The 51,412-nt window shown below is 43.0% G+C and overlaps 1 protein-coding gene across 2 annotated transcripts; it reads right to left on the reverse strand.

The window, feature by feature from the left end:
* Positions 1-2,540: 2,540 nt before the first annotated feature.
* On the reverse strand, positions 2,541-43,113 carry ZCCHC2 (zinc finger CCHC-type containing 2). 2 transcript variants are annotated; one of them, XM_075270881.1, is made up of 14 exons: positions 42,350-43,113; positions 31,217-31,322; positions 30,374-30,450; positions 27,315-27,386; positions 24,508-24,617; positions 23,462-23,556; positions 22,979-23,050; positions 16,560-16,614; positions 14,612-14,732; positions 10,819-10,871; positions 9,728-9,813; positions 8,829-8,957; positions 5,479-6,960; positions 2,541-4,971 (listed from the first exon to the last, which is right to left on the reverse strand). In XM_075270881.1, exons 1-14 carry the CDS (start codon positions 42,983-42,985, stop codon positions 4,910-4,912), a joined length of 3,156 nt encoding a protein of 1,051 aa, XP_075126982.1. In that variant the 5' UTR covers positions 42,986-43,113; the 3' UTR covers positions 2,541-4,909. The 2 variants fall into 2 exon arrangements, with proteins under 2 accessions (XP_075126982.1, XP_075126983.1); XM_075270882.1 differs by lacking the exon at positions 8,829-8,957.
* Between the last annotated feature and the right edge of the window lie 8,299 nt (positions 43,114-51,412).

Here is a 51,412-nt window from a genome sequence, read left to right on the forward strand (position 1 = left end):
AACGACATGTCACCTGTAGTCTATAGGTCAGTACAATACCAGAGATATCAAATTTAAATAGTTTTATTGAAATTTTAACCACGTAAAAATCCAAAAACTTCCCAAAAATGGTATAACTGAAATTTTTGTAGTGAATTGAAGTGAATGGGGAGTGCCGGCGTGTACGCTCCGGCATGAGCAGAGCTTGCCGTATACGCCGGCACTCCCCATTCACTTCAATGGGACTGCACGGAGTGAAAGAAGCAGCCCATTCATTTCTATGGGGAGCGCTCGTATCCCCGCTCCCATAGAAATGAATGGAGCTGCTTTAGACGCCGCTTATTCTGAACGTGTTTTACGTTCAGAATAAGCTAGCGTTTACTCAGTGTGAATTCACCCTTATATTGGACAGAAAAAAAAAATATGCAAATCTAGTCCCCTGGATGGAATTAGGAGAACAGAGTGCACTCTGTACACCACCCTATAGAGGGCAGCATCCTTAACATCATGAACGACTCAGTTATAAAGTCTTTTAATCATAATGTGGATTTAATTGCTAAATCAGTATTTCTGTCCCAAAAGGAACAGATTCCCAACTATGGACAGCGCTGTTTCGGCCTATTGGGCCATCCTCAGCATAGTGTAGGGATACTGATTTAGCATGGTGAGAGACTATGCTGAGGATGGCCCAATAGGCCGAAACAGCGCTGTCCATAGTTGGGAATCTGTTCCTTTTGGGACAGAAATACTGATTTAGCAATTAAATCCACATTATGATTAAAAGACTTTATAACTGAGTCATTCATGATGTTAAGGATGCTGCCCTCTATAGGGTGGTGTACAGAGTGCACTCTGTTCTCCTAATTCCATCCAGGAGACTAGATTTGCATATTTTTTTACCCATAATCCCTAGCGGAGCAGGAATGACTTGTAAGTCTCCGTACTGCCTATGTAGGCGAACACTCTCCCTAATGTGGACGAGTGCCCCCATACCCTTATATTGGACAGTGACTGACAAGGTCTGTAAAGCGCTGCAATAAATGTTGCCACTAAACAAATGAAATAAAAATGTATATATATTTTTTGTAATATAAAAATTTATATCTATACGTATAATTGGCAGATCAGTGATTGTCTTTGCAGGTGTGATGCAGTAGCCCCTCGGTATTGACACTAGGGCAGTGGTTCTTAACTGGGGTTCGATTGAACCCTAGGCCCTATGCACGGTTTATTTTGTATACCAGTGGAAAAAAAAACAATTTTGAAAAAAATAAATAAAAATCATATTTGATTTATCACTAAAGAAGGGTTCGGTACATATGAAACTGGTGGGTTCGGTACCTCACACAAGGTTAAGAACCACTGCCCTAGGGTGACCTCCTGCAGGATACAGCAGTCAGCTTTACTCTACTCCCCCTCTAATAACTATAAGCAGCCACTGTGTGAGGAAAACACTAATTCACTGCTCTGAATTGACCGGCCAATTGCAGCAATCACAATGCAGGGTTGAGAAGAGACCACTTGGCAATAAGTAAAGATGGTCTGCTGTCAGCACCCGTCTACCTGATCGTTGTGTATTTTGCCCCGAGCACCACACTATTACAGTGCATAGCAGGAAGTCACTTCTGCATTATATAGACATAATTACCCTGTAGCCCTAAGTTAAACATCTATACAACACTATATTAAAATTGTGTCACTGAACTTCAAAACCAATTGTGCTAATGCCAACCTCCCACAGCCACACTTCCCCCTTCTCCCCTGTTGTAGTTAGGCTGCCAGAAACCAACGCCAGCAGTAAGTTAAAGGCGCAGAGACTGAACAATTCATTTTTATGCGTAGAGTCATCACATATGATAATGTATGAAAGAAACAGGGCAGGGAGAGGAGAGGCAGACACACAAGTACATGCTGAAGACTTTATTATTATTATAAACAAACACCCCTCTTGGCTAATGCCATATGCAGTAGTCCCACAAAGCCGTGTGTAATGTCAGTGGTATTGTATGTATTCTGGGCTGAGATCGCATGCTTAAAACAGTGCTTTTGCCATGGTGGAAATGCCATGGCAAAAAATGTTGCGTTTTTCAGTGCCTGCAAAGTGGATGGGATTCTGGCTACTCCCACCACACATTGCAGGAAAAAAAAACCTGTAACGAAAAAGCTGCGTTTCGAAAAACACCCACGTTAAAATTGCAACATGTCAATTATTCCTGTGGAAATGCTGGCGATCTATGTATAAACAGGGGAAGGAAGTCTGCAGAGGAAAAAACTCTGGAAAAAACAAAAAGGCTTCCACAGCGGCTTGCTACATGGCGCCATAGCCTTCCACAGTCTACTATAAAAGAATATTCTAGTAAGTTATCTTTCCACACTCACTCTGCAACACAAAAAGTTTTAAAGTGCATATTAGGCTAAGGACCCACATTGTGAAAACGCAGCTTTATTTGTTGCAGATTTTGCTGTGTTTTTGCAACATGGGGCCTTAAAGCCTAAGACGGCAGCATAAAAGCTTTTCTTGCCAATGTAAATGAAGTGCCAATACACATTCAATTCAATGCTTTCCTGTTTTTTTTATTGCTGTTAATTCAAGGAAATACTTTTGCATAAAATTCAAAATCTTCTCTAGAAATATAAGTAACCTTTCCAGTACATAACAGTTGAAATATCAAAGAATATGGTAACATACAAATAACCAGAAGGTAATGTCTCGCTCTTACAGTACAGTATTGTAGAATCCTCTTCGCTTGCTGCTCTGTTATTCCTTTTGTAACCAAAGAAGAGTTTTGTATTACCTTCATTTTGTTCAAATATATCCAAAAATATCTAGAATTTGAAATAAAATATAAGATATTTCTTCTTAAATTAAAGCTTAATAGGAACTAGTAACTAAATGTTCTCAGACATCGTTGGATTTTTTTTTATTAACAAAAAAAAACCAAACAAAAAATAAAAAGTCATTAGCTGTGGAGGACAAGACCTACTTTTCTTCAAGTATTGCAACTGGAGTGGAAGCGAATGTACATTTGTTGACCTATTCTATGGTCTATAACACCATACACGTAGGCTTACATATGTATTTACTAACTCAGTTATACCTGCTGTGAAACGATACTTGCCCGTGTACGAAGGCATCTGAAATAATATCCACCCAGCAATCAGGAATGCAAAAAAATGCTGGTAAAAGGCTGCTGCTTAACATGTCCGCAACTCCCAGATAACCTCAGTGCACAAAGGTAGAAATATTACCTGGAAGAAAGGACTGTAGTGCATATGTTGGCAAGGAGTTTAGGGTAGAAAGTGAGAACAGCAGCATTAGTTTTCTGACATTAACACACAAAGTTTCACACTTTCACATTATGTGTCACACTTAGTGGTAGAACTGGAAAAAAAAACTCTATGGAGCAAAAATAGTCCTCAAAATTACACAGTAAAGGCTTTTAGAATTAAATACTGTCATACATCCTGAGTGTGAATACATTAGACCTGCGGGTGTGATGCACAATAAAAAAAATTAAAGGAGTATTCCCAACTCATGGTTTTATCTTGACCCTGCTGTTGCCTACTGCTTGCCACCTGTCCCGGGATAAGTTATGGGCAGTACAAAGTCCTGGCTGAAATCTCTGGTAGGCAACTTCACACTGCTGGCAAGATGTATGCAGAGATATATTCCAACCTCATCAATGTCAGCAGTGCAACCCAACAGTTCCAAGGCTACTGCAAATGCCCACTATTCATTCCATGGCCTTTAAAGGGGTTGTAAAGGACTTGGAAAACATAGCTGCTTTGTTGGTCACATGGCAATGCCACATCTCCATCCATTAGAATGAACTGGATTGAGCTGCACTATGACCATGTGTCCAACAGACATGAAGTCACTTCCTGAGAAGCAGAAAACAGCCCTGTTTTCAAAGTCCAGCACAACCCCTTTAAATGATGGAAGCCCCATGGAGTGCACTATGGCACAAATCCCAACATGCAGGTAACAGATCCCACCTTCAGTACACACTTGGCTGGACTGAACTAAGCAGGCATGGTCACCACTGCTGGAGAATAGTAGTGGCCATATATATATAGCTTTGTGGACCCCAGGCTAATGGCTAGAAGCTTCCACTCTAAATAGGACCTCTGAGATGGGAATAATTCCTTTAATGTCCTGTGCAGACAATACCCCAAAATCTAACTGGCCTAATATAGATGTAAACTCACAAGCAGTCAGGTAAAGTTAAACGGAAACCTAACACAGGTTATTTCATAGACAAAAACAACATTACAGAATTATCTCAGACAACTCACTGGTACTGGATGCAGACAGGAAACTTGCATTAATCAGATATACAATTGTGAGATATCTTCCAAGTCACGTTTAACATCAACTCACAGTAGGACCACAAAAGGAATTCTCCCATTAAATATCTGAAATAAGCCAGGCATTCTGACTTGGAGGACTAGTGCTTTTGTTGTGTAGGTATTTTTCAGCTAACACATTTGCAGGTACAATGACACTTCCACTGTGACGTAAAACTGATTCTCATCTGACAGCACTTCGCATAAAAAACTAAACCGTTGAGGATGTTTGACCTACAGTGGAGGAGCACGCTCATATCCTTATAGAAGATACAAAATTGCATAATGTCCCCAGTTACATCGAATGAATGAAAGCAAGGTGCTGCCATCAAGTCTTAGAATAGATTAAGAATCCTCAGTCTCCTGGTCACAATCCTGTATTACGCTACTCTTCATCATGGCTGCTTCCTGTCTTCAAGTTCAGGGCTCACATTTCATACCCCAGCACTGGGTGAAGCAATGGCGAGAGCATAGCTCCCATTATGAAAAAGCAAGCAAAACTTCTGTACCATAACGTTACAAGTGGACTTGGAGGGTTTGTTTTGTTTAAACACTTTTGTCATATATTTTGTGTGGACTGAAGTCAGTCTGCAGAATCCAAAGAATCATTAGAGGGATTAGGGGGATACCTCAGTCTGAAAGTGCCTAAAATAGGAAAGAAAACTGCTAAGTCAATGCTTACAACGTAGAATTTAGCTTAACAAAAGTATTTAAGGTGGACAAAGAAGCACAACAAAAAAGGCACTTTTTCTAAGGATGGAGAATCCAAGAATTGGAATACAGCCCTGTAAAACACAACATTCACAGTGCTACTGTACGCTTCAATATGGGGGCTCCCATTTGATCTTTCTCTCCATTTCCAAGGCTGCACATGTCATATAGCAGACACAGAGAGAGTCACAGAGGCACAAGAGTTGTAAATGATTAGGCACAAATGAAATACAAATCATCAGGACGGGGGATGGGTTTACACGTTTAACTCTCTCTTTAAACAGGGCTAGTAATACAAAATGTTTCAATGGCGACAGATCGGCACCATCGCAGACAGGTATGCGAGCAGTACACATTCACACAGACACACAGCTAAATTACTGCCAGGAAAGGAAAGACAAGACAGTTAGAAACATGTCCTCTGGGAACTATCACGATTACCTTGCTGACAGGCCTCCATTGATGGCTGTTTACAGTCCTGTGCATAATGGCCATTTATCCCACAGTTATAGCAGGATATATTCCCATTTTTCTTAGTCACTGATCCATTAGTGTTGCTGACAACATTATTTGCGGGGTACATTGGATACAGCCTAGCAAAACTTGCCATCTGTTGCATGCCATAGTTGGCCTGACCCCCAAGCACAGGGTCGTGCATCAGTCCATTGGTGTAAGGAGCCTGATGAAGGAAGACCGGAAATTGTGTTCCATTGCTCTGGTGTGCTTGGTTGAGGTAGGAGTTATTGCAAAGTGATGGAATAAAAAGGGGAGGAACTCTTGTATACATCTGCCCAGTGATTGGATTAGGATAGTAGAAATTGCCAAAGGGTAGTCCCCCACTATTTCCACATCCACATCGCCGTCCACAGGACCCACATGCTCCTTGTCCCATTTGCTGAGGTGGCGGGAGTGTCCCATTTGTGCTCGTATTACCAACAGCAGCACTAATGAAGGAAGTGCTATCGCTCTGTGCAGTACTGTGAGTTAATGCCGGACTTGGACTGGGTGCTGGTCCAGGACTATGGGTGGGAATTGTTGGAGGAATAGACTGTAACTGAGCAATACTTCCACTAACTGGCTGAGTGACGGCAGCAGTTACAGAACCATTCAGACCATTAGGATTTGGTGAGGGCACCGCACCATTTGCAAGTGTTGGTACAGAAAGAGGGAAAGCAACTGTTGAAGGTGCTGTGGGCAAGTGGGTGGCTGAGAGAACCAATTTCATGTTTGTATTCGCAGGCAATGTGCCAGCACTTCCATCCAGATGGGGTCCAACCTGATTAAGACTCGCAATTTGTGAAATTGGTTTAGCTAGTGGATCTGAAGCAGTCACAGGAGAGGCTGGAAACCCACTTGGACTGTTAATCGATATAAAACCAGAGGTGGCCGTTCCTAGGCCTAAGTTAGTCTGTGGTGATCCATTAAGTGTACAGTTATCCGATGGCCCCTGAGTTGGTAATTTCATCCTATGGACTGGGATATGCAGAGCTGGACTGCTGGGTTGACAATTACGAGGGAGAAAAGTGGAAGGGAGAGGCAGAGTGGAAGCAAGCAAGTCAATACATTTTTCAGGTTCTCCCACAACAGAAGCTGCAGATGGAGCCACAATTCCAGGAGAATTCTGGTGAAATACTTCTCTCACAGGGGACATGGATACAGGACTAATAATCATACCAAGAGGCTTTCCATCTGAGGGTATGGATGATGGAATACCATGTTCCAATTTATCTGCACCACTTGGCATTGCACAATGCAATGAAGGCAAAAGATGAAAATGTGGGAACTTGGAATTGTTAATGGTCTCAGTAGTATTGTTGTCATTGTTAAGGTGCTCAGACAATTTGGCAGTGGATGCTTTAACTGCTCCCAATGTTGTGAAACCAGAAATAGGTTTTGTGGAGTCCTCAGAATTACTGTCTGTATCTGTGAAAAAAACAAAAAAAAACAAAAACAAAGCAAAAACAACATTAAATCTAAACTGAGAGAAAATCGAAAGTATAACATATATAACAGTTAGGGCAGGTTCGGTCTGCTTTAGGCAATCCTGCCGGTTTCAGTCTTCTGCCCCGAGAAACTTGACAGGGAACGGAAACCCAGCAGTCAATTTTCAAACCCATTCGCTTGAATGGGTTTGTAAAGTGACCATTCGTGAGGGTTTGGGCCTGTCCACGGTGAAACCGTAGTCCTGCATGTCTGACAGTTTGGGCAGTTTTAGCTGCAGGTAAATCTCCTGCTATATATAGGTGTATATTTATTTATACACACAAATACCTGAAGCTAAAACAGCCAAAACTGAAAACTGACCAGACCCAAATAGCTACTTGCTTACTGTTTTAAAAACGACCTGCTGTGAAGCGTTTTTTTTTTTCTTTTTTTGATTGCTATAGTAAACGTGCTTTAAAGGGGCTCTGTCATTGACAAAAGGTGTTTTGAGATACTGATACGCCTGAACAGCCTTTAAAAAGGCTGTTCAGGTGCTGCTCCTGTTTTCCAACAGAACCCCCCCTTCCCCCCGTTTTTCTTAAATATTGGTAAAACTGATATGCTAATGATGCTCACCGAGCATCCTGGGCGTTCCCCATGGCCAGCGAGCAACCCCTGCGTCATACCTCTTTCATGCCCCCTCCATTGCTTATGCCCTCCTCCTCACTTGCTGTAACCGCCTCCATCCTCCGTCCAGTCTCGCTCTGCGCATCAAATTCCGTTCTGAGCGCTACTGCCCGAGCGCCATTTTGTTATAGCTCACTATAAAACAGCATATTGAGCAGTATGCAGAGTTCTATAGGGAGCTACAAGAAAATGGGCTCCGGCATGCACAGCAGTGCTCAGAACAGAGCGTTACTGTGCATGCCCAGGATTTGAAGCGCAGGAGCGAAACTGGAGAGAGGTGGTGACAGCAAGTGAGAAGGAGGGCATAACTGAACATAAGCAATGGAGGATGCATGAAAAAGAGTTATGATGCAGGGGGGTGCTTGCTGGCCGTGGGGAACACCCAGGGTGCTCGGTGACCATCATTAGAAAATCGGTTTCATCAATATTTAAGAAACATGGGGGGGGGGGGTCTTTGGAAAAAAAACTAGTGCCAGCACCTGAATAGCCTTTCTAAAGGCTATTCAGGCATATCAGTATCTCACAACACGTTTTGGCAATGATAGAGCCCCTTTAAAATTGTTTTAAACTTTCCATATCAATGTGATAGGTAGCTATAAAGTTCTTAACTACATTGTTATGCTAGGTTCACACCATCAGTGTAAATAAATCCCATTCTATGATGGACACAAAAGGAAATGGGAGGACCCCATTGAACAGATGAAAGCTGCAAATACCCTGTGAAATGATCACCACCAAGAAACAGATCACCAGCTTTTAAGATAATGGTGCAACTTTATATCTTCATGGGACTGGCTGTTCATTTGAATGTTTCCTGAAAGCCTCAAAACCTTTAATAGCTTTAGTAAACAATTTACAGCATCATTTTCTACACATAAAACAGACAGTGGGTGAATGGCATGCATCAATTCACACTGAATATACACAAACTTTGGAAGCGCATGCATTTGTACATACATTATCACAATCCGTAATAAGCGGTGGCATCATCAAGGTCTACAAGTAACAGAACTACTACAATATTTATGGAATGGAATCATGAAAATCTACCAGTCCTAAAACCATGTCTACCATATTATCTGTTTATCTATACCATGTTCTACTTCACATCCACCAGACATATATATAGATTTTTGTAAATGTATTATATCACAGAAGCTATCCCCCTCCTAAATGCCAACCTCTGTCTTTCTCCTCTTCACTCTCAAAGCTCTCTCTCCTGTTATGGCGGGGACTAGGTGGGGAACTGTAACTCTCCGAAGAGGTTTCTCCACAAGTTTCATGACCAGACCCAACTTCCAATGTTGGATCTAAAAATAAAACACACAAAAAAAATATTCTTTCAAAGCAAGATAAGCAATCCAAAGTAGGTATTTTAGGTGTACTATATTCCTTGGCTTGTTGTGTTACATTCACAACAGACATCTTCACTTGCAGAAAGTAAAGTTGATGTTTGTTTGTAATTAAACTGGCTGTACATATTTTTAATTGCTGTTGGTTCAGCTGTCATTCAGACAGACATTCCATTCAACCTTCCCCAATAGACCATACTAGCTCAAACAAGGTTATCATCAATAGGGACAGAGGAGCGGGAGGTAAGTCGCTTCCAGACAACAATCCTAGAATCCTAGAGATTGTCCAAAATTGAAAGTTAACAAGCGCAATCTTTTAATCGCCACCCTAGACAGTACGTATTCAAAAAAATTTGGAACTACACCATATACACTAGATGGGTGGCTGGACCAGCCAAAATAAGCAGGCTTGGAAGACAGTAACGTGTATAGCCAACTTATGTAAATTATGTAAATGCCTTTATCTTACACATGATTTCAGGTATTAAAGTGTCCATACTATATACTGATTTTCATGACTACTACTGATTTTCAGAACTGAAATATTAGGGAAGAATACCATATATATGCCCTAAATATAAATATATAAACTCAATAGACATCACAAGGACAGAGTTAATTTCTAAAAATGAAATGACCACGGTGAATTAATAAAGCAAAAAGGGACAATTTGCCAATAAAGTACAAAACATGCTAGACAAGATAAAGATTCTAAGTGTAATAATTACCTTTACAAGCCAAGATCCTAAAGTTAGGAGGTGGTTTCACCCCGTTGGCTTTGTATATTGTCCGACCATTTGGTTTCTGAGCATTTCTGCAAAAATTACAGAGAAAAAAACCCAAACCATATCAGTGAAAAGATTGGGGTCATGAGACAAAGCAATAGCACTATATATATAGTTTTTGAAATTATATTTTTCCATTCAGGCAATTTAATCAAATCTTGCATTTTTTTGGTGATACATAAGGTGTTTTTTTTTTTGTTTTTTTTTTTAATACATGGATTAGTGTACAGAACAACAGGACGGTTTCCCACATTTTTCTCCCTTCCTTTTTAAAAAATAAAAAAATAGCACAGTTCTAGTTTTTTATTTTTTTTTTTAAATAGTTTTACCTCTCCAGTAGAGACTTTTATGTAGGTAACAATTTTAAGTCATCACCATTGATGAGGACATAGTAGTACAACCATTTTTATTTATAAAAAAAAACAAAAAAACCCCCACAACATTAAAACACACTGCACCTTAAGATTATAGTAGACTTTTGGGGGCATTTTATACTTTCACTTGCAGCTAATTTTTGATTTTCAGTTTTTGCTCCTCATCATCATGGTAATATCATCATCATCATCATCATCATCATCATCGCAACTTGCTTAGCTGCACACACAGTGCTCACAGATTGTAATAAACCATGGCTACATCTGGCTAAGTTAAGTGCCTTGCAAAGTTCATTGCTGACCTACTGGACGTATATGGTCAGTCAACAGGCGGTTGACAAGCATTTCAACCGTAAAAATGTAGACTAGGCAGTCAAACAGTTTAAACACACAATTTAGCATATTTTACTCTATTCACTCTTTTCCTTTAAGCCACTTCCATTGTCTAGTGAGGCATCATAAATGCTTGTTGTGACATACTTCATGTTCATCAGAATTTGGCCTCAGTTTGATTATTAAATTTGTTCCATTATCCTAAGTGTAGGCCATCTGCACATTGAGCAGCTCAAAACTAAATACCAAAATTGAGAAAAAACCAATGTCACCATCTGAGAACAAGAACTGCGACTAAAAAACATCAAATAAGTTAATCACGCTTACCTATCTGAGGAGTCACGTCCTACTGGATGTAATATCAATTTATCCACTGGTCGCTGTTATAGAAAAAACAATTCAATTTATTGAAGTATAACAAACATAATGACATACAATAAAGAACATGTAATAACATGTATCTGCAGAGTACCGGCAATATAAAAACTATTTTAATATTACCAGACTGCCATGACCTTGAGAGGAGTTCCACTAATAATGGAGGTCCAGATGAACAAACTGCTAGACCTTTACAACCTTATCTATAATAGCATACTTATGCTCAAAGTTTCAACTCATTTGAAAGTCTTTGCACATCCAAACTATGTATGTTAAGCAGATGGAAGATCCAGAAATGCCTGCCATGTGACTCACATTAAACTAAAGACAAGTGCTACGTTTAAGTGTAACTAAACTTTTGGACAACTTGTGATTTTCTGTCAGTGATTAAAGGGATTCTACCATTAAAAACTTTTTTTTTTGTCGTTGACACATATAAATAGCCTTAAGAAATGCTACTCTTCTCCTACCTTTAGATGTCTTCTTCACCCCATCGTTCGATTAAAATTTCGTTTTCCGTCGGTATGCAAATGAGTTCTCTAGCAGCAGGCCCCAGCGCTCAAACAGCACTGGGGACGTCCCCAATTCTGCGAGAGAACGCTCCAGCGCCGCCTCCATCTTCTTCTGGAACGTCGTCTTCATGAGTCTTCTTCTGGCGCAGGCCGTGAAACTTGTAGTGCAAAAAAAATACAACGTAGTCCACAGCCGACCGCTCATGCACATGAATGGAATCCTTGAGTGCAAGGTCAAAAGCCTCCCGGGTTAGGATGACATTACAAAAGCAAAACAAAAAAAAATGGATGTCCAGCATAACAAGGAAATACCAAAATTTTTTAAAACATAACTTTTAATGAAAAGGCAAAGTCCATATAAAAATCATCACAAGAGACAGAGTGCAGAAAAATGTTGAAAAAAATTCATGAAGACATATCAAACGAAAAAAACAGGACCAACACTAATACCGAAACTGTTGACGCTGACGCGGTTCCAGTATTAATGTTGGTCCTGTTTTTTCGCTGTTTCATGAATTTTTTCAACATTTTTCTGCCCTTTGTGTCTTGTGATAATTTTTATATGGACTATGCTTTTTCATTAAAAGATATGTTTTAAACATTTTTGGTATTTCCTTGTTATGCTGGACATCCATTTTTTTGTTTTGCTTTTGTATTGTCGGTGAAACTTGCAGGCCTAGGACCGAGCGGCCTTGTTTCTTGTGGCCGTGGGCATGTGCAGTCAGCTCTGCCCGAGGCCTACAAGTTTCAAAACCGGAAGAAGACGCATGAAGACAACGTTCAAGAAGAAGATGGAGGCGGCGCTGGAGATTTCTCTTGCAGCATTGGGGACGCCCCCAGTGCTGTGAGAGCTCATTTGCATACCGACGGAAAATGGAATTTTAACCAAATGGTGGGGCGAAGAACAAATCTAAAGGTAGAAGAAGAATAGCCTTTCTTAAGGCTATTCCGACGGGTTAACGACAAAAATAAAGTTTTTAAATGGTAGAATCCCTTTAAGTCAATCATAAATTTAGTAATATACTTTAACAAATTTTGGATCATTTCTGTGAAATCCTACATTTTTCACTCTTCCCTTGTTCCTGTATTGAGAGCTATTTCTGCTTATCAGTGAATGTTACTATGTATGGGGCGGTGTAAAATGTAAAGAAAATGAGGATGGGAGGGTCACTTCAAAAAGTTATATCTCGGACAAAACATACAAACTTGCTTATGATGTCATATGAAAGCGCTGAATGAATGAATCTCCTCTATACAAGTTATTTCCAGAGATATCACTGGTTGAAAACAGTCAAGATTGGGATTTTTATATCATTTATTTGGAGCCATATCTCAATAAATACCATATTTTCCGGCATATAAGACGATCCCCAACTTTTTCACTTAAAATAGAGTTTGCGTTATACCCTCCATATCTTCTGTGGGGTACCTCTTCTTATTGCACACTTACCCCTTAGTATACTCTTTAATGCTTTTTTACTTGCTTTCCAGTCCCGAACCATCTTTTCCGTAAAGGAGGGTTCACACTACTGCTGCTGTATGCCCCGGGGTTTCCGTCCTAAACCCCAGAGAAACTAGATAGTTGACAGCTTGCCGGCGGTCTGCCTTACAACCCATTCATTTGAATGGGTTTTAAAGAAAACAACCGGTGGTCATATGCGGCCTCTCCGCCTGGAAACCGTTTTGCACGGACAATCTGGTGGGGCCAGATTTCCTGTAGTTATACCATTTTAGGGAATGTCTATTACTTAGATGACCTTTTATTTAAATCAGATGCGAAAAAATGGCGGTTTGACACTTTTGATTTTGACATTCACCGTACAGGAAAAATATTTTATAAATAGACCGGGGAATACATGTTTATTGCCGTCTACGGGAGATTCTATACATTACTAATGTGGCTGGTCATAGTAATATTGCTATGACAGGTCTAGGAGCCTTCAGCAACATCGCCACGCAGGAGCCAACCTGCAACTTTAAAGGCATGGGGCCGGTGGGGATCGGCCCCGGGGACTATTTTTACACTTTGGAGGGGGGGAATTTTAAGTATTAATGCATTAGCTTCTGCAGCAGAGAGGCCGCTATTAGCTTCAAATACCTGGCATCCGCTGTAATAGCACGGCGAATGCCGGGGAGAGAGTGTGCAGCCCAAACTAGTGCTGGGACCGCAGCATCGCTTCACTCCTACCTCTGCAGGAAGTCAGTGGTGGCAGGAGCGTGGCAATGTTGCGATCCAGCTTCCCCCGCCAACATACACCCGGTGTATAAGACAACCCCAAACTTTTCAGAAGATATTTAGGGGTTAAAAAGTCATCTTACACACCGGAAAATACAGTGATATAAAAATCCTAATTATGACCGTTTTCAACCAGTGATATCTCTGGAAATAATTCAGATAGCAATGCAAAATTATCTCCTCTTTCATATGACAAGAAAAGCAAGTTAGTACATTTTATAATGTCTTTTTCTGTAGATTTTAAACAGCACCATACTCCATACACAGTAACATTCAGTGAGAGGTAGAAAAACGTCAATACAGTAAAAAGGGAAAGAGTGGAAAAAATACAAGCTTTTACAAGAAGGAGAAAAAAAACACGTTAAAGTATATTACAAATTGTATACCAAAAAAAAAAAATCAAAATTAATCTGAAAGTTTAGTTATTCCCTAAGGCCTTATTCACACCAGTGTACTACACATACACAACACTGGGACCGAAGCAGTTGGCTTAGACTTTGATGGGAGCCGAGTTATAGTATTGTGCCCGTCCACTAAACAGGTAACTTGGGAAACTGCTCGCGATCCAGTGTTGTGTATGGTACAGAAGTCGGAAGTAGCCTTGTACAGTTGATTAGTGCGGGGCCAGCTGTCAGCCCACTGCCAATCAGATATTTATGGCACCCTAAGGGATCAGCCATGAAAACATAAATCCTGGACAATCCCTTTAAAATGGACTGTCCAAAGAATGGACATGCATATATCCCCATTTTTTTTCTACAATCGGCTGTGTGGCGGCTGTTACACAGTAGTTTTTTTGTGAACATTTATGAATATAAACAATGCGTTCACTAAAAGTCTCTGCAAAACAGACTGTGTGAGCTAAAACGTAGTTCTCTTTATGTCCACATCAACTCACATTTCCAATCTCAGAATTGAAAGTTACCTAGTAAAAGACAACTGAAAAACTGTAGAAACATTTAGAAAGGTTCTATAGTATAGGATGTTCTCTGACCTGGTGTCCAACGCTTAAATAATGCTCAGATGTGCACTTATTCCTGCTCCAGTCTTTACCATTCTGTTCACCATGTGGCACACGAGTCCCATCACAAGGAGAACTTTTTGTTGCAATAAAACTGATGAGATAAAAAGGAAAAAAAATTCTCAGTAATGTAAATGTAACTACAAGATAACGTTCTGTGCTATGTATTGATCGTATGTAATTTTTCTTCTTTTACAAAAATACTAAAATGGCATGTTAATAAATGTTTCAATATTTTTGCTCAGTATAGCCATTTATTCATTCCAGAATACAATGCAAGTATCAGTTTTCACATTAGGTTTCATACACATTGCATTAGTTAGGTAGGGTTCCATTTAAAAAAATAAAAGGACACCTATCATAGCAGAAAGAAATGGACAGTAACTGATGGCTACCAATTACTATCTGTTGCCCATAGACTTCGATGTTAAGAAAAGTCCTGCAGGTAAGTTTTTTTTGTCTGCTTGAAAAAACGGACATGGGTGTAAACGAACACTAAAGAGCACAAGATAAAATCCCATTGAAACTAATGGAAATTTCAGATGGACCAACTAGTCTCCCTTGCTAAAATCTTGTACGGACAACAGCCATGGACTTACTTAAAGGGGTTCCATCAGCAAAATTACGCTGTATAAGCCCTATATATGCCTGAATAGGCATATTCAGGCACCACTAATCTTATTTTAACCCCCCCTCCCCATAACATAAGTAACCTCTAATATGAGGTATAGTGTAGTGTCCTCCTCCCCTTTTGATATTAGCGAAAGTGGTATGCCACTCCATTGTGCGATGCTGTGTACTGAGCCTCAGAGGCACGAGCTATATATATCCTGTGCTCTTTACTTACTGGATCATCTTAGTCTTGGTGCAGATGCTATTTGTTTACCATTAGCCTTATTCTCAGGGAATGGTGCCATATAACGTCCTAACACCTGACTTGGCATTCGATGATGTGGATGAGCGGGAGTGAGGAGCCTTAAGTTTATAAATCAACATATCCAGTGCTAACCCCATGGCTGTCTTTTCATGATGCGGTCACGCTGCTAGATGCTACTGAGGGGCTAAAATATGCCTTGGTAGCTGTATATAACCACCCATAATGATGCTAATATAAAAGCAATATACCTACCATACGTAGGGTGAGAACAGGGCGCTAATACTTGTGTAGTGAGGGCTAGCCCTAGGGTGTAAATCTATATAAGGGGGCGTTCACACTACCGTCTGTGTCCGACAGGTAGTGTCCGCTCCTAGTGTCCGTTCAAAATCTTGCATGTACATGTCGGGTTTTTCTGTCCGCTTGAAAAGTCGGACATCTTTACATGCGGACAGAGAAGGATAGGCACGGAGTGCAAAAGAACGCACCCAATCGCCATTTAAATAAATGACAGGTGTCACAGACACAGCTAGTGTCCGCTGCTAATGTCCGTGCGAGATTTTAGACGGACAATAGGAGCGGACACAGATGGTAGTGTGAACGCCCCCTTAGAGGCACTGGGAATCCAAAGTAGAATTCTGCAATGGTGTCCCTCCACCCAGAGGTCCAGCCCTTTGAGACATACATGGTGGTCTTAGTCACTACCACTCTAATTCTTGGTGGGACCCTGAGCTCATGGAATGATATCTTTTAAACAGTAACAAATTATATTTTAAGCTTTTCAGGCTGCTATTGAGATACTGTTTAACTACTTATGTCTAGACTTTGCTGATATGGCACCTGCTCAGTATCTGAGCAGGAGCCATGTTTAGAATACCTGACATCTGCCATATTATTACAGCAGAGGTCAGAAAAAGGGTTAAATTAGATCAAATGTCTATGTAGAAGACCTATACAAACAACCATCCAGCACCCATCCTTGCTCATTCAAGACTTAGGAACTTCTTCCATCTATATTCAGAAAAGGATTTAATGTCTTCAACTCACTTTGTGACAGAACATTTCCCAGATTTCTTATAAACTGATGCATGGTGCATAACGTCTACAAAGGAAGGAAGAAAGAAAGAATATTAAAGCAAAAGAAAAAAAAGTGACGCTTCCTTTGACGCTTGCTTTTTTTCCCTCCATCGACTAATCATTCAGCTTTACTTTTTACTAAAGAAAAGAATCATAGACTCTGTTCAGTCACTGCATAAGGATGGCTATAAAACAGTAAAGTCTTCTGTGATGTTGCGCATTTAATGCAGAAAACATCATTGGTTAACCGTCATTTACCAGCATATTCCAAAAATACTGGGACATCCAAGTACAGAAATTAAGTACCTCTCAGTTCTGCAGGTCTGACACAGTTACAGCTGTATGATGTCCATATACACAGAAACGTGAACAGAAGAATATGAACTCCCCCCCCCCTTTTTTTAAACAAAGGCCAAGACCTTTTTGCCCCCTTCTTAAGTAAAACATGTAACTATGGCCACATATATTAGATGTATGTCAGCTAAGCCGATCATTTTTGTCAGACCTAATGAAAGTCAACTGCACAATCCTTCTGATCCTAGGTAGATAAGCCACGGCCAGAAGCGTCTAGAAACAGCTTTCTCCTTTCCCCAAGTTCAGAATATAAGTATGATTGACCAAGTCCAGTGTGCAAGTATGTGGAGGAGTAGGACAAGAACAGTCAGTTATCTTTTGCAGAGTTTTGAAGATTAGTTATGACAGTCTTGTCTTGTGCATGCACAAGAAAACAACCCGGCCACAATAAGGAAACCATGGCTGGTTGCTAATAGAAATTTTCTTGCATTTATGGTCGTATCCCACTGGCAACCAAACAAGATAAAAGAGTCCAGCAAGATGGTTACAAATGTCATTAAAACTCTGCAAAAAGTTTATTTATATTTGCAAAAATGTTTACAATTTTAACCCCTTCCCACCGCAGGCCTTTTTTCGATTTCCATTTTTGACTCCCCTCTTTCCAAAACCCATAAGTTTTTTATTTTTCCCCTCTCAAAGCCACATGAGGTCTAAATGTATGCGGGACAAATTTTTCTTAATGATGCTACTAGAGATGAGCGAACACTAAAATGTTCGAGGTTCGAAATTCGATTCGAACAGCCGCTCACTGTTCGAGTGTTCGAATGGGTTTCGAACCCCATTATAGTCTATGGGGAACATAAACTCGTTAAGGGGGAAACCCAAATTCGTGTCTGGAGGGTCACCAAGTCCACTATGACACCCCAGGAAATGACACCAACACCCTGGAATGACACTGGGACAGCAGGGGAAGCATGTCTGGGGGCATAAAAGTCACTTTATTTCATGGAAATCCCTGTCAGTTTGCGATTTTCGCAAGCTAACTTTTCCCCATAGAAATGCATTGGCCAGTGCTGATTGGCCAGAGTACGGAACTCGACCAATCAGCGCTGGCTCTGCTGGAGGAGGCGGAGTCTAAGATCGCTCCACACCAGTCTCCATTCAGGTCCGACCTTAGACTCCGCCTCCTGCGGCAGAGCCAGCGCTGATTGGCCGAAGGCTGGCCAATGCATTCCTATGCGAATGCAGACTTAGCAGTGCTGAGTCAGTTTTGCTCAACTACACATCTGATGCACACTCGGCACTGCTACATCAGATGTAGCAATCTGATGTAGCAGAGCCGAGGGTGCACTAGAACCCCTGTGCAAACTCAGTTCACGCTAATAGAATGCATTGGCCAGCGCTGATTGGCCAATGCATTCTATTAGCCCGATGAAGTAGAGCTGAATGTGTGTGCTAAGCACACACATTCAGCACTGCTTCATCAAGCCAATACAATGCATTAGCCAGTGCTGATTGGCCAGAGTACGGAATTCGGCCAATCAGCGCTGGCCAATGCATTCTATTAGCCCGATGAAGTAGAGCTGAATGTGTGTGCTAAGCACACACATTCAGCACTGCTTCATCAAGCCAATACAATGCATTAGCCAGTGCTGATTGGCCAGAGTACGGAATTCGGCCAATCAGCGCTGGCCAATGCATTCTATTAGCCCGATGAAGTAGAGCTGAATGTGTGTGCTAAGCACACACATTCAGCACTGCTTCATCAAGCCAATACAATGCATTAGCCAGTGCTGATTGGCCAGAGTACAGAATTCGGCCAATCAGCGCTGGCTCTGCTGGAGGAGGCGGAGTCTAAGATCGCTCCACACCAGTCTCCATTCAGGTCCGACCTTAGACTCCGCCTCCTCCGGCAGAGCCAGCGCTGATTGGCCGAAGGCTGGCCAATGCATTCCTATGCGAATGCAGACTTAGCAGTGCTGAGTCAGTTTTGCTCAACTACACATCTGATGTACACTCGGCACTGCTACATCAGATGTAGCAATCTGATGTAGCAGAGCCGAGGGTGCACTAGAACCCCTGTGCAAACTCAGTTCACGCTAATAGAATGCATTGGCCAGCGCTGATTGGCCAATGCATTCTATTAGCCCGATGAAGTAGAGCTGAATGTGTGTGCTAAGCACACACATTCAGCACTGCTTCATCAAGCCAATACAATGCATTAGCCAGTGCTGATTGGCCAGAGTACGGAATTCGGCCAATCAGCGCTGGCCAATGCATTCTATTAGCCCGATGAAGTAGAGCTGAATGTGTGTGCTAAGCACACACATTCAGCACTGCTTCATCAAGCCAATACAATGCATTAGCCAGTGCTGATTGGCCAGAGTACGGAATTCGGCCAATCAGCGCTGGCCAATGCATTCTATTAGCCCGATGAAGTAGAGCTGAATGTGTGTGCTAAGCACACACATTCAGCACTGCTTCATCAAGCCAATACAATGCATTAGCCAGTGCTGATTGGCCAGAGTACGGAATTCGGCCAATCAGCGCTGGCTCTGCTGGAGGAGGCGGAGTCTAAGATCGCTCCACACCAGTCTCCATTCAGGTCCGACCTTAGACTCCGCCTCCTCCGGCAGAGCCAGCGCTGATTGGCCGAAGGCTGGCCAATGCATTCCTATGCGAATGCAGACTTAGCAGTGCTGAGTCAGTTTTGCTCAACTACACATCTGATGTACACTCGGCACTGCTACATCAGATGTAGCAATCTGATGTAGCAGAGCCGAGGGTGCACTAGAACCCCTGTGCAAACTCAGTTCACGCTAATAGAATGCATTGGCCAGCGCTGATTGGCCAATGCATTCTATTAGCCCGATGAAGTAGAGCTGAATGTGTGTGCTAAGCACACACATTCAGCACTGCTTCATCAAGCCAATACAATGCATTAGCCAGTGCTGATTGGCCAGAGTACGGAATTCGGCCAATCAGCGCTGGCTCTGCTGGAGGAGGCGGAGTCTAAGGTCGGACCTGAATGGAGACTGGTGTGGAGCGATCTTAGACTCCGCCTCCTCCAGCAGAGCCAGCGCTGATTGGCCGAATTCCGTACTCTGGCCAATCAGCACTGGCTAATGCATTGTATTGGCGTGATGAAGCAGTGCTGAATGTGTGTGCTTAGCACACACATTCAGCTCTACTTCATCGGGCTAATAGAATGCATTGGCCAATCAGCGCTGGCCAATGCATTCTATTAGCTTGATGAAGCAGAGTGTGCACAAGGGTTCAAGCGCACCCTCGGCTCTGATGTAGCAGAGCCGAGGCTGCACAAGGGTTCAAGCGCACCCTCGGCTCTGATGTAGGAGAGCCGAGGGTGCACTTGAACCCTTGTGCACCCTCAGCTCTGCTACATCAGAGCCGAGGGTGCGCTTGAACCCTTGTGCACACTCTGCTTCATCAAGCTAATAGAATGCATTGGCCAGCGCTGATTGGCCAATGTATTCTATTAGCCTGATGAAGTAGAGCTGAATGTGTGTGCTAAGCACACACATTCAGCTCTACTTCATCGGGCTAATAGAATGCATTGGCCAGCGCTGATTGGCCAGAGTACGGAACTCGACCAATCAGCGCTGGCTCTGCTGGAGGAGGCGGAGTCTAAGATCGCTCCACACCAGTCTCCATTCAGGTCCGACCTTAGACTCCGCCTCCTCCAGCAGAGCCAGCGCTGATTGGCCGAATTCCGTACTCTGGCCAATCAGCACTGGCTAATGCATTGTATTGGCGTGATGAAGCAGTGCTGAATGTGTGTGCTTAGCACACACATTCAGCTCTACTTCATCGGGCTAATAGAATGCATTGGCCAATCAGCGCTGGCCAATGCATTCTATTAGCGTGAACTGAGTTTGCACAGGGGTTCTAGTGCACCCTCGGCTCTGCTACATCAGATTGCTACATCTGATGTAGCAGTGCCGAGTGTGCATCAGATGTGTAGTTGAGCAAAACTGACTCAGCACTGCTAAGTCTCTGCATTCGCATAGGAATGCATTGGCCAGCCTTCGGCCAATCAGCGCTGGCTCTGCCGGAGGAGGCGGAGTCTAAGGTCGGACCTGAATGGAGACTGGTGTGGAGCGATCTTAGACTCCGCCTCCTCCAGCAGAGCCAGCGCTGATTGGTCGAGTTCCGTACTCTGGCCAATCAGCGCTGGCCAATGCATTCTATTAGCCCGATGAAGTAGAGCTGAATGTGTGTGCTTAGCACACACATTCAGCTCTACTTCATCAGGCTAATAGAATACATTGGCCAATCAGCGCTGGCCAATGCATTCTATTAGCTTGATGAAGCAGAGTGTGCACAAGGGTTCAAGCGCACCCTCGGCTCTGATGTAGCAGAGCTGAGGGTGCACAAGGGTTCAAGTGCACCCTCGGCTCTCCTACATCAGAGCCGAGGGTGCGCTTGAACCCTTGTGCAGCCTCGGCTCTGCTACATCAGAGCCGAGGGTGCGCTTGAACCCTTGTGCACACTCTGCTTCATCAAGCTAATAGAATGCATTGGCCAGCACTGATTGGCCAGAGTACGGAATTCGGCCAATCAGCGCTGGCCAATGCATCCCTATGGGAAAAAGTTTATCTCACAAAAATCACAATTACACACCCGATAGAGCCCCAAAAAGTTATTTTTAATAACATTCCCCCCTAAATAAAGGTTATCCCTAGCTATCCCTGCCTGTACAGCTATCCCTGTCTCATAGTCACAAAGTTCACATTCTCATATGACCCGGATTTGAAATCCACTATTCGTCTAAAATGGAGGTCACCTGATTTCGGCAGCCAATGACTTTTTCCAATTTTTTTCAATGCCCCCAGTGTCGTAGTTCCTGTCCCACCTCCCCTGCGCTGTTATTGGTGCAAAAAAGGCGCCAGGGAAGGTGGGAGGGGAATCGAATTTTGGCGCACTTTACCACGTGGTGTTCGATTCGATTCGAACATGGCGAACACCCTGATATCCGATCGAACATGTGTTCGATAGAACACTGTTCGCTCATCTCTAGATGCTACCATTTATTATTCTGTATAATGTATATGGAAGCTGGAAAAAAAATTCAGAATGGGGAGGATTTGAAACATTTGTGCGACTATCTTATGGGCTTTGTTTTTACGGCGTTCACTGTGCTGCCAAAATGACAAGTCACCGTTCAGGAAAAATATTTTTATACATTTGTAGAGCGGGCGTTTTTGGACACAAGGATACCTAATATATATGTGTTTCACAGTATTTAAGTACTTTTATAAGTGTTCTAGGGAAAGGGGGTGATTTGAATTTTTAAAACTATTTTTTTTTTAAATGTAGATTGTGAGCCCCACATAGAGCTCACAATGTACATTTTTCCCTATCAGTATGTCTTTTGGAATATGGGATGGAAATCCATGCAAACACGGGGAGAACATACAAACTCCTTGCAGATGGTTTTATGCCCTTGGCGGGATTTGAACACCAGGACTCCAGCGCTGCAAGGCTGCAGTGCTAGCCACTGAGCCACCGTGTGGCCCCCTTATTAAAACTATTTTCTTCATTTTTTTTTTTTGCATCTCTTAGACCCCCTAGGGGGTCTTGAACCCCAGGGGGTCTGATCACTAATGCAATGCATTACAATGCTAATGCATTGCAATAATCCTGTATTTCTATTGCAGGCTATATAGAGTAGCCTGCAATAAAAAGTATAGAATGACAGTCCAGAAGGCTCCCGGCTGTCATAGCAACTGAACGCAGGCCCCAGAGCTTGCTCCAGGTGCCTGTGATCCCCGGGAAAATTGCGGCGCCCACACGCCACTGGTAAAATGGTGCTTCGGTCAGCTGTGACCGAGACGTCAGAAGGATTAATGCCCACAATCGGTTACCGATCGTGGGCATTAGTGCTGGGTGTCTACTGTAGAAGACAGCTGTAGACATCAGTACGGAAGATGTTAGGAAGGGGTTAAATATAAAGTTAGACATTTTAAAGTTTGTGGGAAATCCAATTTAATACTAGAAAAATGGTCTTCCCTCTGATTAAGTCTTGAAATTTAGGAATACTTGCTATGGGACGTCACAACCTTCATTTCACTAACCTTCCTCTTGACTTGACGTCTCTGAGCTGTCTTCTGGGCTTTTACAATACTTTGAACAAGTTTGTAAATGATCTGTTGAGCAAAGTTACAAAATTGATAATCAGAACAGTTCCCATGTTCTATGACAGTATGAAGATCTCACTCTATTCTCTGCAAGGTACAGTAAGTCAATGAACACTCCACAAAGCATCAGGATGACAATCCAAAACTCAGTATACATCTATGGATGAGATCACAGCAGGATTTTCATCCAGAAAGAAAATGCTAAGCAATCTAGAAATAACATGATGAGGCTGCACCTTGCAAAAAAACATTCTATTAAACCGACAGTAAGTGTCACATTACTTGCAGCCAGACTACACAGGCTCACATTTTGTATGTTCAGTATAATTGTCATCTTTTCCAAAATAGAATATCCCTTTGGAAGGAAGCATGCTCAAATAAGCCAAGCCAAAGCATAGTAAATTTACAGTATTTGCTTACTACTGGAGTGAGTATGTTCTGCCTGGGTGTTCTGGAAAAAGTTGTAGACCTTTTGGTTTTGAAGGAGAGCCTGGGACGGAGAGGAAAAAATTTTCCTTCAAGAAAAAAAAAAAGTGAAAAAAATTAAACAGTTACATAAATGGAGATATCGTAAATATTTGATTGCATACTATGAAGAGGAGGAATTTTTTCCCCAGGTCAGTTTACTTTGCTTTTCATGTACATTATAACTACAAGAATAGCTGAACAGTGTGAAGGACGCCAGCATGTGCCCCTCGCCATCTTACATTCCTTTCTCAGCCACTGCCCAGAGCTTATCCCCCCTCCTTTTGCAGAAAACTAATCTATAATGGGATGAAACTTCTTTTTTGTGCATTATTTAATAGTTATGTGGTAAAAATGTGTGCGCCAACTTTAGTACAATTAACATAACATGATTGAGTGTAATCGAACCTTGTCTATGGAATGTACTAATACACCTACAATGTATATTTAAAAAAAAATAGAACAAAAACAAATAACTTACCATACTGGTCACAAAATTGCACCTTATGATTGTGTGCAGTTCTCTGACCCAGCTCATATACCAATTGTACTAATTTGTACTTTAAGATCAGTGAGGGTATGACCTTAAGGAAACTCCACACAGGTACTGAAAGTGATAGGGACGCTGCAATGAATTTCCACTACTTTCACAGTTTGGAAACTCAAGTGATTGACAGAGTCCGAGAATACAGCACATCACCAAAATCCCTGAAGATGGACCCCGCCACCAAACCCCCTTTGATCATAAAGAGGTGTAAAGAGAATCCGAAAAACTAAAACAAAAAGTATCACCCCTCTACAAACAATCATGACAAATTTATCAAAAGATGTGCGATAATAGCTATATTTGTCGCAAAACAGCACAGTTAATCCATGCGAGCCACAAATTTGGAGTGCAATTCATCAAAAATGTGCAAACATATTAATAAATCTGGGATATTAGCCATTTTGAGTTTTAGATGATTCCACATCAAAGCTAAATGATCAAGGTACTAACTTACTTTAAAACAGACTCCAAGTCAAAATACTGAGATTCTTCTCGGTTTTTTCCTAGTTGTAAGGCTTCTAAAATTGTTTTATCAAGATTTTCATTGGAGAGCTCTTTTGGAAGCTAAAAACAAAAATAGCAAAAATTGACATTACTTATGGTAATTCGCAAAATGTCATGATCATATGAAGAAATCAAAAAGAATATTCCCTGTCTAGGAGTAAAATAAATACATCCATCTATACCACTATAGATGTATACACAACTATAGCTATAATGTCATAATATGCAAGTACACCAAAAAGGACAAGCCATAAGGTTATGCAAGTCTAGGAGGTCCTGCTTTTGTCTTGGATGCAATGATAGACTAGTGTGCAGACCATACGGGCAATGCCATGAAGAGGCCCTCAGAAGGGAAATTCACATTAGTCTTACTCCCGGGATTATACTGTAGAGTGGCCTAACGTACAGTAGCCAGATCCCTCTGGTCCTCATTTCAGGTACACCAACAGCTCAGAATCTGCAGAAAGCAGAGCAGGAGAAGCCAAGGGGATTGATACATGGTTTTGTGGGAAAAGTATCAATATAACTTATTTATCACTCTGTTCTTTCTACATTTAGAAAAAGAGATTGAGTCCAGTAGGCGGTCCTAAATGTGATTACCAGCTACCTCTATGTTTAATCACTTAAAGACCGCCCACTGGACTCAATTACTCCTGAGCATAGAAAGAACAAAAAAAAAATAAAAATAAATAAATAAATAGATAAATGACAAGTTATGTTGAACCTGTACCCACAAATCTATATAGCAATCTGCTCAGCTTCCTCTTCTTTACAATACGCTGGCTACAGATTACATGTGGACAGGTTTCCTTATTATGGATTAATTTGGCTGGCCCATCGGAGAATACACCTTTCAGTTATCAGCCAAATTACTGGCTTCTGGCAGAAAAGCAGGTTTTGTCAGGGAAGGCTGCAACCAGTTGCAGTTAGTCATCCTTTTAATGCTCTGAGTGGCTCATTTCTGGCTTAGAAGAACGTTTCAAGACGGGGCGAAATCTCCACTAAGATAATTATATACCCTAACAAAGCATATGGAAAGGGGTTACATTTTAGAAATCTTGGTACCACTACATCTTAGCTGTGCATTAAGTATTGGGCAGTTTCTTGCTTGTGTCAGGAACTTGCTAGAATTGCTAGTATGCTGAATGAGCAAAAAATACTATAACACATTGGGACATACTAATTTTGTCTAATCTGTAGACCGTGCAAATTTATGATCCTTTTATACACCCTATTATCAGGTCAATTATTGGAAGCCATCATTCACTACTGTATTGTTAGAGACAGCCAGACTCATGATGAGAAGGTAGAGATGGATTATTGTCACTGCCTGAGAACTGTATCCACAAGGCTCATTAAAGAAGTTGTCAAGGCAAATATAGACAACCCGTTCAAGTTTTAAATAGGCCAGGAGCAGTGAAAAAAAAATTAAACAAAAAATTCACACTCACCTTTTCAAAATCAAATCAATACATTATATGTACCCCAAAATGGTGGATAATGAAAGTACACTTGCCACGAAAAGAAGCAGCCCTCACACAGCCATGTTGACAGAAAAATAAATTTATGAATTTTGGAAGATGGGAAGAAAGTCAGAGCATTAACATAAACTAACCTGCATCCTAAAGGGGTTAAAGGACTTTCCAGGCACAAAATGAATTGTTTAAAAATGTCTGCTAGTATTATTAATACGTTAATAAATTACCCCAAATACCTTTAGCAGTTATGAGTGTTTTGGGGTTCTCTAGGAGCTCTTCGCATTTGTTTACACCTCCATCTTCCTGTTGTGTGCCTTTCCTACAACTTCCACAATTCATTGGGCTGCACTCAGAGAAGACTCACTCCCCCTCCCCGTTTCCCTAGCTAGCCCGCTCACTATACCCTCAGCAGCCATTTTCAGACTCCTAGTTCTCACTCTCAATAACCTTCTGTTTCAGCTGTAATATTGTAATCGTTGCCACGTATCATTACAGTCACAGAGAAAGCTTCAGGACAGAACAACGCCTCCTTCTTGATGCTTTTTTGGCATTTGTATTTTCCCAGTATCACCATACCCAATAGTACTGTGCAGTCCCCAAGAGCTCCATGGCTGGTTTATACACAGCACTGTATGGAGAATTACATGCACGGCCATGGAGTGCGCTACACATATGTGCAAGATTATAGTGAGGGAGCTGTGATGCAGGCAGAGCACAGAGCTGCCAGCAAGAATTTTGAAGCACTCTTGGGCTCAAGATGATTAGATCCCTTGAGACATTTTTTGAGGAGTGTAGTTTCTAAAGTGAGACAGGACCCTTAAGGCCGGGGGCCCCACGGGACATAAACGCTGCGTTGTACAGTGCAGGCAAAGTGGATGGGATTCATGTGAATTCCATCTCCACTTTGCGGAAAAGATTGCAGTGCGGACATGCTGCGATTTGCAAAGCTGTTGCGGCTTTGAAAATCGCAGCATGTCGATTATATCTACGGAAACACCGGCGGCTTTCCCGTAGATATAATGTTAAGAGAAAGTCTGCAGAGGAAGACTCTGAACTTTCTCTTAAAAGCGCAGCGGAAAGAACCGCAATGCGTTCACGCAGCATTCTTCCCGCAGCGCTTTAGTGCTGCGGATACAGTCCCTGGAGCCTTAGCCTAAGGCAGTTTTTTGCTGTGTTCTTAAGGGGTTAAAAAAAATTTTGCTGAGTCATCAGCAATAAGGCATTAGGAATCAGAAATAAAAAGTTTTAGTTTATAGGTTAAACAGAATTTTCAGCATACCATTAAGAGAAATTCCAGCAGTTCCCGATATGATTTTGTCACAGACGTTCTAGAGTTATCCGACCAGTTCACCTAAAAGAAAACAAAGGTCTAAGATATCACAACTAGTCATAGCTTTAACCTATACAATATTGATCTAGAGCAGGCATAGGGAACCTTCGGCTCTCCAACTGCTGTGAAACTACAACTCCCAACATGCTCCATTCTCTTCCATGGGAACAGCAGAGCAAGTATGCATGCTGGGAGTTGTAGTTTTGCAACAGCTGCAGAGCCGTACGTTCCCTACCCCTGATCTAGAGTATAATTGTTATCTGGGTACAGTCTACAAACTGTAGTCTATACTATATTAGGGCCTTACCAGACAAAACAAGGTAATGTCTAGCCATCATCAAAAGTTTTACTTACAGATAATTCTTAGGCAAAATACAGGATAGGAAATCAATCTTAAAATCAGTGGGATCCCAAGACCCAGCAACCCACCTAATGAACTGAAGTCAGGAGCTACAGCGCTGTTACTACATAGTAGATGGAGTCCTAAGCAGATTGCTCCTTACGATATTAGTGGTTACTGCACCTCAGCTCCCATTCAAATGGAATGTAGCAGAGTTGCAAAATCCCAGCACAGCCACTACACAGTGGACAGAGGTCTGCTGAAGGCTCCATATGTGTACAGTCATGGCCAAACGTTTTGAGAATGACACAAATATTATATTTTCACATGATCTGCTGCCCTCTGGTTTTTATGTTTGTTTGTCAGATGTTTTTATCACATACAGAAATATAATTGCAATCATATTATGAGTAACAAAAGCTTATATTGACAGTTAGAATGAGTTAATGCAGCAAGTCAATATTTGCAGTGTTGACCCTTCTTCTTCAGGACCTTTGCAATTCTCCCTGGCATGCTCTCAATCACCTTCTGGACCAAATACTGACTGATAGCAGTCCATTCTTGCACAATCAATGCTTGCATTTTGTCAGAATTGGTAGGTTTTTGTTTGTCCACCCGTCTCTTGATGATTGACCACAAGTTCTCAATGGGATTAAGATGTGGGGAGTTTCCAGGCCATGGACCCAAAATCTCTATGTTTTGTTCCCTGAGCCATTTAGTTATCACCTTTGCTTTATGGCAAGGTGCTCCATCATGCTGGAAAAGGCATTGTTGATCACCAAACTGCTCTTGGACGGTTGGGAGAAGTTGATCTTGGAGGACATTCTAGTACCATTCTTTATTCATGGCTGTGTTTTTAGGCAAGTCTGTGAGAGAGCCAATTCCCTTGGCTGAGAAGCAACCCCACACATGAATGGTTTCATGATGCTTTACAGTTGGCATGAGACAAGACTGGTGGTAGCGCTCACCTCGTCTTCTCTGAATAAGCTGTTTTCCAGATGTCCCAGACAATCAAAAAGGGGATTCATCAGAGAAAATGACACTACCCCAGTCCTCAGCAGTCCACTCCCTGTACCTTTTGCAGAATATCAGTCTGTCCCTGATGTTTTTTCTGGAGAGAAGTGGCTTCTTTGCTGCCCTCCTTGAGACCAGGCCTTGCTCCAAGAGTCTCCGCCTCACAGTGCGTGCAGATGTACTCACACCTGCCTGCTGCCATTCCTGAGCAAGCTCTGCACTGCTGGTAGCCCGATCCCGCAGCTGAAACACTTTTAAGAGACGGTCCTGGCACTTGCTGGTCTTTCTTGGGCGCCTTGGAGCCTTTTTGCCAACAATGGAACCTCTCTCCTTGAAGTTCTTGATGATGCAATAGATTGTTGACTGAGGTGCAATCTTTCTAGCTGCGATACTCTTCCCTGTTAGGCCTTTTTTTGTGCAGTGCAATGATGACTGCACGTGTTTCTTTAGAGATAACCATGCTTAACAGAAGAGAAACAATGATGCCAAGCACCAGCCTCCTTTTAAAGTGTCCAGTGGTGTCATTCTTACTTAATCATGACATTGATGTCCAGCCCTGTCCTCATCAACACCCACACCTGTGTTAATGGAGCAATCACTGAAACGATGTTAGCTGGTCCTTTTAAGGCAGGGCTGCAATGATGTTGAAATGTGTTTTGGGGGATAAAGTTAATTTTCTAGGCAAATATTGACTTTGCAAGTAATTGCTGTTAAGCTGATCACTCTTTATAACATTCTGGAGTATATGCAAATTGCCATTAGAAAAACTGAAGCAGTAGACTTTGTAAAAATTAATATTTGTATCATTCTCAAAACTTTTGGCCATGACTGTAGTAATCCTATAGTAACCCCAGGCATCAGCTGATCACTCAGAGTGCTGTTCTCCTAGTGACCTGATATCAATGTCCTAACCTAAAAACATAGGATATCAACACATTTTCCCTGGAAAACTATGAGCTGGTTTACTTTGAGGCAGACATTTGCACCAGAATCATGCAATACTTCATACCTTACAGTAACTATTGTAAATAGTTAAGGTGAATATAAGACATTCTGCAATATATCTTTTCTAAGGAAAGTGGTCATATTTACTGTTATCAGTTCCTCTCCTGCCTGCTAAACTGCTCAACTCACTGAGACAGATCCATCTTCACGGCACACAGCCTAAAGTTCATACAACTCTAGGGAGTGGCGACCAGGAAGAATAGTGATTGGGAAGCAGAGAAAAACTGGCAAACTGGAGCAGATTACAGCAAGATTTCTCTCTCACCAAAACATTCACATCTATAATCCTCAATCCTATGATTTTATATCCATGTTTGGTATCCCTGGATCTGAAAAAAAAACATCCGGAATCATATAGGCATATTATACATATAGGCGTAATCCACCTAGAGGAATGGCATATTTCCAAATAGGCCAGATCTCTTGACTTGGTGCATGTAGTTAGGTACCCCAATCACAGATGGGAGGCTCCAAGGGGGCTGGGCTAAGGGTCCTTTAAAAGGGATGATGGCCCAGACCCCCTTTGTCAGATACCTGAAAGCCTCTGAAATACATTGGAAGACTGTAACTGACTCTCAAACTATTTATGAAAGAAAATGTAAAGGTTAATACAATTTACAGTAAAAATATGTAGAAACTTCCCACTTACCTCAAAAGTGTAGTCAGAGTTCTTGTCAGCTCTCCTCCTTTGTACATATTTAACATTTATACTCTCAATATGCACAGCTGAAAAACATGAACAGTATACAGGGTGCACTTTAGTCCATTGTAACAGATGGCAGGTGTGTTCCTTGCAATGTGTCATATGTGAAGCTGCTATGAAGTATATATTTATGATCTTCTATAAAGGGCAATTTTATTGTGCATTGTGACAACTAACACAGTTTTAAAAGGTAATGAGCGGTCAAACCAAGTATTGATTTGACTTGCATTTCTCTTTATTTTGTTAGTTGACAAAAAAAAAACAAAACTTATCGCTTCTATTTTTGAAAACATTCTGACGTTGCAGCATTTTTCCACATCTACCTGAAACTTTTGCGAAGTTCTCTAGAAGTATGAATAAATCAGAGGGTTATATAAATACTCCTATATATACCAGGCTACTAACATAACCAGGCAGTATAGGACTGTGTGATTACAGATATGGAGATGTTTTGCTTTGTATAACAATAAAAAAAAAAAAAGCCACAGCTTAACCTTCCCGAATCAAGAATACTAATAATGCAGACATCTGAGGCCTAGTTCACACGGGCTAATGACCGCGTATTTTGGTCCTGATTTTGACGCGGGTTTCCGCTCTGAAGTAGGCCCAAATGAATCCAGAGGGATTGTCGCTTCTTTTTTTCCACGGAACAAAAAACTCTCGGAAAAACGAACGCGAGCGGTCTACATAGACCTCTATTGTGAGGGGGGGGCGGATTTTGAGGTGAATTCCGCGCCAAAATGCGCCCCCTCTTGCTCCATGTGAACTAGCCCTGAATGACACACTCACCTTCTTGCTGAATATTGTGAGCTGTTGCTCCAACTCCATTCTGAGTACCTATACTGCCATCGAGGACATGACCATCACTGCTGGGCAAATATTCATGAATATTCTCCTGTAGAAGAAAAGGAAGCCTATTAATCCAGTAAATGCAACATTTGATAGTACTAAATAAGAAACAAATCCCTCGTAATTATTACCAATATGGTCTAACTTTTCAAACTTTGCATAAACAAAGAAAAAAACACCACTGCAATATACACTCACTGGCCACTTTATTAGGTACACCTGTCCAACTGCTCGTTAACACTTAATTTCTAATCAGCCAATCACATGGCGGCAACTCAGTGCATTTAGGCATGTAGACATGGTCAAGACAATCTCCTGCAGTTCAAACCGAGCATCAGTATGGGGAAGAAAGGTGATTTGAGTGCCTTTGAAGGTGGCATGGTTGTTGGTGCCAGAAGGGCTGGTCTGAGTATTTCAGAAACTGCTGATCTACTGGGATTTTCACGCACAACCATCTCTAGGGTTTACAGAGAATGGTCCGAAAAAGAAAAAACATCCAGTGAGCGGCAGTTCTGTGGGCGGAAATGCGTTGTTGATGCCAGAGGTCAGAGGAGAATGGCCAGACTGGTTCGAGCTGATAGAAAGGCAAGAGTGACTCAAATAGCCACCCGTTACAACCAAGGTAGCCAGAAGAGCATCTCTGAACGCACAGTACGTTGAACTTTGAGGCAGATGGGCTACAGCAGCAGAAGACCACACCGGGTGCCACTCCTTTCAGCTAAGAACAGGAAACTGAGGCTACAATTTGCACAAGCTCATCGAAATTGGACAATTGAAGATTGGAAAAACGTTGCCTGGTCTGATGAGTCTCGATTTCTGCTGCGACATTCGGATGGTAGGGTCAGAATTTGGCGTCAACAACATGAAAGCATGGATCCATCCTGCCTTGTATCAACGGTTCAGGCTGGTGGTGGTGGTGTCATGGTGTGGGGAATATTTTCTTGGCACTCTTTGGGCCCCTTGGTACCAATTGAGCATCGTTGCAACGCCAAAGCCTACCTGAGTATTTTTGCTGACCATGTCCATCCCTTTATGACCACAATGTACCCAACATCTGATGGCTACTTTCAGCAGGATAATGCGCCATGTCATAGCTGGAATAATCTCAGACTGGTTTCTTGAACATGACAATGAGTTCACTGTACTCCAATGGCCTCCACAGTCACCAGATCTCAATCCAATAGAGCATCTTTGGGATGTGGTGGAACGGGAGATTCGCATCATGGATGTGCAGCCGACAAATCTGCGGCAACTGTGTGATGCCATCATGTCAATATGGACCAAAATCTCTGAGGAATGCTTCCAGCACCTTGTTGAATCTATGCCACGAAGATTTGAGGCAGTTCTGAAGGCAAAAGGGGGTCCAACCCGTTACTAGCATGGTGTACCTAATAAAGTGGCCGGTGAGTGTATCTGTTTAGAGAAAAAAAAAAAAAAAAAGTTTCTATATTGATCAGGCTCTCCTTCCCTAAACAGACATTCACTCTGCTCAATTGCACATTACAACCCAAAAAGTAACGCTCACATCAGAAGTCTATGGAGGCAGTGGGTATAATTCACTATGTGAATATTGATATGTACCATTTGCTGAATGTATACATTTATGTACAATCAGCAAATATAAAATCTTGTAATATACACGCACAGAGGATTGAAAGGGTTTTTTTTTTTTTTTTTTTTGTATAGGCTGGGTTCACACTTCACTTACATTTCTATGTAAAATTCCTACCTCGAAGTAGATAGTGCAAACTATACTACAGTCGAGCAAACCAGATCTCAGTGACATTTGCCAATAATAGACTTAAATAAAAGTTCAAGAAAATTTTTTGGCTTTTTTTTTTAATGTCTGCTTTCATAGAAAACCGTAGTGTGGCCTTCTTTGCCATTAAATATGCATCAGCAAAGAATAAGTCTGCATTAGTGAGATTTTTACTGCTGCCAAGGGGTTCCAATGCCCAAGCAGGCCATTATGTTCCGCTAGCTCCACAAATCTGATGTCAGGTGACCATCAAAAATTCACAGGACCAGCTCAACTTTTCAGAAGAGTGGGTGGAGCAAGACAGGGATCAAGGCGGCCTGAGAAAGTAAATCCATTGGAATGAGGGTATTATACCAGAAAACTAGCAGGAGTCCTAGCTGAACTCTATACCAGTCGGAGTTCAATTCTTGAGCATGCTATGGTAGAACTACCACTTCATTCTGACATCTTCTGGTACACAATACAGTGGACTGTTTGGAAGGTGGAGAGAGGTATTTTTGTGTTGCTTTTGGGTGCTAGCATTGAGAAAAGAAAATATACACTGTTTGGTGGCAAGAAAGACTATTTTCAGAGTGAAGTAATGTGTAGAGTTACCTTGTTGAGGGGGGGGGGGGAAGCATTATCTGTTTAATAGGGAATTCATGGTCTATATCAGACTATCGTGACTTCTAGCTCTGTTATACTAGTGGGTTGTGTTCTGACCCACAAGCATCATGTGAAAGATCCTCGTATCCCTAAAAACTAGAAATCATGCACTGTGAGAGTTTCTGGAGAAGATCAAGTCTTTTCAAAAAGAATCCCAAGTAGATCCTACCACTTTGGCTTACAGCCGACATACAGATAAAGATGTATACTTTTCAGAGAGTGAGATTTGTGGCATATCTAGGATATAACAAAGTGGATGTCAGGTGTGAGGCAATTGAATAAAAAAATGTCTATATATAAAAATAAATAAATAAAAATCTCCAAAAAAGGCTTCTCTGGAAGAATGTTTTTATTATACTCCATACAGTGGAAAGAATGAAAGCGTCAGGCCCAACATCAACAGTGTGTTCCTGTGAGTTGTGTGCACTTATGTCACAGGAGGATTCCCTGTTCTCACAGACAGCTGCAGAGCAGAAGGATTCTGGCAGGAAGCAACCAGTTCAGCTGCAGATGTTATTTACCAGGGCTAAAATAAAAGAACTACACATCCAAGTCTGTGGAAGGTGAAAATAGCACCATGGCATGTGAAGACCTGATGACACAGCACAACCTAGGATCTATTCTGAAGGCACTGAGAAAGGCTGTCTGGAAAAGTCAAACTAAAAATTGTTTATGAAAGGATGAGAAAAAAAAACAAAAAAAAACAATGATAAACTATTCTTGTCATCCATAATGTTTACATTGCTGTTAAATAAAGATCTGGCTAGGTTCACATCTACGTTGGAGCCTCAGTAGGAGAATCTGCCACCAATTCCACCTATAATCGGAGAGAAAAGTTCTGCAAAGAAGACCTCTGTCTCTCTGCCAGATTTATACTAGTTCAGTGTACTCGTTTTATATAGTCTATGGGGTCTGCGGATATACAGTTTAAGCAAACAGGCTCACAGTCTTGTGGTACCCATGCGGACCTGAACGACAGAGAGCTGAATGCTAGTGTGAACATAGCATAAATTGGACCAAAAAAAACCCCCAAACACAGGAACCCCCCCACACACACACACACACACACCCACAAACAAGGAGCTGATATGGTTAGGTGAGGGAGATTGTCTTCCATGGTACATGATCAGGATGGGAGAAATATATTGTAAGCTCTCATGAGCAAGGCCCTCACTCCTATTGTTTGATATGTTAATTTTTATGACATTGTAATGTTTACATACTGTCTGTTTATGTGTCCTCTGACTTGTAAACTGCTGTGGCCGCTAGAGGTAAAATCTGGGTGAGGCTGGGCCGCATCAGGTTTTTCCCAATTTTTTTCTTCTAAAAGTCATATTCTGACACCTGTAACTTTTTTATACTTCCATGTATGGGGATGTGTATGTCTTTTTTTGCGGGGCTGGGTGTACATTTTAATTCTACCATTTTGGGAAATTGCTATTGCTTTGATCACTTTTTATTCAAATTTTTATCAGAGGCAAAAAAGTGAAAAAATGGCAGTTTGGCTCTTTTGACTTTTTTTCCCCACTATGGCGTTTACCGTACAGGAAAAATATTTTTATAGATTTGTAGAGCAGGCTTTTTCGGACACAGGGATACCTAATATGTATGTGTTTCACAGTATTTAACTACTTTTATATGCGTTCTAGGGAAAGGGGGGTGATTTGAACTTTTAATACTTTTTTAAAAAAATGTATATATTGTTTTATTTTTTGCATTTATTAGACCCCCCTAGGGGTGCTGAACCCCAGGGAGCCTGATCACTAATGCAATGCATTACAATGCTATTGCACTGCAAAAAATCATCATTTCTTTTGCAGGCTGCATAGACCAGCCTGCAAAAGAAAGATTGCAGACAGGCCGGGATCCTTTAACAAGGCTCCCGGCTGTCATAGCAACGTGACGTCATCCCTGGAGTTTGCTCTAGGCACCGACGATCACCGGCAAAATGGCGGCTCATGCGCCGCTGGGAAAATTGGGCCTCCGGCGCCTTTGACCGTGGCGCCGGAGGGGTTAATGCCTCCGATCGGTCCGGGGACTGATCGGAGACATTAGCGCCGGTTGTCTACTGCTTTAAGCAGTAGACAATTGGCGGCTATGGCGGCCGCCCGGCTCCTGGCGGGCGCCATAGTTACACACCCAGCATGCGCCGTACTATTATGGCGGATGTCGGGAAGGGGTTAAACACCCGGCGTCCGCTGGGGGCCGCAAACTATTGTCCCGAGGGCCGCAGTTGGCCCGCAAGTTTGAGACCCCTGCGCTATATAAAGATATTATTAAAATTCAGTAAATGATTTGATGCACGAAAGTGCTTTGCTTAAAGATACATACTATACATTAAGAATCCCTGTACTACAAAAGTCTCAACATCTTAAAGAGGACCTTTCACCACTTTTGGGCACATGCAGTGTTATATACTGCCAGAAAGCCGACAGTGCGCTGAATTCAGCGCACTGTCGGCTTTCCCGATCTGTGCCCGGTGTAAAGAGCTTACAGTGCCGGTACCGTAGTGCTCTATGGTCAGAAGGGCGTTTCTGACAGTTAGCCAGAGACGTCCTTCTGCCTCGCGGCGCCTATCGCGCTGTGCTGTGGAGCCGGGAGGAACGCCCCCTCCCTCTGCTCACACAGCTCGTCCATAGACAAGCATTATCAGGAGGGCAGGGGGCGTTCCTCCCTGCTCCACAGCACAGCGCGATAGGCGCCGCGAGGCAGAAGGACGTCTCTGGCTAACTGTCAGAAACGCCCTTCTGACCATAGAGCACTACGGTACCGGCACCGTAAGCTCTTTACACCGGGCACAGATCGGGAAAGCCGACAGTGCGCTGAATTCAGCGCACTGTCGGCTTTCTGGCAGTATATAACACTGCATGTGCCCAAAAGTGGTGAAAGGTCCTCTTTAAATATAAGGCAGAAATTCCAAGTATGCCTAAGGCCCAGTTCACATCTGCAGTCGGTATTCTGATTGGGGAGTCCGCTTGGAGACCCCTGAATGGAAACCTATAAGCATTAAAAGCATCACTAAACTTAAACAATTTTTGATTTTCTGATTTATGGGCATAATACAATATTTATTGAATACTTTCTAACAGATTTTGGCTCCTTTCTGTGAAATCCTGAGCTTCCTTATTTATAGCATCTATTGAAAGGTGAAATCTGTCCACTGGTTTCACTAGGGGGTGGGGGAATGTTACTTTAGATACATCTCTGGCATAATAAAATTTAGAATAGAGCTTCTGGTGACACATGAAAGATGGGATTATAAACTGTTGTTACTAGACATATCACTAGCCTAAATCAATGTCAGGGTTAGGAGCTTATACATATGCCAATCCCGACTGTTTGAAGTGGCGATTTGTTTGGAAATTAAAGGTAGAACTGAGAATCTCATCCTTCAACCAATACCAGGACCACTGTTCTATGTTTTATAATGCCTGTTATATAATGCATCTTTCTGACTCTAAGACACCCTTTTTAGCAAGGTAGAGACCTTGTACTGCTGAAGTGCTTCTAGCCCTTGTCCAATTCTGAATTTGTGAGCTCAATGCAGGCGGGAAAGATCTCCTGTAACGGAGAGGACCATACAAGAAATCCAGCTCTCTCCATAATACAGGCTCCAATACACAGGTCATAGCAGCCGCAAGATCAAGGTATTATACACGTCATTCTATGAGTGTTTGTAAGAGTTATGTAAATATAATGCCACCGATTTATTAATACTGGCATTTCGTACGTCAGTGTTAAAGGGGTTGTCCAATTTTAAGCAAATAAATGGTATTGTTTGGATAATGAAATACTACAATTTTCCAATATACCCTGGATCATTTATCAATTCATCAAGTTTTCTAGATCTTGTAGTCATTTACTCTGTCTAGATCTTGAAGTCATACACTCTGGATCAATTACTCAACTTTTCTAGATCTTTGCTTATAGTCATTCTGTTAACTTCCAGTGGATAAAAATCAGACCACACTTGTGATGAACACAAGGGTGCACCAGTTCATTAGTCTCAGCTCAGTAATAAGACATCAGCCTGATAACAAGCAGTGTTAACCGTTAATTGTCTTTCTGGAAACCCATGAATTGCAAGAAGAGACTATCCAATCTAGAACACTAAAATCATATCATCCCCTAAACTAAACCCTCTCCGCCCGCCTCACTTGTATTTTACATGTATTGGGAGGGGGGGGGGGGGGGGAATTACACCTCCTGACAACCCAGTAATGTTCAGTTTGACAGCTTCAGTAACAGTCCGTGGAGTCTCATCTTCCTCTTAGTTGGTGACCGCTATATGGGGTGGGGTGGTGGTTTGGGGTATAACAGTCCGTGGAGTCTCATCTTCCTCTTGTTTGATGACAGCTGGACACGTATTGGGCAGCGATCTCCACAGTGGTCTCCTCCTCTCCCAGTAGGATGTAGAATTTCCTATTCTCGTCTGCACATGTGAAGTCTGGTATTTGGGCAGAGAGTCTTTGGTAGTAGACGGCCCTCACAGCTGAGTATTTGGTGCAGTGTAGCAGGAAATGGGCCTCGTCTTCTAGGGCCCTCTGGTCACAGTGTTGGCACAGTCTGTTCTCCCGTGGCTTGTACGTCTGCCTGTGTCGTCCCGTCTCCATCTCCAGGTTGTGGGCACTCAGTCTGTACCGGCTCAGGGTCTGTCTGTGTTTGGGGTGGCGTAGCAGTCTCCCAGATCAGAAGCTAGGCAAGTATGATCCAATGGGGGGAAAAGTGGGCATAGCTAGTTACTTGTGAAGGGCTAGTAGGGAGCGGGATAGCTTAGCTAGGGATACAGGAAGGGAGGTGGGAGATTTTGATACTGATCAATGAAGGGTATGGGTACTAGACACCACTGGTCAGTTGACCTGGCTGCCATTGGATTGGAGAAGCTATAGAGATGGACAGAACGAGAATCATCTCTGAAACTACACAAGTGTTATGAGAAGAGCTGCTTTATGCCTATGGCCACTGGTATGGAGTGGAGGGTGCAGGAAGCAATTTTTGGCTAAGGCCCCATGTAGCGAACTGCAGCCAAAAAATGCTGCGGAAAACCATGGCGGAAATGCAACGTGGTTTTACCAGCAGCGCTTTTCATAGAAAATTCAGAGTTTACTGCAAGTGTTTCTGTATGTATAATCGACACGTTGCGATTTGCAAAAACACAAGCGTTTTTCAAATCGCAGCATTTCTGCTGCAGATTATTTTTTGTGATGTGTGGAAGGGATTAGCCAGGATCCCCCATCAACCTTGAAGTCAATATATAATGCCATGGCAGAATCATGGCATTTACTCTACGGGGGGGCCTTGCCTCAAATGTGTCAGAATCTGTGAGGATCAGATATGAACAGAGCCTAACTTGGGAACCGTATAATGTAATGAACACACAGTATAAATACTCCAGTTTTAGACCAATATTAAGAGACATTTGTATAATGAAAAGTTTGATATAGTAAATGAGGTTGGATGAAGACACCGGTCCATCAAGTCCAACCTATAATCCTTCAGTGTTGATGAAGAGGAAGTTACACACAAAAAAAAAACCCCACAACACATGAGAATCATGCCAATTACCCCATGTCAGGGCAAAACAATCCCTTCCCAACTTCAATCTGGCAATCAGTATAAAACCCTGGATCAACTTGTCCTTACTAAAATCTAGAACCCTAAACCCATATTTTTCTGTTCAAGAAAGGCATCAAGGCCGTCTTTGAAATTGCACAACGTATCCACCATTAACAGTTCCTGTGGCAGTGTGTTCCACAGCCTCGCTGTTCTTACTGTACAGAATCCCTGTTTATGTTGCTGGTGAGACTTTCTCTCCTCTAGAGAATGTGCCATTGTCACTGTCACTGGCTTAGGAGTAAAAAGACCATTAGAATGTTCTTTGTGCTGTTCCTTCATGTATTTGTACATTGTTATTAGATCTCCCCATAGACATTTTTTTTTTTTTTAAACTGAGTAACCACAAGTTTATTAATCAGTCGTTATATTGCAATCCACCCATTCCCCTAATAATATTTGTCGCCCTTCTCTGCATTCTCTCTAGTTTAACCATCTCCTTCTTGTACATCCGAGCTCAAAATTGAGCACAATATTCTAAGTGTGACCAGTGATTTGTATAGAGGCATAACTATGTGCTTGTCATGAGAATCTAGACCTCTTGATGCATCCCAGAATCTTATTTGCCTTTGTGGCAGCTGCCTGACACTGGTCACTAAAGGTAAGCATACTATCCACCAATATCCCCAAGTCTTTGTCATTGGAAGTTTTTCCCAGTAATTTACTATTAAGTACATAATCATACATTTTATTTTGTCAACCAAAACGCATAACTTTAAATTTATCAACATTAAACTTCATTTGCCAAGTCTCTTCTACTATCCTCCTCAATTTTCATTACCCTGCTCTGTAAACCCTCTACCAGGTCATTAATAAACATATTAAAAAGGAGAGAACCCATTACTGACCATGTAGCACCCCATCGGTGACTTTAACCCAGTCTGAGTATTTACCATTAGCAAGCACCTTCTGTTTGCTATAACTGAGCCAGTTATGAACCCAAATGTATGTTTTCCCCCAGTCCCAACATTTTCATTTTGTATACCAATTTTATATGTGGTACTGTATCAAGAGCCAAAAAAAACAAAACAAAAAAACACCAGATACACCATACCTACAGCATTACCCATGTCCTGTCTAGAACAGATCTCTTCATAGAAGCTGATCAGTTTAATTAGAGATGACTGATTCTTCATTAACCCGGGCCGATTAAAAATAACCTTATAACACCCATTGAGATACTCCAAAATAGCTTCTCAGAAAAATATCAAATATCTTACAAACCAGCTGGCCTATAGTTTCCAGACTCCCTTTGAGGAACGTCCTCTTCATCTTCTTCTTCCGGCGCAGGTTGCAGACTTCAAGGCCTCGAGTAGCTTACAATACTATGTAAGTGGCCATTTTCTCGTGGCTTGTGGGCATGTGCAGTCTGCTCTGCTCAAAGCCTAGAAGCCTGCAACCTGCGCCAGAAGAAGATGATGAAGAGGACGTTCCTGACGAAGATGGAGGCGGCGCTTGAGAGACTTCTCTGGCAGCATTGGGGATGCCCCCAGTGCTGTTTGAGTGTTGGAGCCCGCCCCCAATGCTGCGAGAGAACTAATTTGCATACCAACAAGAACCAGGATTCCTACGGAACAGCGGCCCAGAGAAGACAACGAAAGGTAGGAGAAGAATAGCCTCTCTTAAGGCTATTCCGACGTATTACTAAGAAAAAAATGTGTTTGTATGATAGGATCCCTTTAAATATTAGATACAAGGATCTGCCAGTCACCGTGCATAATTCTGTCAGAACTCAGGCGGGCTTATGCCATTCAGACCTGGCGATTTGTTTATTTTAGTATTTTGAAGGTGGTGCGGCACTCCCTCCTGGATTGAGTAGGTGACAGGTTATCCAAGCTAAAATATTAATTTTTAATTAGGCCAGGGAGGTGGAAAAAAAATAAAAAATACTAATCTGTCCCTGGTGTCCTCCGTCTGCTGGGCTGTCTTCTTGTAGTGGAATGCCTCACTGCCTGTGACATCCCTGGGTCCCTTCCTTAGGCCATTCATTGGTAGTAGATTGGTAGTCACATGCGGCAGGGACTTCCATTAGAAGACAACGGACCTGCAGGACCGGATCATGCTGGGTGGCACAGGAATGTCCGGAACAGGCAGGAATGAGTTATTTTGGTTTTGTTTAACTTCCCCCAGTCCAATTCTAAAATAAAATATTAGCCCATACAACTCCTTTAATGGATAATTTACAATACCCCTAATCATGTCCTTGGTCATTGGATTTTCTTGTATGAATAGTTACAATTTTCCAATATATTTTTTGTATCAATGCCATGTAGTTTCCTAGATCTCTGCTTGCTCTCATTCATTCTCCTCCCCCCCTCCCCCAAATAAAAATCAGTCCATGGTCTTGTGATGGACACACATGCACAGCTAGATACCAGGCAAATGTCTGGTCACTGTGATATAATGAGATGCGCACCGGTGTGTTCATCACATGTACATGGACAGATTTTGATGGCTCAGTATTAGTCTGAAGCTGTATTAAAGGGGTTGTCTGGATTGGGGCTGACTTACTGTAGCAACTTTCTTTAAAAGTGAAGCTGGCCTTGTGACGGATGTTCCAGACAGACACATATTCCCATACAGATGTGACTACAGGGAATGGTAGTATGGACAACCAGCCATAATAGGCAGAACTGTCACTGAAGAGTGACCTAAGACAATATTCTGAATGATGACTATCACTGCGGACCGGCTGTCATGGTAAAACATGGAAGAGGATTGGTGAGGCAATAAATCGCTGTGTGTGACTTCAGCTGTAAAGGCCTCGTACCTACCTGAGCACCCAGGGTACAGCTAACATAACTAAACCATTGATTACCACCTAAATGACCAGACTCAGCTCCCTGTGATGGTGGCTCCTGCTCCCTGCATCAGTAACATCAGTGCCATCCACTCCACCCTGCCCTCTTGGCCTGCTCGGTGCCAGCAGCTATTACATTGATGCCCAGAGTCAAGGTTACAGGTGGCAGGAAGTGGAGCCTGACAGCCAGGGGAGGGTTCGCACATGTGGGCCATGACAGCGCCGGTTCGTACAGCAGGCGCTCATCCCCGCTTACCTCAGGCCGGCCTCTCCGGCACAGGGCCTCCCGCAGACTGGCCAGACGCTCCCGCAGGGTGACCCGCTGGTGAAAGGAGAAAGCCGGGTGCAGGGAAGCCATGGTGGAGAGAAGCAGCAGCTCCTCCCTGGGCTCCCGCTCCTCCGAGTCCTGTTCCCAGCCCTCCAGCAGCCTCTCCGTCTCCATGGCAGGCAGCAGCAGGCGATACAGGCGGCCGGCTACGTCCCGGTTCTCGGAGCTGAGCAGCGCCAGGTAGACTATGAGCCGGGATCGTGCGACGGGATCGCCGAGGTCCCCCAGTATGTCGCCCGCCAGGCTGTTGGCTTTGCTCTCATAGTCCCGCAGGTAGTGGCAGTCCTTCCGGGCCAGGTCCTCCAGGCAGGAGCCGAGAAAGCGCAGCTCCAGCGGGTTACACAGGTCCAGTAATCCGCAGGCGAACTCCAGTCTGTGAGCCGGGCTCAGCGTTCGTACGAACCACTCATAGACCGTCTCCCGCTGGAGGGAGCCGGGGACACCATCGGTCTGAGGGTCCCGGAGACTACAGGGACGAGAACACATCCCGAGCAGCTCTCCCTCGTCTTCCTCATCCGATGCGCTGGGCGGTTTCTTCCTCTGGGGCAGCTTCATCCTTAGCATTATCAGCACAGACGCTGACACACGGCCGGTGCCATAACTAGCCACCCTACCGGGCACTGGAGCTGAGGAGCGGGGGCTGGGCGTGTGAGGGGAGGGTCTAGAAACGACTTCCAGAACGCTCGTTCTCTTTCCCCGGGTTCGGAAGCCTGAGCCGTGACGTCCTGCGCGCTGATTGGATGCCGGCGGGATCCCCCATGGCCCCGCCTTCCTCTCCTCACAAGCGTTCCCTCATCGCTGCCTCGTCTTCCCTTCGCGGCAGATCCGGTACGTCATATGCGGCCATAGAGACCGGTGATATCATGACATTCCTCTCCCCGAGCTGTCGTCTGTCAGTCTAATTATGTACAATACACTCGCCGGTAATGACGCTGGAATTTACCTTATTTCCGTGAGGAGACGGTGAATGGAAAATCCGACCAGTAGATAGTGATATTAGTGTCTGACATGCGACAAGTTTCACCTCACTAATATGGCGCATTATCCGCCTCCAAGTCTCTTGAATGCGCTTAGTAATAATGGCTTTTGAAGGTTTAGATGTATGTTCGGGTCACTGTAAATGTGTAGTTCTTCTCTTGTCATAGTGTACCACATGCAGCAGTACTGGCCTACACTCCATTCAGGGCTATAGCAGTGTTTCTGTGACTAGAAACGTTACAGTCACCCAAAAAGGACTGCTTGGAGACAATCACATGGATTTCTGTAAGATGTGTTCAGATGAAAAAAAAATAGTTTTTTTTTTTCGTAATACACTGCAGAAATTTTGGGGACAAACATGGCATGTGTTTCACTCTTTGGTTTATTCACATAGGTTCATTTTTAGTCAGTGTTGTCCATATATGCAACAAGACCACACAGGCTTCCACTCAGTGGCGTAACTAGGATTGGCGGGGCCCCGTGGCGAAATTTTGACATGGGGGCCCCCCAACCGACACCAACATCGAAGACCTCGACCGGCCCCCTCCTCTGCACCCTATTATGCCCCATAGTGGCCCCTGCACACAGTATTATCCACCATAGTGGCCCCTGCACACAGTATAATGTCCCTTACTGGGCCCTGCACACAGTATCATCTCCAATAGTGTCCCCTGCACACAGTGTTATGTCCCTTAGTGGCCCCTGCACACAGTATTATGCCCCATAGTGGACCCTGCACACAGTATTATCCCCCATAGTGGCCCCTGCACACAGTATTATGTTCCATAGTGGCCCCTGCACACACTACTATGTCCCTTACTGGCCCCTGCACACAGTATTATCCCCAATAGTAGCCCCTGCTCACAGTATTATGTCCCTTACTGTCCCCTGCACACAGTATTATGTCCCTTACTGTCCCCTGCACACAGTATTATGTCCCTTACTGTCCCCTGCACACAGTATTATGTCCCTTACTGGCCCCTACACACAGTATTATCCCCAATAGTGGCCCCTGCACACAGTATTATCTCCCATAGTGGCCCCTGCACACAGCATTATGTCCCTTACTGTCCCCTGCACACAGTATTACAGCCCATAGTGGACACCCATAAACAATTATTATACTCTGGGGTCTTTTCAGACCCCAGAGTATAATAATCGGAGGCCCGGGAGAATAAAAACATAAAAAAACTACTGTTACTTACCTGTCCCCGGCTCCTATGCTGTCTTCTGAAATGACGTCAGACGTCACATGACCCAGGACGCAGGCCGGGTTCATGTGACGTCAGAAGGGCGTCTGGACGGAGGCCTGGCAGGATTGTGGAGAGGTAAGTAACACTGTTTGTTATGTTTCTTATTTCTCCCGATCCGCCGATCATTATACTCAGGGGTCTGCAAAGACCCCCGAGTATAATGATAGTCCCTGTGGGTCCCGCGGTTCACTTACCGATCCCGGCCCAGCCAGGATCGGCAAGTGAATAGGGCCCATAACGGCCAATTAAAAAAAAACCGCAGCGGTAGTGGATGTCACCGGGCCCCCTAATGGCCAGGGCCCTGTGGCAGCCGCCTCCGCTGCCTCTATGGTAGTTACACCCCTGCTCCCACTGTCCATTTGGTTAAAGGGGTTGTGTCATGAAAAGCATCCTATCTATACTGCTAGTTTATGTGGATTTAAGACTTTTCCTAAATACATTGCTTTATCAAAACTGCTTTGTTTGGCCGCTATCTTAATTTATTCACTTCATTGTTGACACTGTGTTTCTATGACCACTGGGCTTATCTGCTCAATTCCCAAGTGATGTAGCTGCCTGCTGTCAGGGGGGAGGGAGGAACTGACAAGCAACAGAGCTCCTCAGATAGGGGAGGGGGGAGGTGAGAGCTCAGGGATTACTGTGCTGTCTATCTTCAGCTTTTCCACTTATCAGCCGATTTAATTGAATTTGGCTGATAAGGGCTGAGATAAGGAGTCCATTACCTCTGTATGTAATGCAAGCTGACTCAAATCCAGCTCTGCTACATCAGTTTCCACATCAGCTTTATACTGTGGTAATGCATTTACAACCAATCCCTCATTACTGACTGCAAACATAGCAGAGCAAGTGAAACCCCGCCCACCAATGTGCCGAGAAATCCAGGAAGTAAAGAGAAGCACAGAGCCCTGCAGGCTGCAGAACAAGAGTTATTGGAATACTCCTTTAAAATTGCAGCAGGCTGTACTTCAGTCTTTATAGCGATCGACACTGAGTATGTTGAAGATCATTTTCACTGATGGCCTCCAGGTCAGTCTGACCTATTGACTGAACACATGTTTGAAAATTTGTCTGTTTGTTGCAGATGTAAGTATGCCATGTCACACTCCGTTTGTTAGGCTATGTTCACATATGCCCTGGGCTAAGAGTGTGTTTAAAATTGTGGATAAAAAAGTGAAAGGCCTAAGGAAAGAGACATGGGACATCACAGTGTGGCAGGGACTTCTGTCAAAACAGGGCAGGAGATGGAAACCTGCCGGCATCTTTTAAAACCATTCATTTAAATGGGTTTGAAAAGTGTCCGGCCATGTGCGCTGGTGAGCGTTTTATGCTCTCCGCGGCGAAACTGTTTTTTTTAAACCGGACACAGAGTCGGTCATGCAGTACTCTGTGTCTGGTTTTATAAAAAAAAAACGGTTTTGCCGCGGAGAGCATAAAAAGCTCACTGTCTGCAGAAGACGGAAACCTGATAACGGAGTTCAGGCGCTGGTGTGAACCCAGCGTAAGCTGAGCAGCCAAGAATAGCTACAAAAGAAGTGGGAACTATACAGGAAACACTTATACTTCTACCTTCTGCTCAATCCACTTAGGGCTCTGGTTAAAAAAAAAATACAGCAAAATCTGCAACAAAAAAAATCTGTGTTTCTGCAACGGGAGTCCTCAGCCTAAAGGCAGTTTTCTGAAAATCTTAGAAAACCCTTTTAGGCTAAGGCCCCATGTTGTGGAAATGCTACTCTTTTTAGTTGCAGATTTTGCTGCGTTTTTTTTTTTTGTCAAACCTAGTAGTGGCTACAGAAGGTATGGGAAAATCTAGAAAGCACGTCTCCTTTCTGCTCAATCCAGTCCTGGATTTGGTTTAAGATAAGAAATAAAGTAATCCTTTACTAGTCCCACCATAGGGAGATTTCAGTGTTTTACAGCAACATGATAATATGGATACCGGATAATAACAGTATTTATTACAGAAGGAGACACACATAAGCTCAGAATAGCAACCACAGAGTTGAAAAATGCCCTAAGAAGTGGCCCCTGAACTCCATAAGCCCTCAGCCTCCTGAGCAGGTAGAGTCTGCTGTGACCCTTTCTGTACAGTGCATCAATGTAACCAGCCCAGGCTGAATGGTGTTGAAAGCAATGGAGAAATCAAAGAACATTATTCTCTGTGTCCCCTGGTCTCTCCAGGTGAAAGAGAGTTCTGTGAAGAAGGTGCATGAGAAGATGGATAATGGCATAATCCACCCCATTGCCCGGCCGATAGGTGGTCCATAGCAGAACTTACCTTGGGGTGTAGATGTGTCAGGACCAGTCTCTCTAAGACAGGGGTAGGGAACCTTCGGCTCTCCAGCTGCTGTGAAACTACAACTCCCATCATGCTCCATTCACTTCCATAGGAGTTCCAAGAACAGCAGTGCAAGTATGCATGCTGGGACTTGTAGTTTTGCAACAGCTGGAGAGCCGTACGTTCCCTACCCCTGCTCTAAGATATTCATCAAGTGGGATGTAAATGCTACAGGTCTGTATCCGTTGAGATCCATCAGATTAGGTTCCTTTGAAACTGGTACCACACGAGATGTTTTCCACAGTTGTGGTACCAGCTCCAAAGAAACCGCAGCAAAATGTACAACAAAAAAAAACCAAACAGCTTTTATCCCCCAAATGCAAGGTGAAGGACAAGGCTGGTCGAGATGTCCACAGTCTTTTCTGAGGCTTTCTGTGCTTACTATCAGGATTTATATAACATACAGTATATGCAGACCTTGACCCTGGGTCCTAATAGGACAACATTTGGGAATATGTCTCTGAAATGGCCCTTCCCATCATTTCTGATTCAGATAAAGCTTCCCTGGATGATCCATTCTCTGTAGAGGAGTTATGCACGATTATTCAGTCATCCCCATCAGGTAAATCTCTTGGCTTCAATGCATTAACCCCGCTCCCAACTTTACAAACACACCTGGCATCTTCTTGTACCCACTCTCACATGGGTTTTTAATAGTAAAGATGATGACACTCCTTTTTCATGCCAGTTGGTCTCAGCCCTCGTCAGTGTCCTTCTGAAACCTGGTAAAGATTTTACTAGTTGCACCAGTTAAAGACCAATCTCCCTCATAAATGTCGACATCAATTTTTTTACTAAATGACTGGCTAACCCCCTTGATGGCGGGCCTAGTTCATACCTATAAGATTGCCTTCATTAACCCCTTTGCACTGTGGGCATTTTTTGATTTTCGTTTTCTGTTTTTGACTCCCCTTCCAAACGCCATAACTTTTTTTATTTTTCCGCTCTTAGAACCATACGAGGTCTTAATATTTGCAGGGAAAATTGTTCTTCGTGATAGTACTATTGATTACTCTGTACAATGTACTGGGGAGCTGGAATAAGTTAAAATGGGGTGGATTTGAAGAAAAAGTGCATTTGTGCAACTTTCCTATGGGCTTTGTATTTACCGAGTTCACTGTGCAGTGAAAATGACATGTCACCTATATTCTATGTTTCGGTATGATTCCGAGAATACCAAATTTATATGGTTTTATTTAGATTTTAACCCCTTAACAAAAATCCAAAACTGTGGAAAACCTTTTTTATTTTTCCGTGTATATGGATGCATGGGGCGTCTTTTTTGCAGGGCCAGGTAGACTTTTTAGTTATACCATTTTGGGGAATGTCTAATCTTTTGATCACTTTTTATTCAAATTTATATCACTAGAAGTAAAAGAATGAATGACAGCAAGCATAGATCTAGAAAACCATGAGGAATTGATACAGAAATATATTACAAAACTGTATATCTTTTTATGATACAAACAATAACATTTATACAAACAATTCTCAATATTGATCTGAAAGTGGCCAGCCCATTTACTGCAACCTTTCATAGCAGAGCACTGGAGGCTAAAAGATTTTTTTACACTGGGGTACACCAACACTGGATCCACTACGAAATTGATTGGTTTATAGCAACGCCAAAAAGAACAACATGATTGGCTAGAGATGTGTTGGATGCTACAGAAGTAGTGGATGTGTGACTTTATAGATATATTATGACTTGGAAGGACAAATGTAACAGGGCAAAACCTATAAAATATGTTATGTGGGAGACATTAACAACAAGAGGGAGACTCTAATGGTAAAACATGTCAGTATTCAACATGGGGGTGATTTAGGCTAAGGCCCCACGGGACAACCTGCAGCTATAAAGTACTGTGGGAGAAAAACTTCTTCAGGAACGCATCGGGGTTCTTTCCGCAGCACTTTAAACAGAAAGTTTGCAGAATTTTCCTCTGCGGACTTTCTGATACAATTATATCTATGGGGAAGCCACCGGCATTTCCATAGATATACCGTATATACCCGAGTATAAATCGACCCGAATATAAACCAACCCCCCTAATTTTACCACAAAAAACAAGCAAAACTTATTGACTTGAGTTTAAGCCAACGGGGGAAAATGCATGACATTCTGTTTGTGCTCACGTTAATCCTAGCCGGCTTCAGGCCTATATAGTAATATCCTAGATGTCATGTGGTCTGGCATATTACCATATAGGCCCAAAGCCTGTGGTAGTAGTAATAGCCTGTTACTGCTAGCACAATCTTTGGGCCTGTATGGCAACAGGCTGCTACTGCTACCATAAGGCTTTGGGTGGGTCTGTATGATAATTCCCCAGTCTGGGCCATATAGGCCCGAAGCAGGCTAGGATTAACATCGAATCCCAGAGAGGTGAGTAAAACTGTTTATTATTTTCTCTCACCTCCCCTGGGGCTCCGATTATTATACTTGGGGGTCTGAAAAGCGGCCTATTATAAAACAAAGATTAAGTTCTCATACATACCAACGTCGCGCTGTTGCTCCCGCTACCGCCACTGCTCATTTTCTCCCGCGGCTGCTTCTGCGTCTCAGCGTAGGGGGCGTGATGACGCCGCCTGTGCTGAGACGCAGTAAGATGTCATCGACACACGCCAGGTGCGGGCCTGAGCTAACGTGGCCACGTCTCCCGGCGTGTGATGTAGCTGGGGGAGGGGGCCAGACTGGAGCAGAGGCCCGCTGCAGCCAAGTCAATGCGGTCGAGTCAATTACCGTATTGACTCGAGTGGTAATTTAACTGGTCCGCAGTAAAAGACATTTGTGGGAGACCGCTGGAACAGCACTGCTGCCGATAGATGGTGAGGCAGCGCTGTCTCCAGGGCCGCCTTAAGATGTTTCCAAGTCAGAGAAGATGCTCTGGAAACATCTTGGGGTGGTACTGGAGACAGCGCTGCCTCACCACTCGCCTATCGGCAGCAACGCTGTTCCAGTGGCCTCCCACAGATATCTTTCACTGCGGACCAGTCATGTGACATTTTCAATTACCGTACTGACGCGAGTATAAGCCGAGGCAAACTGTGCTGAAAAACTCGGCTTATACTCGAGTATATACGGTAATTGACATGCTGAAATTTCCAAAACCAGCGCGTTTTTTGGAAATTGCAGCATGTCCGTGCTGCGGTTTTACCGCAAGGTGGGCATGGGATTCGGAAGAATCCCATCCACTTTGCAGTTATTGTAAAACGCCGTGATTTTTTTTCACATCGTTTACACAGTGGGCAAATTGTGGCATTTCCGTCCTATGGGATCCCATCCTTAATGAGGTTATCCAGGCTAAAACATAATTTTCTAATTAGGCCAAAGGAGGTGAAAAAATAAATAAAAGATACCATTTCCCAGTGCCTTGATATCCTCCCATGGAGGTCCAGTCCTGCTGCTCGCCTGTCTTCTTGCTGTGGAACTCCCCGGTTCCCTTCCTGAGGCCGCTAATTAGCCTCAGGGGTCACGTGCAGCGGGTACTTCCGCCGGAAGACAGCAATGGAGCTCCAGGAGGGGACACAGGGGACAGTTGAGTGTTTTTTTGGTTTGTTTTTTTTACCCCAGCCTAAATTTTTTTTAAAAATTATGTTTTAGCCTGGACAATCTCTTTAAGTCACCCCCATGTTGAATGCTGACATTACAAAAAAGTCTGGTCACCCGTATTCTATAGGTCAGTCCAGGAATGTATGTGATTTTTTTTTTTATTAGGTTTTAACCCATTTAAAAATCCAAAAGTTTGCAATAAAAGTTACCATACTTTGACACCCATAACTTTCTTATATTTCCATGTACGGAGCTGCATAAGGTGTCTTTTTTTAGGGGCCAGGGGTACGTTATAGAATTTTGGGGAATGTCTATTGCTTTCTTCACTTTTTCTTCAAATTTTTCTGAAAGGGGAAACAACAAAAAATTGCTGTTCAGCTATGGTGTTCACCATATGTAAAATACACATTTTTTAATACATTTGTAGACCAGGTGTTTTTAGGACACAGGTATACGTAAGTTAAAATTAGATAAAGCAAACAAAGTTAAGCTGTTTGTTCAGCCCTTAAGGATTACTGTATCAAGGCAGAATAACCCTTGCAAGCAGCACTTTTCTCTCTGCATTTTTCATACGGAAACTGAGCAAAAACCACACGGACTCCATTATAGTCTATGGGGTCCGCGGGTTTCCTAAGGTAACCACTTTTTTATGTGGATTAGGTTTCCGTTAGGGGGGGGGGCCCCAAGCAGATTTCCCGAACGGAGACCCATGTGCAGATGTGACCGGGCCTAAGTATCATGCTAGTCACCCTGAATTTACTGGGTGTAGATTGGATACAAGAGCCCAACATTGTACCCCTCTGATCCCAGACAACTTGAATCTGGATAACCCAGTAGCTCTACCCAGTTTATGCTCCATAGGACATGGGACCAAT

This window comes from Leptodactylus fuscus, chromosome 4 (assembly GCF_031893055.1).
Source record: "Leptodactylus fuscus isolate aLepFus1 chromosome 4, aLepFus1.hap2, whole genome shotgun sequence".
Classification (NCBI taxonomy): domain Eukaryota; kingdom Metazoa; phylum Chordata; class Amphibia; order Anura; family Leptodactylidae; genus Leptodactylus; species Leptodactylus fuscus.

Coding starts and splice junctions, on each gene's coding strand:
- ZCCHC2 (XM_075270881.1), bottom strand. CDS start 42,985: ATGCTAAGGATGAAGCTGCCCCAGAGGAAGAAACCGCCCAGCGCATCG. Junction 27,387..30,373: donor ACTCTGACTACACTTTTGAG/GTAAGTGGGAAG, acceptor GTTTTCTTTTAG/GTGAACTGGTCGGATAACTC. Junction 23,051..23,461: donor AGAACATACTCACTCCAGTA/GTAAGCAAATAC, acceptor TTTGCTCAACAG/ATCATTTACAAACTTGTTCA.